Source organism: Salvelinus fontinalis, chromosome 4 (genome assembly GCF_029448725.1).
Source record: "Salvelinus fontinalis isolate EN_2023a chromosome 4, ASM2944872v1, whole genome shotgun sequence".
NCBI classification, from domain to species: Eukaryota; Metazoa; Chordata; class Actinopteri; order Salmoniformes; family Salmonidae; genus Salvelinus; species Salvelinus fontinalis.
In genome coordinates, this window is record NC_074668.1 from 27,068,215 (window position 1) to 27,140,303 (window position 72,089).

General features: G+C 41.2%; 1 protein-coding gene across 1 annotated transcript; it reads left to right on the forward strand.

Annotated features, from left to right (window-relative positions):
* Window positions 1–683: 683 nt before the first annotated feature.
* LOC129853452 (5-hydroxytryptamine receptor 7-like) lies at window positions 684–39,026 on the forward strand. The gene is made up of 2 exons (XM_055919503.1): window positions 684–1,855; window positions 36,335–39,026. The coding sequence occupies exons 1-2, from the start codon at window positions 1,389–1,391 to the stop codon at window positions 37,071–37,073; spliced, it is 1,206 nt and encodes a 401-aa protein (XP_055775478.1). The 5' UTR covers window positions 684–1,388; the 3' UTR covers window positions 37,074–39,026.
* The last annotated feature ends 33,063 nt before the right edge of the window (window positions 39,027–72,089 follow it).

Sequence of the window (72,089 nt, forward strand, 5' to 3'; positions counted from 1 at the left end):
TTTATACATTCTCTAGTAATTAATGCTTAAAAGCTAAGTCTAGATGTCTAATTTTAATTAATAAAATAAAATATGGGGGGGGAAATGGTCTTGCACATGTCACCATTAATATATGCACCATGAGGAGTTTTGATGAAAAGTCTCTCTTTTTAACTCACCCGCACATTAATTTGCTTTGTTCTTTCTTAGTGGTTCCTTTTCCGTACAATACATTATGTACAATTGCACTAAATATTATTTTAAAAATGCAAGACTTTAAATCCCAGCAGTCTTTAAAATGACATTCAGAAGCAAAAGGTTTTCGACAGTTGTTTTTAATGATTAAAAAAACATATTAATTGGAATATCAGAGTGCATGCACCCGCCCCGCCACAGGAGTCGCAAGAGCGCGATGGGACAAGGACATCCCGGCTGGCCAAACCCTCCCCTAAACCGGACAACGCTGGGCCAATTGTGCATCGCCTCGTGCGTCTCCCGGTCACGGCCGGCTACGACACAGCCCAGGATCGAACCCGGATCTGTAGTGACAACAAAAGTCGTGATAACACAGAGGACATTCTTTGTTGAGCAAGAGCAGTGGCAGCCACGGAAAGTTTTGGAATAAATAATTTGGTGACATCTTGTGGTCTTAAAGTGAACTACAGAGTGGGCAGTTACCCCAGGGGGCTAGTTACCCACTAGTACCCTACATTGATGTCCTCAATTTGAACCAGTGTAGACCTACTGTCCTAAATTAAGATTAGAGATTATGTAAATATGATCAGTTTGCTTTTTTGATTAAATCCTTTTTTCCCTGCTGAAAAAAATCGAATAATATATCATAATAGCATGCATGCATCAAGTCCTATAGCCTTAAGTACATGAGTAATTCAATGTTTGATACGATTCAATTACCTTGCATGGACTTGTATGTTTGAGAACACATTTTCGTGTTTGAGCGTTCGCAGATGGATCTAAACCGCTCGTGGGAAAATGTATATCTGTCAGCGAATTAGCCTACCCTAAGCCACACTGGGAAACAAGCGCGTTGTGAAATCAACCTAAAAATAGCTTAACATGCAACGTTTTTTATGACGTTTTAGTGATTTTTCTGGGAAGATTTCTTTGAAGATAACTCGATGCTGGCCATAAAATTCATCATTGTTTTTCGCCTCTTCTTGCGCATTTGGAGAGGCGCGGATCACTCGTTTGGGAAGGTGAAACGTTCTGACTGTGCATGGTGTTAAGGTTTGGGCTTATGTTTCTCAGTACTGGCTGTCTTGTTACAAAGGAAAACAATAAACTACTGGACCCAAGATCACAGACGTAGCCTACTGATCAAGAATGCGCTTAATTGGAGTACACTGGCGAGGTGTCCCTTGCATCACCGCCGGGATCACGTTTTCGTAATGTTCAATACTTCGGGCGTCGATCCCACTTCCAATAAGAGAGAGGATGTTTCCGAAGTTATCAATGGCACTCTGGAGCTTTTCTATAACGTCCTGGTCACAGCTGGTCCAACAGCCATGTGGAACGATACGTGCGGGGAGACACTACTTGATTTCGGCAGTGGAGAGAAGATAATAATCGGAGTGATGTTGGCTATCATCACAGCGGTCACTGTGATGGGAAACACATTGGTTGTCATAGCTGTTTGCGTGGTGAAAAAATTAAGACAACCGTCAAACTATCTTCTTGTGTCCCTGGCTGTGGCAGACCTCTCCGTGGCCATAGTTGTCATGCCCTTCGTTATAGTGACAGACCTAACTGGGGGCAAGTGGCTTTTTGGGGAGGTGTTTTGCAACATCTTCATTGGTATGGATGTAATGTGCTGCACAGCCTCCATTATGACCCTGTGCGTGATCAGTGTTGACAGGTGAGTTAGTTAAACTTACCAGTGGACTCAAATGTACAACAAGGATGTATCTAATGTAGGCTATTCACCTGAGCTACTCGGTGACATTAGTCAAAACATTTATAGCGCCAAATGACACACATCATCGGGATGATACTTGGTTTGCTTGAGGTTGATGTCCAGCATAAAACACATGAGCTCTTAATAAGCCAACATGAGCCAACATTAACACTTTTTGATAAATAGGCTATAGTCTAATTATGGATTCACAGCCCCTTGAGAGTGGATCTAACTATTTGTAAGGGTTGTTGATCGTTAGACCTTGGTTGGTCGCTACCCACTGTGCACAGGCTGTGGGCACATCATTATATATTGATAACGTCTCTTCCACGTTGGTTTAACGTAATTTCATTGAAATGACGTGGAAACAACGTTGATTCAACAAGTGTGTGCCCAGTGGGTAGCTCTTACATGCCCAATGTAAAATGTGAAAGTTTATTTCGGTCATTGCAAAGAACGTGTCACTGTGAATAATTTGATTTTCTTGTGACGTTAGGCTACTGTCTAGGGACATTCGTGCAAGCTAACGTGTTGCAAGATAGGTTACTGTTGTAAATTGCAATGTGTCAATGTTATTGCATCTGTCCCTACTCCAACGTAATTAATAAAATATGAATGCAAAATATGAATATCATGAATTTGCGAGTCGCGCCAATGACACGATTACGCGCCAGTGGGTTTCAGTAAAATACGGGAAAAACGAATGCATTTCAGGTGTTTGGTTCGTGAGGGATGTCTTCTGTGCGGTCAAGTTCTCTTCCCCCCAGAAAATCAATAAGCAGTCTGCGATGAATGTATAGTAAGCCTAATTTAAATTTGGTTATCCTCTTACACCAGAACATGGATACAATCATGCATGGCCTAATTACACATGCTGGTTAATGTATTGTGTATTCTATGCAGTGTGTGTGTTAATTCTCCACATACGACATATGGGCTATATTATAGTCCTCCTAAACATAGTGCAATATTGGCCTATATTTCACATGAATACTTTTTTTTTTAAATTATACAAATTCATGCGATGTTTGATGTCATTCTGTCATATCCCACTTGCCACTCCACGTCATTTCAACATGGAAATGTGGGTAGAATTTGGTTTAGACGTTGAGCAATGAGATTTCAACCTTTATTCACCAACTCGCTCAAAAAAACTTCTCACAATAGCACATTGGTAGTTGTCAGTGTCAAATATCAAAGCTAAGCAGGGCTGGGCTTGGTTGAAAGCCTGGGTGGGAGACAATCAATCAATCAATCAAGTTTATTTTATATAGCCCTTTGTACATCAGCTAATATCTCGAAGTGCTGTACAGAAACCCAGCCTAAAACCCCAAACAGCAAGCAATGCAGGTGTAGAAGCACGGTGGCTAGGAAAAACTCCCTAGAAAGGCCAAAACCTAGGAAGAAACCTAGAGAGGAACCAGGCTATGAGGGGTGGCCAGTCCTCTTCTGGCTGTGCCGGGTGTAGATTATAACAGAACTATGCCAAGATGTTCAAAATGTTCATAAGTGACAAGCACGGTCAAATAATAATCATGAATAATTTTCAGTTGGCTTTTCATAGCCGATCATTAAGAGTTGAAAACAGCAGGTCTGGGACAGGTGGCGGTTCCATAACCGCAGGCAAAACAGTTGAAACTGGAATAGCAGCAAGGCCAGTTGGACTGGGGACAGCAAGGAGTCATCATGCCCGGTAGTCCTGACGTATGGTCCTAGGGCTCAGGTCCTCCGAGAGAGAGAGAGAAAGAAAGAGAGAAGGAGAAAATTAGAGAGAGCCAAGATTTTCAAAATGTTCATAAATGACAAGCATGGTCAGATAATAATCAGGAATAAATGTCAGTTGGCTTTCTACGTGAAGAAATGGATAGCTCCAGTAGGAGGTCTTGCCCAGATCCGACATTGTTTAAAAAGGTACAAATTCGACATATTTTATACAAGGTTTGTCTGTGTTGAAAATTGGTTACCATGATGACATAATCCTGTGGATAAAATGTCACCCTCAAAAACATTTTTCACGTAGATTCCACGCAACAATATATTGACAGATTACTTTTGAAACAACGTTGATTCGACCAGTTTGTGCCCACTCACTGTCCAATTGAGCAAACTGGACCTACCCATTGCCAAACCCCACTGCTTTCAAAGGGCAAATAAACACATGCTCTCTGCCAGTTACACTGATCCCTGATATTAATATGTAGACTAAAAGCACCGAAATGGGCATCTGTTCAGCAAGCATACTCAGAGTACACACAATGCTCACAGGGCTTTACACAGCAGTGATGCTTTTTCATTTGGCAAAATTATGAATGCAAACAAACCACATTATTTCCTCAATGTATCTGTTCTTGCATCCATCCACACACATTTCTCCCGATGAAGACTCAAACCCTGATTAGATCTACATTGAAAATATTGAAAATAATCCCCAGCATTATTCCCCATCCCAACCCCTCCTTTTCCTTCTTCTCCTCCTCCTCCCTTCCCTCCCCTCTTTAAGAACTATCACTGTCTGCCTGGGGAGGGAAAGAAGAGAAGCCTGCTAGTGGGAATCATTGCTCACTGTGATTGACTGGTTCTAGATTGCCCTTATAGCACTGTTGATTGTTCAGAGAGGAGACAGATTGGAAACACTCCACTGTTCCCTAATAATAATCCACTATAAAATAAATTCAAGTGATCATATCGGGTTGCTCCGCCTCACTTAGGAGCCACAATTAAGACTAACAGCGGTTACAATGGTCAGATTATCCTTCTCCCTTCTTGCTCATAATGCCTTATTAGTACAATACATTACACCAAGAAATTATTCATGGTGCCAGCAGTGCTTTCGCAAAACAGAATGATTCTGTATGGCAGAAGAGCTAATGCTATTACAGGGGGGACAGGAACACTGAGATATGAGCATTTCTTCATCTTTAGTATTTTTATGGCCATCTCTTCCTGATGCCCAAATGGTATGGAGGATACATATGACATTTGATGGCATATCCCACTGGGCACACTACATCATTTTAAAGTGGATAATTGGGTAATATTTGGTTGAGATGTTGATCAATGAGATTACAACCATATTCACCGACTGAAAAAACAGCCAAAAGTTAGTTGAATTTCCAATGTGTTATCACTATGCTTTCATCCATCTAAAAGCACAACCACATTCTAATGGAAAAACAATGGCATATTTTTGGTTTAGTTGTCAAAAATAAACAAGATCAAGCGAGCTTTTGCCCTTCTGCTCCAAAGCACATAAAAGTTCAAATGGGAATACAATGTCAGATATTTTGTTTATTTATACAACAGATGAATTCACTGTTATTCTTCTAATAGCATAACCAAATGACCTGGGTTGCAGTTGAGAGTACAATAAAAGTACATGGTTCAAGTGCTCAATGCCGTTCGAGATTCTGAGCAGATTATTACAGCAATTGTGAAGATCTCCACAGACCTCCGATGACATATGCATGCTATGTTGAACATGCACACTTTATATGATAACATAATAACTTTAATAGCGCTCCCGAGTAGTGCAGCGGTTTAAGGCACTGCATCGCAGTGCTTGAGGCGTCACTACAGACCCTGGTGTGACCGGGAGACCCATGAGGTGGTGCACAATTGGCCCAGCGTTGTCCGGGTTAGGGGAGGGTTTGGCCGGCTGGGATGCTCTAGCGGCTCCTTGTGGTGGGCCAGGCGCCTGCAAGCTGACTTCCGGTCACCAGTTGTACAGTGTTTCCTCCAACACATTGGTGCGGCTGGCTTCCAGGTTAAGCAAGCAGTGTGTCAAGAAGCAGTGAGTGTTGGCAGGGTTGTGTTTCGGAGGACACATGGATCTCGACCTTTGCCTCTCCTGAGTCCGTACGGGAGTTGTAGCGATGGGGCAAGACTGTAACTAGCAATTGGATATCACGAAATCGGGGAGAAAAAGTGGTAAAAAAATAAATAAATAATAATAATAATTTAAAAAAGAATACATTTATAGTTACAGTTACAGTAAACACTATGCTTGAAAATATGGAGAGTGGTACTCAGTAATGTGTTGTATTGGATTTACCCCAAACATAACACTTCGTATTCATGACAAAAAGTGAATTGCTTTGCCACATTTCTTGCTGTATTACTTTAGTGCCTTGTTGCAAACAGGATGCATGTTTTGGAATATTTGTATTATGTACAGGCTTCCTTCATTTCACTCTGTCAATTAGGTTAGTATTGTGGAGTAACTACAATGTGGTTGATCCATCTCCCAAGTGGCGCTGTGGTCTCAGGCACTGCATCTCAGTGCTAGAGGCGTCACTACAGACACCCTGAATTGAATCTAGGCTGTATCACAACCGGCCATGATTGGGAGTCCCATAGGGCAGTGCACAATTGACCCAGTGTTGTCTGGGTTTGGCCGGTGTAGGCCATCATTATAAATAAGAATTTGATCGTAACTGACTTGCCTAGTTAAATAAAGGTTACATACCAATAGGTGGCCTTCTTTGTGGAAAACCTTCCTGGTCTTTGTGTTCGAAATTCACTGCTCGACTGAGGGACCTTACAGATAATTGTAGGTGTGGGGTACAGAGATGAGGTAGTCATTCAAAAATCATGTTCCACACTATTTTTGCACACAGTGAGTCTATGCAACTTATTATGTTACTTGTTAAGAAAATGAATTTGTAAAAATGTAGAAAAACATAATTCCACTTTGACATGGGGTATTGGTTGTAGGCCAGTGACCAAAAAAATCTCAATATAATCCATTTAAATTCACGCTGTAACACAACAAAATATGGAAAAATGGGTGTGAATATTTCATGTCTATGGCAAATGATGGTTGGAGAACATATTTGAAATGTGCAGTGAGTGTCATTGATGGCTCAGAGAGACAGAAACTGCGGTATATGGCCCGTGGTTTTTCACCCTCCACTGAACTCATCTGCCTTTCTATAGCACGTCGCTCATGGATCCTCTCACAACAAAGTCTTCCGCTGTCCCTCATGCAGGGGGTTCTATGGGCTTACATTTTCAAAACAGCAGGTTGTTGCTGTAAATAAGAATTTGTTCTTAATTGACTTTCCTGGTAAATAAAAGGTCATTGTAAAAAACAAAAAATATCTTAACACCCTCCTGTCTTCCTGTATACAGAACGACGCCAATGTTTTATTTGCACAGGAAGGGCAAGATCCATTCATCTAACCATTTAGCCATAAATTCCTTCCTTTCTCGCATATATATATATATATATATATATATTCCATCTAGCTAACCTTTTAAAGGATAAATAAACAAAGCTAACAAAGCTAAACATAATCTCGCTTTTGAGGACAGCAGCACTGAGAGCAAAGTCAACATGATCTCACCCCTCGTTGGGCATTGCTGCCAAATTTGGCCTTCCTTATTTGATGACAGACAGACAATTGGCCCCAGTCAGAGAGGAAGAGGTGAAGCGAGAGAGATAACTGTGCCCAAAATCTTATCCAGCAAGTGGCGTTTTTTTTCATTTACCAAGTGATTGAATAGAAATGTCGTAATGCTTAAGTTGTTACGAGTGTACTGATAAATAGGGCACGTGACATTTCGGGATCTTGAAGAAAAAACACTTTGGCTGCGTTGCAAACTGATAAAAGACACACCTTCCTCCACTTACCCTCGCCTTTTGCTGTTGGGGGAATCCCCGCGGCCATCTTTGTCGTTGGTCCAAATGATTAACAAAGAAAGGGAAGTGGGCAATGTAAGCCCCTCAGTCCTCGTTTTTGATCGAGTATGCGAGTGTACAATTATGTTCACTCCAGGCCTGAAATGCCCCATAATTAAATTCCCCATAATTGTACATCCACTAAGAAAAGTCCACCAAAACCTAAAAACCAACATTAATATGGAAAAGTCAACATGCAAGTGTGAGTAAAAACGAATGTAAATAAGTTAGAAATTGTGATGACGGCTCAAACACATAACGTTATCATAAAAGTAATTATGTTTTTGTTTGGTTAGCTTTTGGAAACGTTAACTTGTGCACATAACATTCCCTGACATCACACTAATCCATTGTAATTTTAGATTTACCTGATATAGTAGGATGGCTAACATTAGATGCCTGCGGATGCGTTGTCTACTAGCCAAGATATGAAATGCAATCATAATTGACTGTAGCGCATATAAGGCATACACAACAGTTCCATGATGACTGAAAACACAACCGTGGGATGAATGAGTGCCAAATTTCTGGGAAAGAGCGGTCCAATTCATTCTTCCCTCGCCCCTTGCCCTGCAAGTAAAAAGAAAAGAAAAAGTGTTAACTTGTCAGACGTCATGATACGTCATCAGAAGTGTCCACTTAATTTGAGGACTGAGGGGAGAGGGTTTGTCTTTTAAGTGTTTGGAATGCAGCCTTTATATCGGAGTTGTGCCTGTTGTTCACACGCGGATCTGCCGTCATTGGCTAGAATGGTCCCACCTGATCTTGCCTTCTCCCGATTGCCTTCCATTATTTTCATTGTTAGAGCGGCTACTTGAGTATCTGGTCAATTTCATAGATAATCTGTGCCTCTATAGAGATCCTATTAATCAACATTTTCAGAATGGTTACCTGGAGGACAAAAAGGACGCGGGTCATGCTTTTTCAATTTCAGTCAATATGAGGGTTTAGTTTAAAATAAATCTAGTCCAGAGGGGGGTCATGTAATTTGTAGTTGATGAAATGTAATTATTTCTCAGTTTTTTTGAATTAGTTGCTTATTAGGCTATATATCGATGTGTGCTCGATGCCGCCCCTCATCTCTGAATCTCAGATGGGCGCGCAATATCAAGTGTGCCTATAGGCTATTTAGTGTGGTCTCAATCAAATGATCCATAGGCTATAGGCTACAAAGTGCATGCTCGGAGAAGAATAGAGCAAAGTTAATATTTATATTTCTAAGATAGCTGCTGGGATGGTTTAAATAAAACTAGGCTGCATTACACACTGCAATGGATATTCCAACTCTTGCTGATCAAAAACGTTTTTGTGTGCTGCTTAACCAATGGCTGTTCAATCAATCAAGTTTATTTTATATAGCCCTTCGTACATCAGCTAATATCTCGAAGTGCTGTACAGAAACCCAGCCTAAAACCCCAAACAGCAAGCAATGCAGGTGTAGAAGCACGGCGGTTAGGAAAAACTCCCTAGAAAGGCCAAAACCTAGGAAGAAACCTAGAGAGGAACCAGGCTATGAGGGGTGGCCAGTCCTCTTCTGGCTGTGCCGGGTGGAGATTATAACAGAACATGGCCAAGATGTTCAAATGTTCATAAATGACCAGCGTGGTCAAATAGTAATCAGGAGTAAATGTCAATTGGCTTTTCATAGGCGATCATTAAGAGTATCTCTACCGCTCCTGCTGTCTATAGAGAGTTGAAAACAGCAGGTCTGGGACAGGTAGCACGTCCGGTGGACAGGTCAGGGTTCCATAGCCGCAGGCAGAACAGTTGAAACTGGAACAGCAGCAAGGGCAGGTGGACTGGGGACAGCAAGGAGTCATCATGCCCGGTAGTCCTGACGCATAGTCCTAGGGCTCAGGTCCTCCGAGAGAGAGAAAGAAAGAGAGAAGGAGAGAATTAGAGAGAGCATACTTAAATTCACACAGGACACCGGATAAGACAGGAGAAGTACTCCAGCTATAACCAACTGACCCTAGCCCCCCGACACATAAACTACTGCAGCATAAATACTGGAGGCTGAGACAGGAGGGGTCAGGAGACACTGTGGCCCCATCCGATGATACCCCCGGACAGGGCCAAACAGGAAGGATATAACCCCACCCACTTTGCCAAAGCACAGCCCCCGCACCACTAGAGAGATATCTTCAACCACCAACTTACCATCCTGAGACAAGGCCGAGTATAGCCCACAAAGATCTCCACCACAGCACAAACCAAGCGGGGGCGCCAACCCAGACAGGAAGATCACGTCAGTAACTCAACCCACTCAAGTGACACACCCCTCCTAGGGACGGCATGAAAGAGCACCAGTAAGCCAGTGACTCAGCCCCTGTAATAGGGTTAGAGGCAGAGAATCCCAGTGGAGAGAGGGGAACCGGCCAGGCAGAGACAGCAAGGGCGGTTCGTTGCTTCTGTTCTGTGTAGGGCTATGGTGGCAGTTCAGGATCAAAATACATTTTGATTAAGCCTAGTCCATGCGCGCGGAAAAGCCTATAGTCTATGTTCTGTTCAGTTTGAGAAGGAGAGGGAAAAGATGAGGAGGACCGGAGGTCAACTTAATAGCTGGCCACTACTATAATATATTTGATTAAAAACAATATGTTTCTTGCCCATTAGGTATTTATCACAGTTATTGACCTCACAATAAGCCAGATTCGAGTAATTTACATTGTGGTGCTGAAACTTGAAGCAGCAGCCGCGGCACAATCAATCGGAAATGGACAGCTCATGGTGCATATAAATAAACGGATCCGTATATATAAAGTCATCTATAACATCGCTTTGGTCCGTGATTCTTTATGCGAGAAACAAGCTGTAAAATACCCGGGCAAGACGTGACTCCGATGCATAATGGGGATATCATTGTTTAGTTTCTTTGACATTCAGAGGCTGACTTTGCTTGGGAACTAATCTAGTTCTGTCACTGTCAATTGATTAAGCTATACACTTTCTGTACAATAGATGTTTAAACCCAGACAGATTTTAGGGAAACACTATTGACCTTCTCTCATTGGGTTAAGCCATGAAAGAAGAGTAGCCAGCAGGTAAAGCTTACCATTTTCTGCGTCGGTATTATGTCTGAGGTGGAAAGGTAGGCCTAACTTTTGAAATGACCCCTCTTCAATTCCCAATGACGTGTCAGATTGAATTATTTGCAAACAGGCACAGTTTTGTTGCAAACAAGACACGTATTTGGCATTTCTACGAATAGAATAAGATCAACACATAGGCCGATCTCGCTGTCCATTCTTAGCCTGTAATTTCTGTAGTTTGTGGCGTATAAAAAAAAGAATATTCTGCTAATATGTAAAATTACACAGAATTGTTTCACATATTTATAAAAGGCAATTTTTTCTCGGACACGCAAAGACGATAATAGATCAATGCAATGCTTTTGGTATAAAGGAGATATTTTCACCCCTACTCTTGTCCACGGTGGTCTGCGAATCCACAACCTTGCAAATTCCTGCGTTGCCATGTCGTTTTTACAGGTCAAAGAACCGTTTCTAAAACTGCATATGTAAGTCTCTGGTCTGTCCAAGAAGTAAGGGAAAATATTATACTTTACATGTTCTCTGCTATCCACTTTGTTTCAATTATTATTTTGGGTGTAGGGAGATTCTCTTGTTTTTTTTCAAGCGTTCATGGAGGGTTTAGGTAAAATATATTTTGCTGAAGGGAGGGCCACCCACTTTCATTTCAGAAAGGTTTGATTTTCTCCATGTAACGCCTATTATAAATAACATTCATTCCCTTATATGATACAATATCAGTACTTGTTGCATTTACAACTTGTCTAAGTCCTATCATCAGCTGATTTCAGCCATTGTATAGCTGTGAATTGACTTCATTGTTTGAATGGATTGTTGGCATACTGTAGATGCTGTAAAGAGGTCAGTTGAACTCGACCAAAACAATGGAATTGCCATGGAAATGTGTGGGGGAAATGGCTGTGGGGGAAAGATACTGAATATCCTCATTGCCCCCGGAAAATTAGCCTACGTTTAGGACTATTGTTTAAATGTGTATTTCACACTATGTTGAGGTAAAAATCTGAGTGTAAGGCTTGTATGGTAGTCAACCCCAACACATGCTCATGTCATTGTCACCAATCAACTGCATGATAGTTCAAAATTATGTTGACTGCCACCACCGATTTCTGTATTCTAGCTATGCTAACCAGCTTATACGAAAGGGAGTTAGCACTTTGTTGAATGTGCGCCAATCTGGTCAATGGAACGGTCTGCGTTTGAAAAATTTATGGAATCATTCCTCTTAAACTGGCTGGCTAGCTAACAAACACAGTGCAGATACATTCTTAAAATTAATTATTTTACACAATATCTTATCACAGCACTGGCTAACCATGTTTGACCAACTCCCTGCTCAAAATGGCTGACCTTTAGACCATCAGAAGAAGGTTCCTGTCCATTCTAGTATTCTAATTCATAATTCTATGGTTGTCTCAGTCTCTCCCTAAACGAAAACTAGCGTGATCGTGACTGCTGTTTATCAGGGACCAATGTGTGATTTAAAATGTCCTTGTAATTAAGGGTCTGATCTGAACAGCTCATCCATCGCTTATGCTCATCGGACCTAGGGACAAAAATATCTTATGTGAGGCGAAAAATGTCTAAAATGATAAGATGGACAATTGGATTTGTCAACTACTTGACACAAATAAGACATGTGTGTGCAAAAAACAATCCTCGAGCAAGGGAAGACCTTTCCAGATCTTAGGCTCATGCTGCAATTTACTTCTTTGATGGGAAATTAACAAAAAAGTCTTAACTGATTTAGTACCCCAGCTCAATAAAGCAATTTTATAAAGACATAAAGTAATCTTGAGATAATCTTCTGGGATTTTAGTATTATTGTCAAACTGTATATTTAGAGGTATTGACTGTATCTGCACACCAGTGGAGGCTGGAGGGAGGAGCTATAGGAGGACAGGCTCATTGAAATGGCTGGAATGGAATAAATGGAACGGTATCGAACACATCAAATGTATGGAAACCACATTTGGCTCCCTTCCATTAATTCCATTCCAGCAATTACTATGAGCCAATCCTCCTCTGCTGCACACTTTTCAGTCATATCCTTGAAAGCCAGAAAATTATTTTCTCTTCAGTGTAGCATACTCATTTAGAAAATTACTGTGCAGTTGTAAAAATATGTTATAGGCCTATACAATTGATATCTGTGGAAAAGAGAATGAAAGAGATTCAGATTGAACTTGTCAGTTGTAAAAAATGGTTGGCCTGATAATGCTGTGTTTGACATGCCTTTCAAGATTCCCAGCAAGGTCACGTGATTAAACTGTCCCTGTACCTCACAGGGAATATTACACCTATAAAGGTATATTCTGTTTAGTCAAACACTCTGCGTCCTGGCTATATAGGCCAGAATAAATGGCCAAAATAAATGGAGTAACTTATTCAAGAAAGATCAAGTGTAATATATTGTAATCAAGCAAACTGGAGGAATATGGGGAAAAATTCACAAAAAAAAAAAAATCTTCAACATACACATGGTACCCAAAATGATTTACTGAAATTTGTTACCTATGATTCACCAAACAATATTTTGAAAGAGGAAGCAAAGCATTTGTTTTCATTTCAGTCTCCTCCATCTCCACTTGCCAGAGTTAAGGGGATTTCCCCCCCTATTAATAATGTAAAATGAACAGCTGTACAGAAAGACTCATGTGTAGGCCAAATTACAGAGGAGGAACTTCTTGATGCAATTAAAGGCTTTAAGTCTGGGAAAACTCCAGGGCTGGATGGCATACCAGTGGAGGTATACCAAAACTTTTTTGATGTACTCAGAGGATTTTCAGATACTCAACAAGAAGGTCTGACTTCATTATTACAGAAACAGGACCTAAGTGGTAAATATAAAGATACAGTCCATTAAAAAAAATGGAGGTCCCTTACACTTCAGTGTTGCGATGCAGAAATTCTAGCAAAGTGCATAGCGCATAGAATTAAAAAGGTATTGTTTGATATTATTCTTCCTAATCAGACAGGTTTTTTACATGGACGATACATTGGAGATAATATATGACAAGTACTGGAAACAATAGAACGCTATGAAATATCTGGGAAACCAGGCCTGGTATTCATAGCTGACTTTGAAAAGGCTTTTGATTAAGTACGACTGGAATTTATATATAAATGCCTGGAATATGTCAATTTTGGAGAATCTTATACAATGGGTTAAAGTTATGTATAGTAACCCAATTTGTAAATTAGTAAACAATGGCTACTTCTGAAAGTATTAAACTGTCAAGAGGAGTAAAGCAAGGTTGTCCACTATTAGCATATCAATTTATTATAACCATCGAAATTGTAGCTATTAAAATCAGATCCAACAATAATATCATGGTCTAGGGCTTAAAAACAAAGGTGTCATTGTACGTGGATGATTCATGTTCTTTTAAATCCACTATTTGGATGCCTCCACAGCCTTATAGATAAACTAGATATTTTTTTCTAACCTCTGGATTACAACCAAATGATAAGTCTACTATATTACATATTGGATCACAAAAAAAGTACAACTTATACATTACCGTGTAGTTTACCAATAAAATGGTCTGACGGTGAAGTGGACATACATACAGTGGAAAGGAAAATACCTGTCTATTTGTGGAAAAATCACCCTGATTTAACTCTTTAGTCATATCCCACTTTACCTATTTGCTTATGGCCTTGTCTACACCTAGCAACTTTAAATTAAATGAGCAAAACATTTTCAATTTTATTTGGAACAGCAAGTACATTTTTCCCTCCAAAATTACATTTCAGAGGGCAGAAATGATTAAATATTAAAGCATTAGACCTCTCACTAAAGGTTTCAGTCATACAAAAATTATACTTAAATCCGAACTGGTTCTCCAGCAGAAAAGTAAGCATGTCTAACCCCATGTTCAAGAATGGCCATTTTCGCTTTATTCAGATTACAACCTCCCACTTTCAATTATTTGAAAATAAAATAATCTCCAACATATCACTATTTTTAAAACAAGCTATAGGAAGTTGGTTGCAATTTCAGTTTAATCCACCAGAAAAGACCAATCAAATATTACAAAAAATATGATGGTTAAACTCAAATATACTAACTGATAAAAAAAATAAAAAAATTGATAAAAAGGCATAATCTTTGTAAATGATATCATATATAGGACTGATGGTTTGTAGAAAAATCACCCTGATTGAACTCTTTAGTCATATCCCAGTTTACCTATTTTGCTCATGGCCTAGCCTACACCTAGCAACTTTAAATTATATGAGCAAAAAATATTACATTTTATTCGTAATGGCAGGAATTACATTTCTGAGGGCAGAAATTATTACATATTGAAGCATAAGACCTCTCACTAAAGGTCTCAGTCATGAACTGATACACATAACACTAGATTCAAAACTTAGTTTTCCCATTTAAATTATTATACAAAATTCTTGCAACCAATAGAATGTTATATATACTGTATTTATATATATATGGGGGATACAACTATCCCAGCTCTGCAGATTTTTCTTAGAAGAGACAGAATCATTAGACAATTTGTTTTGGTACTGTCGATATGTAGCTTGTTTTTGGTCGCAGGTTCAGGAATGGCTGAAGAATTGTAAAATTTTCTTGGAGCTGAATCTGCAAATAGCACTGCTGGGTGATTCAAAAAGTTAAAGTCAATTGATCAATAATATACTAATACTCTTAGCAAAAATGATTCTCCTTAAAATGTATAATTTGTAGAATATTTGAGAATAGAAAGGTTCAGATCTTTTGTGAAACATAAAAGCACAGTTGAAAAATATATGGAAAACAGAACTGTGTCCGTTAAATATACAGTGCAGTCGGAAACTATTCCGAACCCTTGACTTTTTCCATATGTTGTTATATTACAGCCTTATTCTAAAATTCTAAAATTGATTAAATAGTTTTTCCCCCTCATCACACAATACCCCATAATGACAAAGCAAAAAACGTTTTTTTTAATAAATCTACATTTATAGATTAAAAAAAATAATATCACATTTATATAAGTATTCAGACCCTTTACTCAGTACTTTGTTGAAGCACCTTTGGCAGCGATTACAGCCTCCAGTCTTCTGGAGGCTACAAGCTTGGCACACCTGTATTTGGGGGAGTTTCTCCCATTCTTCTCTGCAGATCCTCTTAAGCTCTGTCAGGTTGGATGGGGAGCGTCGCCGCACAACTATTTTCAGGTCTCTCCAGAGATGTTCGATGGGGTTCAAGCCCGGACTCTGGCTGGGCCACTCAAGGACATTCAGAGACTTGTCCAAAAGCCACTCCTGCGTTGTATTGGCTGTGTGCTTAGATTTGTTGTTCTGTTGGAAAGTATACGTTCACCCCCATTCTGAGGTTCTGAGTGCTCTGGAGCAGGTTTTCATCAAGGATCTCTCTGTACTTTGCTCCGGTCATCTTTCCCTCGATCCTGACTAGTCTCCCAGGCCCTGAAAAACATCCCACAGCATGATGCTGCCACCACCATGCTTCACCGTAGGGATGGTGCCAGGTTTCCTCCAGATGTGACGCTTGGCATTCAGGCCAAAGAGATCAATCTTGGTATCATCAGACCAGAGAATTTTGTTTCTCATGGTCTGAGAGTCCTTTAGGTGTCTTTTGGTAAACTCCAAGCGGGCTGTCATGTGCCTTTTACTGGGGAGTAGCTTCCGTCTGGCCACTTTACCATAAAGGCCTGATTGGTGGAGTGCTGCAGAGATGGTTGTCCTTCTGGAAGGTTCTCCCATCTCTACAGAGGAACTCTGGAGCTCTATCAGAGTGACCATCAGGTTCTTGGTCACCTTCCTGACCAAGGCCCTTCTCCCCCGATTGCTCGGTTTGGCCTGGCGGCCAGCTCTAGGAAGAGTCTTGGTGGTTCCAAGCTTCTTCCATTTAAGAATGATGGAAGCCACTGTCTTCTTGGGGACCTTCAATGCTGCAGACATTTTTTGGTACCCTTCCCATTATCTGTGCCTCAACACAATCCTGTCTCAGCGTTCTATGGTCAATTCCTTCAACCTCATGGCTTGGTTTTTTCTCTGATATGCATTGTCAACTGTGGGAATTTATATAGACAGGTGTGTGCGTTTCCAAATCAGGTCCAATCAATTTAATTTAACACAGGTGGACTCCAATCAAGTTGTAAAAACATCTCAAGGATAATCAATGGAAATAGGATGCACCTGAGCTCAATTTACAGTCTCATAGCAAGGGTCTAAACACTTATTTAAATAAGGTATTTCATTTATTTTTTTTATTGAAATTTGCAAACATTTCTAAAAACCTGTTTTCATTGTGTTATTATAGGGTATTGTGTGTTGATTGATGAGGAACAATTTTCAGTTAATCAATTTTAGATTATGGCTGTAACGTAACAAAATGTGGAAAATGTCAAGGGTTCTGAATACTTTCCCGAATGCACTGTATATAGTATGTATAAGCTCAATGTAGAATCCTAAGTGTTGTTGTCCATTAGTTTATTCAAATTAAGGGAGTGATGGTAGGGTTAGGGGAAAATAATAATAATAAAATAAAATATATTTAAAAAATATATAACTTGTCAGAATGTCCAGATAACTAGCCCATGTCAGCTAATGTTTTTTAGCTAGGTTTTTTAGCCCATAGATTTTGTAGTAATGTTCAAATATCAAATGAATACACATTAGACATGTCAAAATGTATAGAATTACAGGAAAAAAAGCTTTAAACCTGCAATATTTTCTCTCCGCCATGAAGAGGGGTGTGAACAGTTTGTGTCATGAACAGTGCTTGTGCCCATAGAAATAGGGGGGGGGGGGGGGGGGGATGATGTTCGCAAATTCTGGAAGCGGGGCCTGAGTGAAACGTTTTGGGAACCCCTGATATAGTCCATATGGTCCCAACTGACTTGACTGTCCTATGTCTTCGCCTATCAATGGTCCCTGAGATCTCCTTACTGTAAGTCTCAGCAGAGGAATGTAGCTACCACCAGATTGTGGATCAAAGAGAGAGTGTCAGCATGTTCCAGGGGATCTGTTTAAGCAAGGCGAGGTGCAGAATTGCTAATCTTGATTACATAAAGTACATTTATTTGGGATACAAGGTGGGGATTTGTAGATCAGTGATTCTTCACAGTTCGACTGCATGAATCACAATGTAGTGATTAGTGAATCTCAAACACGTATACAAGCACAGTGGTTTTTGGTCTCTGTTGGAACTGAGGCTGCATCCCAAATAATATATGTCCCCTGGTCAAAAGTGCACTATAAATGGAATATGATGCTATTTGGAACGCAGCCTTAGAGGTCCTTTGGATTAGCATGATCCTGTCAGCAGCTCAGACAGGGATAAAGGATGCATAGAAAAACATGGACCACTCTGCTGGAACTAATCTCTGCGCTTCTCTGACATTTCCCCAGCCATCATGTTGGTTGGTCCCTAGCTTCACACACACGCACACTGCACACTGGAGAGGCAGGCCCCAATTCACAATGAAGATTGCTTTTATTGGTATAGATTTTCTATATGGGTGGTTTATGCATAATTTTTTGCCACTCTTATCCAGGAGAAATTAGGGCTAAGTGCATTGCTCATGGGCACATCAGCAGATTTTTCAATTAGTCAGCTGGGGGAATTGAACCAGCAACCTTTAATGTGCTTAACCGCTAGGCTACCTGCCGCAGTCATACAGGTGAATTAGTTGTAGCTCAACTATCATTCCTGGATGAGGATCTTCTCAATTGGCTTCTACTGGGCTGAGCCAAACTATATTGCTGCCACGTTCTTACCACGTACTTTAAGTGGCCACTGCACAAATCTTACTCTGAAAGGTGTGAATAGTAAAAAATAAATACAAATAAATCTCCAACCTTAGCATTGTTATTGCATATTACAAACTCATGATTCATCATCATAGATGGAAATAGTCTTACCTTCTCCAGTTTGAAAGCACTAGACCTGCCCTTGTCCAGTCCCTAAAAAGGTGCTTTCTCTTGTGGCCAGTTCTAGTTCTCCCTCTAAGAGTAATATATATATTCTTTATTTTTAAAGCCAGATATGAATAATTCATTGGCAACAGAGGGGAGAGGGAGGATATTCCCTGTCTAGAGTCACCCAGCCGTTGACAATATCTAGATAGTGCTTGGGGAATGGAAGAGTTTGTTATTGCAAAGAGACAGATCCTCATTAAAAATGCAAATAAGAAATAACACTGTCTTGCACTCAGTACATTTTTATGTACTGAGTGCATCAGCATTTGTGGGTTCGCAGAACACCAGTCTCAACGTTAACAGTGAAGAGGCACCTCCAGGATGCTGGCCTTCTAGGCAGAGTTCCTCTGTCCAGTGTCTGTGTTCTTTTGCCCATCTTAATCTTTTCTTTTTATTGGCCAGTCTGTGAGATATGGCTTTTTCTTTGCAACTCTGCCTAGAAGGCCAGCATCCCGGAGTCGCCTCTTCACTGTTGATGTTGAGACTGGTGTTTTGAGCGTACTATTTAATGAAGCTGCCAGTTGAGGACTTGTGAGGCGTCTGTTTCTCAAACTAGACACTCTAATGTACTTGTCCTCTTGCTCAGTTGTGCACCGGGGCCTCCCACTCCTCTTTCTATTCTGGTTAGAGCCAGATTGCGCTGGTCTGTGAAGTGAGTAGTACACAGTGTTGTATGATGAGATCTTCAGTTTCTTGGCAATTTCTCGCATGGAATAGCCTTCATTTCTCAGAACAAGTATAGACTGACGAGTTTCAGAAGAAAGCTCTTTGTTTCTGGACATTTTGAGCCTGTATTCAAACCCACAAATGCTGATGCTCCAGATACTCAACTAGTCTAAGGAAGGCCAGTTTTATTGCTTCTTTAATCAGAACAACAGTTTTCAGCTGTGCTAACATAATTGTAAAAGGGTTTTCTTTCTAAGACATGAACATTATTGACACAAATCACTTGTTGGCTAAATAGCCTACAGGAAGAAATAACAATGCATTTTGTAATAATGCAATTATGTAGTCTATATAATTGATTAAAAACAGATTAATTCCCGAAGTTGTCAATGAACTAGGTTGTTTATTTATCAGCTGAATTTCAACTGTTGGGTGGCAAGCGCGAGCAACTCCTCACAAAGCTGATTGTTGTGCAGAATGAAATGTGTTCTAATGTTCTATGTAAGCATTTCACGGTATGGTCTACCACACCTGTTGTATTCGGCACATGTGACAAATACAATTTGATTTGATAATAAGCCCAGTCCCTGCACACATTTTTTAAATGCAATGTATGGAAAAGACAAGTGTTTTGAGGGTGAATATTGAAAAGAGCGGCATCGCAATTTTCCAGTGCTGTATGATTTATTTCTCAGACACTCTTTAGTGTCTGGCATGACAATAAAAAAATGAACCACCAGGCACGTTGGCCATTCCAAATGCATAAATTGAAGGCATATATGCCAATGCTATTTTTTATAGGACATTAAACAAGCAACAAGATCATATTTAGAAACTGTGATCTATGTAATGGTTAGCCCATTGGGGTAAACAATGCAGAGGAGCAACCCCATGCTTCAACCATGTAGTCACGATGCTGCATCAGGCTACAGGTGATAATGCTTATTGCTTAACTAGCTCACCTGCCTGTTAATATGGATCATGTATAGACATGACAGCAGGAAGATGTTTTGGGTCCTGTCAGGGGTGCTGAGGAGTATTTTTCTCTGCTAATAGAGGAGTAATACATAAAAAAAATAGATGAGTTCACCAATTAAAAATGATGTTTTTATATATTACGATTTATCAGGGGTTGCTGCAGCACCCTCTGCACCCTTACTTCCCGTGTCTATGTGTATAGGCCCTAAAGATATTGCTTTTCGTCAATATGTTATTGGGCTCATTTATGGAGGGGAATGTTACATTTGAAACTGTTTCATATGTGAAGGCTATATGCCCTCATTGAGTTGGGGATGGTTTAATTTTAGTTTTCCAAACAATCAGTGTAAATATCAGATTTTATGGTTGGCCATAATATAAAGGTACTTGCCCAGACGGAAAAGGAAACATGAAATCACCCACGAATGAAATTCTGGGTGCATAACTTGCTTTCCTGTGATCTTGGCCCAGGCCAGTAGTTTTCACTTGGTACTGGCCCGGTGTGACAAATGTATATGAATGTCAAGTCCTAATGTGATTCCCCTCCATTGTGACAGATTGTTTTGGCCCTTACATTCTGCCCAATTTACCCAGAACCAGATGGGTGCTTTGACAGAGTTCATACCGGGGGCAGTAAGCACCTGTGTAAGCCCATAGCCTGACATGACAATCCTGCGTGGAATGTACTGTATATAGTCCCCCTTTTGCTACCTTTAATTATTGCATGTGAGCCAGTGCCAATTCTGTAGAACTGTTGAACATACCAGTACAGTATACAGTATAGTCCCCCCTCTACCGTTGATTGTTGTTTTGTTGCCAGTGAATACGTTCAACCCATGGGAGGTCTGGGTGTATGGGTGTCTGTGTAGTTATTTGGTGCAGAATGAATATCTACCCACCACAGCACAGTAGCACCCGGCCACCACCACAGATGAGTTGACCTGGATGACGGTTGCACAAGTAATACAGAGTGACACCAAGGAGGATACACACTCAGTGGCATCCTCCCTCCCTCCTTCCTCCACCTCTCCACAGACGCAGTGCCCTGCCTGCTCTGAAATATGTAGGAGAGGAGAAACATGGCTGAGGAGAGAGGATCTTCTCTAAAGCTATAGTAGTACGGTCAGATCTAAGTTAATGTGTACTTGGAGAGGCATGCTACTTCTCATGTAATCCTTTAATATGTTTTTTTCATCAGTGCCTTTTCATCAAGTCCATCGGTGTATAGCAGTGATGTATTCAGTCCTCTATACACCTTTCCCATTGGGAAGTTATGCCTAGCAGGCTGCAAACAGTGTTTTCCAAACAATGGGAAGTTGGAGTTCGTCCGACGTACTGGAATTTGTCAAAACGTGAATTAATAATTCAGTTTGCTCGGTGCTTTATTCATGGAAACATTCATGCACAATAATAGCCGTGCCTCAGAACTGCCCTCCCCCTTGTTGGGCATTTGACAAAAATAGAAAAGACGAAAAATCGGTCAATGGTGTCTATTCAATGTGACAGTCCTATAATGTCATCATTGGGAATAAAGTACTGTCTGTTTAAATCCCATAGCCATGAATTACCAAAACACATTGTTATAGAGCTACAGTACCAATCCATCATAACGATCTGTGAGAGAGAAGAGTTCCCTTGGGACTTGGTCGATACGATAGCAGAAAGGAGAATAACACTGCCCAGGTGCCTAGACTACATCGTTTGTCCTCCTACTTAATACATCTTCCTACTTAATACATTCCCTCTTCTACAATATTGACTCTGTGAGGTCAGAAGTTGCCTCGGTCGTTTACTTGGGTCTCAGTTATCATAGAACTCCAATAAGCTGCCTGGCCAGCTGACTCATAGGGAATTGAAGACATTTGCCTCACGTCATCTCCCTTACAGTTAATATCACCTCTGCTCACTGGCCTCAATATAAGACAGTCTTTGTTTTGTTTTTAAAAACTTTGATGGTTTCGACCTTTAGCTCCAGTCTAAACACTCTTTGTTGCAGTGGGATGAATGCATTGGAATAAGTGTACTAGATATTTTTCCAAACATACAGAGTATATACTGTATACCTTATATTGATTTTAGTACAGGCACAGACTGGTTCATTGGACCGATATGGATTTTCACCAGACCCACCTCTTGGTCCTATTTCGTCTTGTTTTTCTTTGCTACAGTAGCTACTCTGTCAGACAAAAACTAATCAGAGAGAACTTGAAACCTTTCCAGGTAAGCTTCATACGTAGAGAGAGTAGGCACAGTGATGGAACAGGGACATGGAAATCTTCCCAGAAGAAACTTCCTCAGGCAAGGTGTTAATGTAACGATTACAGTGAGGGATCATTGGGCTGATAGTGTGAATAATGTGTACATTTTGCACGGTGGGAATAGACAGGATGGATATGCTATAAACCTCCAGGAGATCGAGACCTGCTTCTTTGCTGTGCATATAACCTGGCAGTGACATCCACATATAATCTGAGTGAGCGGGCAGGGGGGAAAGATCAACTGGGTCTTAATGGCGAAGGGAGTTTGGCATAAATCATGTTGCGTGTTTGTCTGTGGTGCATTATTCATCTGGGATGAACAAAAGCAAAACATTTTACACAGAGCAGGATCATGGGTATCCCATTGATGGAACAGATTATATAAAGTAGATAGTGTTCTGGGTATTTGTATATACAATCGAGTCTGAAATTATTGACACCCTTAATAAAGATGAGCAAAAATTACTATATAAAACAAATAATTCAAATACTGAGCAATATTCTATGCAATGTGGGGGTATGGGGCTAATTCTATTATTTTATTCGAATACAATTGCTCAAAGAAAGTGATTTTGTAGAAGAAAAAAATTCTCAAAAGGAATGGGTCAAAATGATTGACACCCCTTTTTTCAATACCTTTCAATACCTCATCTTGCGAGGATAACGGTACTGACGCTTTTTCTAAAATGTTTTATGAGTTGGGGAACACATTGGGAGGGATCTTAGACCATAAGACACAGTAAATAATTAAAATACTGAGCTATGTTGTATGCAATTTTTTGGGGGGGAATTCTATTATTTTATTCTAATACAATTGCTCAAAGAAAGTGATATAAAAAAGAATCATACGTATTTTTCTCAAAAGGTAGGGGTCAAAATGATTGACACCCCTTTTTTCAATACCTTTCAATATCTCATCTTGCGAGGATAACGGCACTGAGCCTTTTTCTAAAACGTTTTATGAGTTGGGGAACATATTGGGAGGAATCTTAGACCACTCCTCCATACAGAATCCCCCTCCATACAGGGGGGTTCTACTAAACTATATGGAATTGTTTTAAGAAGGTCATACCATGGATCATTTAGCTATTTGATTTGAACTCCTGGAACTAGTATTTTTTTTTTTTAAATATATATATATGTTTTTGCCCTACGCTACAGACGATTTTGTGAGAAGATACATTTTCGGGATGCCTCATGTGCAGTTAACCCACTGCTTCCCGGGTGCCGAAGACGTGGATGTCAATTAAGGCAGCCCCCCGCACCTCTCTGATTCAGAGGGTTTGGGTTAAATGCGGAAGACACATTTCAGTTGAATGCATTCAGTTGTACAACTGACTAGGTATCCCCCTTTCCCCTTTCTCAAGCTCTGTCAGGTTGGAGGGGAGCGTTGCTGTACAGCTATTTTCAGGTCTCTCCAGAGATGTTATATCGGGTTCAAGTCCGGGCTCTTGCTGGGCCACTCAAGGACATTCAGAGACTTGTCCCGAAGCCACTCCTGCGTTGTCTGGCTTTGTGCTTAAGGTCATTGTCCTGTTGGAAGGTGAAACTTCACCCCCAGTCTGAAGTCCCGAGCGCTCTGGAGCAGGTTTTCATTAAGGATCTATCTGTACTTTGCTCCGTTCATCTTTCCCTTGATCCTGACTAGTCTCACAGGCCCTGCTGCTAAAAAACATCCCCACAGGATGATGCTGCCACCACCATGCTTCACCGTAGGGATGGTGCCAGGTTCCCTCCAGACGTGACGCTTGGCATTCAGAGTTCAATCTTGGTATCATCAGATCAGAGAATCTTGTTTTTCATGGTCTGAGGTTTAGGTGCCTTTTGGCAAACTCCAAGCGGGCTGTCATGTGCCTTTTACTGAAGAGTGGCTTCTGTCTGGCCACTCTACCATAAAGGCCTGATTGGTGGTGTGCTGCAGAGATTGTTGTCCTTCTGGAAGGTTCTCCCATCTCCACAGAGGAACTCTAGAGCTCTGTCAGATTGACCATCGGGTTCTTGGTCACCTCCCTGACCAAGGCCCTTCTCCCCCCGATTGCTCAGTTTGGCCAGATTCCAAACTTCTTCCATTTAAGAATGATGGAGGCCACTGTGTTCTTGAGGACCTTCAATGCTGGCGAAATGTTTTGGTGCCCTTCCCCAGATCTGTGCCTCGACACAATCCTGTCTCTGAGCTCTACGGACAATTGCTTCGACCTCATGGCTTGGTTTTTGCTCTGGCATGCACTGTCAACTGTGGGACCTTATATAAACAGGTGTGTGCCTTTCCAAATTATGTCCAATCAATTGAATTTACCACAGGTGGACTCCATGAAGTTGTAGAAACATCTCAATGATGATCAATGGAAACAGCATGCACCTGAGCTCAATTTCAAGTCTCATAGCAATGGGTCTGAATACTTATGGAAATAAGGTATTTCTGTTTTTAAAATTTGCAAAAATGTCTAAAAATCTGTTTTTGCTTTGTCATTATGGGGTATTGTGTGTAGATTGCTTAGGATTTTTTTATTCATTTAATCAATTTTAGAATATGGCTGTAATGTGACAAAATGTGGAAAAAGTCAAGGGGTCTGAATACTGTCCGCGTGCACTGTTTCAGTACATCCCTGTGGACATGTAGATTTGTCATGTTGGTTAACAGTCTTCCACACAAAGTTTGATTGGCAGTGAATATTCGGTGTGTGTGTGTGCAGACATGTATCTACCTTACACATTACACTTCCACATATTCGGTGAGAGTATTCACTCTCAATTCCAAAACTCATCATTTAGAATTATGATGTTGCTGCAATATGACCACGTTTTCCTGCTTCCCTCATCACGGACACAGGGAGAGAACATAAAGTACCATTATGATGTTGTAAATTTCCTGTGAATCACAGATGCAACCAGTTTTTCTTTTAGCTTTTAAAATGAGTAAAGGCAAGGGCAGCAAAGGTCATCTTCTCTCAATTAACAAATAGGCTACTTATTTCATGCTGGAATAGACTGTCAGTACTTTGACACCCACTTAGTAGTTTACATTAAGCCATAGCAGAGTGGAAACATTTCTAGAAATAAAAACCCTTTCACTTAACGTAGAATAACCTAGCTACGTTTTTTAGGAATCCTCAAACAATCCATCAATGCTACTTTATATTTACATATGTTGTATGAAAGCAGATCTATTATATGTTATCCATAGATGCCTGCCACAATCTATGTTTACTGTGTGAGAGTACACTTTGTGTTTGCTCACCTGAAAAGGTACACTTCAGGAGTTTATCTACGAGGATAATATAAAGCATAGAGATAACAATTCCTGGCAATATTAAAACTTGTCCCAACTTGTAAAGATAATGAAAAAGTTATGAGCATAAGCTACACCAAATGTGTTTGAAAAGATAAATAATATTGTTTTTCACTGTAAAATGTCCCTGGTTGTCACGCCCTGACCGTAGAGAGCTTTTTACGTCTCTATTTTTTGGGTGATTTGGGTGGGCATTCTATGTTCCTTTTTCTATGATTTGAATTTCTGTGCGTTTGGCCGGGTGTGGTTCTCTATCGTTGTCTCTGATTGAGAACCATACTTAGGTTGCCTTTTCCCACCTGTATTTGTGTAACGTCCTGACCAGAGTTCTTATGTGTTTTGCTTGTTTAGTGTTGGTCAGGACGTGAGCTGGGTGGGAATTCTATGTTGTGTGTCTAGTTTGTCTGTTTCTGTGTCCAGCCTAATATGGTTCTCAATCAGAGGCACCTGTCAATCGTTGTCCCTGATTGAGAATCATATATAGGAGGCTTGTTTTGTGTTGGGATTTTGTGGGTGATTGTTTCCTGTCTCTGTGTTTTGTCTGCACCAGATAGGGCTGTCTCGGTTTTCACATTTGTTATTTTGTTATTTGTATTAGTGTTACCGTTTATTCGTCTAAATAAACATGTTGAACACTAGCCGCGCTGCATTTTGGTCCTCTCGTTCATCCCAGGAAGAAAACCGTGACAATTTGTGGGTAGTTGTCTATGTGTTGTTGCCTGTCAGCACTCATTTTTGTATAGCGTCACGGTTCGTTTGTTATTTTGTTAGTTTGTTTAGTGTTCGTTCTTTAAATGAAGAAGTATGTACGCATCCCTTGCTGCGCCTTGGTCTCCTCTCTTTGACGGCCGTGACACCGGTAATGGGTAATATTGAGATATAGTTGAGAGTTCTGTTGTAGTTTCCTACTATATTATTCTGTATAGAACAGTGGACACACAAACAAAACAGGAACATAGATTATCCCCCGAATCTGTCATTTCTGATGCATGTCAGTATCTGGTTTCAAGTTAGATTACATTACATTTAGCTTCCTTCTCTCTATTGGGGAGATGTATTCATTGCTAATGTAGGAAATATGGTAAGACAGTTGCCTTTACTTCTTGATAAAATGAATGAAATGAATATCCATGTTAAGATGTGTGTATATATATATATATTTAATCTTTATTTTTTGCACTAATCGTTCAGTAATATTTGGGGTTTGCATCAACAAAGGTAAAACTACACACAGTAGACGCAAGCGGATTATTCTGAGTAAAACAAAGACTTAACAATGTCTACCTCTGCCAGTAAAAGTTTGTTTCCTTGTAGGAACATGAATGTCACCACGAAAAACACTGAAACATTGTTGGTCTACATTGATAAAACCTTATGTCTTAGTCACTTATCACTTTGTTTGCTGAATTTAGGGCAGTAGATATATTGATATATATACTCCAGGGAAGGCTTTCACATACTGAAATATAACCAAAGTATCTTATCTTTCCAACTATAGCCTAGCTATCTAACTCGAGACGTTTCCCATAAATGTCAAAAGTACAGAGAGAGAGACATGTACAGAGTCTGAGAAGATATTTAGAATGCTGTGTGAAGGACACAGGGGGAAGAGCATAACTTTACACTGTAAGATGACTTTTCTGCTGTTCTATAAAACATGTTATCACATGTGCTGTTGGCACGATCAGGCTGTTTTGAAACACTGATGCCTCCGTCTTACAGTTCTTTGAAGGAAATCTTAATTCTCCCTCTCTTTCTCTCTGTGTCTCTCACCCTCTGTCTCTCTGTCTCTCTCTCTCTCTCTTTCTCTCTCTGTCTCTCTCTCTCTCTCTCACTGTATTTTTATGATGTTGTACCTGCAAAGTGCTGTCAGGGTTTTAGTAAAAGTGTTTATGGTCCCCCTTAGAGGTTGCAATGCAGATCCCATTCCATTAAGAGGTTCCATTTGACACAGCTACTTTTGAATTCGGAATTTTACATACACCTTAGCCAAATACATTTAAACCAAGTTTTTCACAATTCCTGACATTTAATCCTAGTAAAAATTCCCTATTTTAGGTCAGTTAGGCTCACCACTTTATTTTAAGAATGTGAAATGTCAGAATAATAGTAGAGAATGATTTATTTCAGCTTTTATTTCTTTCATCACATTTGCCAGTGGGTCAGAAGTTTACATACACTCAAATAGTATTTGGTAGCATTGCATTTAAATTGTTAACTTGGGTCAAAAGTTTTGAGTAGCCTTCCACAAGCTTCCCACAATAAGTTGGGTGAATTTTGGACCATTCCTCCTGACAGAGCTGGTGTAAATGAGTCAGGTTTTTAGGCCTCCTTGCTCGCACAAGCTTTTTCAGTTCTGCCCACACATTTTCTATAGGATTGAGGTCAGGGCTTTGTGATGGCCACTCCAATACCTTGACTTTGTTGTCCTTAAGTCATTTTGCCACAACTTTGGAAGTGTGCTTGGGGTCATTGTCCATTTGGAAGACCCATTTGCGACCAAGCTTTAACTTCCTGACTGATGTCTTGAGATGTTGCTTCAATATATCCAAGTTATTTTCCTAGCTCATGATGCCATCTATTTTGTGAAGTGCACCAGTCCCTCCTGCAGCAAAGCACCCACACACCATGATGCTGCCACCCCCATGCTTCACGTTTGGGATGGTGTTCTTCAGCTTGCAAGCCTCCCCCTTTTTCCCCCAAACATTACAATGGTCACTATGGCCAAACTGTTCTATTTTTGTTTCATCAGACCAGAGGACATTTCTCCAAAAACTATGATCTTTGTCCCCATGTGCAGTTGCAAACCGTAGTCTGGCTTTTTTATGGCAGTTTTGGAGCAGTGGCTTCTTCCTTGCTGAGCAGGCTTTCAGGTTATGTTGATATAGGACTTGTTTTACTGTGGATATAGATACTTTTGTGCCTGTTTCCTCCAGCATCTTCACAAGGTCCTTTGCTGTTGTTCTGGGATTGATTTGCACTTTTCGCACCAAAGTACTTTCATCTCTAGGAGACAGAACGCGTCTCCTTCCTACGACGGCTGCGTGGTCCCATGGTGTTTATACTAGTGTACTATTGTTTGTACAGATGAACGTGGTACCTTCAGGCGTTTGGAAACTGCTCCCAAGGATGAACCAGATTTGTGGAGGTCTACAATTTTTGGCTGATTTCTTTTGATTTTCCCATGATGTCAAGCAAAGAGGCACTGAGTTTGAAGGTAGGCCTTGAAATACATCCACAGGTACACCTCCAATGGACTCACATGATGCCAATTCGCCTATCAGAAGCTTCTAAAGCCATGACATAATTTTCTGGAATTTTCCGAGCTGTTTAAAGGCACAGTCAACTTAGTGTATGTAAACTTCTGACCCACTGGAATTGTGATACAGTGAATTATAAGTGAAATAATCTGTCTGTAAACAATTGTTGGAAAAATTACTTGTGTCATGCACAAAGTAGATGTCCTAACCGACTTGCCAAAACTATAGTTTGTTAACAAGAAGTTTGTAGAGTGGTTGAAAAACGAGTTTTAATGATTCCAACCTAAGAGTATGTAAACTTCCGACTTCAACTGTATATACAGTATATACACATTCTTAAAATAACGTGGTGATCCTAACTGCCCTAAAACAGGGAATTTTTACTAGGATTAAATGCCAGGAATTGTGAAACTGAGTTTAAATGTATTTGGCTAAGGTGCATGTAAACTTCCGACTTCAACTGTAGCGCATTGCGTAATTAACAGTACGATGTAGATTACACAGAATAAAGGGTAAAGCAAGCATGGACCACCATGATTGGATTGAAGCGATGGACTAGTTAAAGCATACATATTCAGCTTCCATCGATAGATGTGTCGTTGTATGATACTGAGAAAAGAGTTGACACATTCATGAATATTTGAGTAACCGTTTTAGGACCCTCACTAAAGGAGTTCGGTTCTATAATTGTTTTTTAGGTATAATTACCCGCAATATCCAGAGGAAACGATAGAGCTTATTATCTAATCACAAACTCATACACACACACTATCATTAAAGTTGACATACACACCTGCTCTCATATGTAAAGTGACAGACCAGCTGTGCACTGTATTAGTGTGCCCATTAGCCATTTATCGTTTTGACAGTAATAGCCGGCTATTAATTTTATCTGTGGGAAACTCTATAAACTCCAGTGGTGCAGGTGGTTTCTGAGGCCTGTAATGATCCACTGGGCCATAAAACATCAACGTTTTATTGACCAATACACAGTACCAGCCACTGAACAGGCTGGTTGGTGTGACGAAGGAAGCAAGAGAGACATAGCAGAAGAGAGAAAATCTAACATTTCAGAATATTATGTGCTCAAGAGGTTTCAGGGGCAAGGGTTACTGCTCAAAGATCCTCCACTTGTAAAGTAAAAAGAGTCGAGGAGGCACAGGTCAGACAAATATTAGGTCTACAGATGATATTATCCTTAAGGCGGGATTCTCCCATGTTTCAGCACCTGCAAGGTAAAAGTAAAAAAATGTCAACACACATGGTCATAAAACAAGTTAAGAGTGAGTTGCGCCACAGCTCTTCACTGGTTACCATTATGAGCTCCAATGTTAAACAGGCTGTCATCAATGCAGTGCTCTCCCTAGAATAAATGTGGACCTGGTCACTGGTTAGAAATCAGGGTTGTCAAGGGTGGGGCTAGACAGAGCACAGTACAGATGTTCATATACATTTTCTATTCCGGCGTTTTTCAAGGAATCCAATAGTGTCACAGGGTAGGGAACAATGGTATGGAAGCCGAAGCACATATGTAGTATTTATTTATTTAAAAATACTTCATCTGTGCTTGATTGAACATTGCCTATTGGAACCAATGGAATCGTCACAGAAGGGTCCCAACACCACCCATCTGGCTCTTGATCATCCTCTCAATCTGCAGTCTCAATCAAATTCTCAAAGTATTTGAAAGAATAAATAGATAAAACCATCCAGGGGTGACTCAGCCAGTGTGTAAGAGACGAGGCCAGTTTATATGGCCACTTACTGCTCCTAACTGACCTCTCCGCTTACTAATTTGAACCTTGACCTGGCCAGCGATGGGCTAGACAGCCAGGGTCAGTCAAGTGTCCATACACATACTAAGAGGGGCAGGCGTTAATGGGAGAAAGCCCAATTAAAAAGGCCTTTCTCTTTTTTGCTAACCTAAGATAGGAGTTATTACGTCCCTGATGTCAATATACAGGCACAATTGTGAGAGACGTTAGAAGTCAACCTCTTTCTCTTGAGATCTGCAACAAGGTAGTGTTGTCAATGAAATGTAGGAGGACTTGTAAAGCAATGGCAGCATACTTTAATACAGAGCTATTCAGTATGAAGATGTGCTGAAGTTGCTGTTTTTCTGTGCATTCAAGTTTGTCCATGGCACTGACATTTTCTTTATATTTAGCAAACGAACCATGAAGCAAGCAGCAAATGTACTGAACGTTGAAGGAAAAACAGCAACATGACAGTTACCGCGTTCTGAGAAAAATGGACTTCTTTTCAGATTAGCATCAGCCCTGGCTGCACATGTGCGTTTCGTTCAAATCCACTGCTCTCTCATCTGTACAAATATAGGACGCGGTTGTTGCAGATGCACATGACATCTGATAGTTTTACTAAAGCAGAACGCCATTTGAAAAACTCAATCCAATTATTTTGTTGACACTGAAATCTTCCCTTTAAGATAAACCCAATTTATTAGAAAGTTACAGAATTCTACTCTTATTCTTAGAAAGACACTTTCCAGCCGACTATATTCCTTTTTTAGTGCGCTGCTTTTTAAAGAGGGAAGCCATTCCAAATGAGCCACTCCAGCCCAGTTAAATATTTCACCATGTTTCCTATCTCAGACATAAAAGGCTTGAGTGGTGCTCCTGGCTCCTGGAGGTGAGTGACAGCCACTACAACCATGATGTGCATCCAGGCCCTTCCATTCTGCATGTGTGTAGAAAATAGTTCCACTTTACTGTCCTTCACTAGCCTAGCAGAAGTAATGGAACTCTCCATTAGCTCAGCCACTCTGTTTGTCTAGGGCATTGTAATCCCCTAGGGCTCAGGAACACAACAACTGGATAGGCCCTAATCCATCTGCAACAAAAAAGCAACAAAAAAAGAAGAGCTCAACTTCATTTGATAAGAGCTGTCCCTCTTCTGTCTCTATCTTCCTCAGTGATAAGTGGTGACATTCTATCAGGGGGTGCATCCCGAATCGCACCCTATTACCTATAAAGTGCACTATTTTTAATCAGGGCCCATAGGGCTATGTTCAAAAGTAGTGCACTGTGAAGGGAATAGGTTGCAACCAGTATGATTCACCTGTTTCCACTTTGTGTATTCTGGGGAGGTGATAATAACTAATAGACATCTGTGTTGACACATTCATGATCACCTTGATGTTGGACTGGACCCTCTTGCTTTTTTTGTGGTGACGCTGGAAATGCATGTTGGGATAGCAAATCTCGATTTACAAAAAACATTCAGGTCATGTAAAAGCAGGTAGCCAAGGTTGCTGGATTGAGTGGGTTAGGCAGTTAACCCACTGTTCCCCGGGTGCCGAAGACATGGATGTCAATTATGGCAGACCCTCGCACCTCTCTGATGCAGAGGGGTTGGGTTAAATGTGGAAGAAACATTTCAGTTGAAGGCATTCAGTTGTACAACTGACTAGGTATCTTTCCTTTCCCTAAAACAGAAAGCTTGAGATTGTGTTACACGTGGGATATGAACCCGGATCACCCACGGGAACAACCAACATCTTAGACTGTTAGATCGAGAGGATATTGCCTCTTGGGCTGAAGGCAGACACAGGTGTTGAAGTTCACAGGCGGGGCTACCTCGTCATGTGACCATGACTGACTCATGTCTGCTACATATGTTTCATGAGTCACTATATCAAGGAGTTTGACTGACAAAAGTATAAAATACTTGCATTCCAGCATATGTAAATCAGTCTAATTCTATAGTGGCAAAGATGGCGATATTAGTGTCCAAATTATGAGTGGTTCCTAAAACGTCCATTATCATGGAAATGCCAAGCAGTATGAGGTACTGATACAGAATCACTCATGTGTTCTACTTTTCCCACAGATTTTCGTCTTGTTTAATAAAACATTTATGGCGCAGAGAGAGGCATTACCGTGGCAGCCATCATGTTTTTTTTGTGAATTTCCTCAGAGGATAACGTAGTACAGTTTAAGTCGGAGGTTTACATACACCTTAGCCAAATAAATTTAAACTCAGTTTTTCACAATTCCTGACATTTAATCCTAGTAACAATTCCCTCACTTAGGTCAGTTAGGATCACCACTTTATTTTAAGAATGTGAAATGTCAGAATTATAGTACAGAGAATGATTTATTTCAGCTTTTATTTCTTTCATCACAGTCCCAGTAGGTCAGAAGTTTAAATACACTCAATTAGTATTTGGCAGCATTGCCTTTAAATTGTTTAACTTGGGTCAAACGTTTTGGGTAGCCTCCCACAAGCTTCCCACAATAAGTTGGGGGAATTTTGGCCCATTCCTCCTGACAGAGCTGGTGTAACTGAGTCAGGTTTGTAGGCCTCCTTGCTCGCACACACTTTTTCAGTTCTGCCAACACATTTTCAATGGGATTGAGGTCTGGGCTTTGTGATGGCCACTCCAATACCTTGACTTTGTTGTCCTTTAGCCATTTTGCCACAACTTTGGAAGTATGCTTGGGATCATTGTCCATTTGGAAGACCCATTTGCGACCAAGCTTTAACTTCCTGACTGATGTCTTGAGATGTTGCTTCAATATATTCACAGACTTTTCCCTTCCTCATGAAGCCATCTATTTTGTGAAGTGCACTAGTCCCTCCTGCAGCAAAGCACCCTCACAAAATTATGCTGCCACCCCCGTGCTTCACGATTGGGAGGGTGTTCTTCGGCTTGCAAGGCTCCCCCTTTTTCCTCCAAACATAACGATGGTCATTATGGCCAAACTGTTCTATTTTTGTTTGAGAGGACATTTCTCCAAAAAGTACGATCTTTGTCTCCATGTGCAGTTGCAAACTATAGTCTGGCTTTTTTATGGCAGTTTTGAAGCAGTGGCTTCTTCCTTCCTGAGCGGGCTTTCAGGTTATGTCGATATAGAACTAATTTTACTGTGTATATAGATACTTTTGTGCCTGTTTCCTCCAGCATCTTCACAAGGTCCTTTGCTGTTGTTCTGGGATTGATTTGCACTTTTCACACCGAAGTACATTCATCTCTAGGTAACAGAATGCGCCTCCTTCCTGAGCGGTATGAAAGCTGCATGGTCCCATGGTGTTTATACTTGCGTACTATTGTTTGTACAGATGAACGTGGTACCTTCAAGTGTTTGGAAATTGCTCCCAAGGATGAACCAGACCTGTGGAGGTCTACAACTTTTTTTTCTGAGTTCTTGGCTGATTTCTTTTGATTTTCCCATGATGTCAAGCAAAGAGGCACTGCGTTTGAAGGTAGGCCTTGAAATACATCCACAGGTACACCTCCAATTGATTCAAATGATGTCAATTAGCCTATCAGACGCCTCTTAAGCTATAATTTTCTGGAATTTTCCAAGCTGTTTAAAGGCAGAGTCAACTTAGTGTATGTAAACTTCTGACCCACTGGAATTGTGATACAGTGAATTATAAGTGAATTCATCTGTCTGTAAACAATTGTTGGAAAAATTACTTGTGTCATGCACAAAGTAGATGTCCTAACCGACTTCCCAAAACTATAGTTTGTGAACAAGAAATGTGTGGAGTGGTTGAAAAACAAGTTTTAATGACTCCAACCTAAGAGTATGAAAACTTCCTACTTCAACTGTATATCTATCCTGTTATACTGTGGCCTACTTCATGTATCCATTTGACATGGCCTACCCCCGGATATATTAAAAACCCATTCAGTCTTCCCACAGCTGTGTACATGCACTGGGACTGACTGAGAGAGAGAGTTTAAGACCAATGTTTTTTTTTGCATTAGTCAGAATTGAGGTCGGGGAGTGAGTGGAGTGGTGGTGGCATGACTGTGGCGTTGTGTAACCAAGTTATGACACACACAACCATATTGGGTGTTGCTGTCTCTTTCCTTCTTTTTTGGAAGACTTCTAAGAAACATGGAGTCCATTCTCAGTCATTGTCAATCACTACTGTCTATTGAGAGTAGATAACCGGTCTGTAACCTAACGCTCAGATATAGCACCCCTCGGGTTTGTGCGAAGGATAATTGTTCACGAAACATCACATTTTAGAAGTTATGGTCACAAAAAAGGATTTTCCGAAGCCAGTGGTGGGAAAAGTACCCAATTGTCATACTTGAGTATAAGTAAAGATACCTTAATAGAAAAAGACTCAAGTAAAAGTGAAAGTCACCCAGTAAAATCCTACTTGAGTCAAAGAAAAAAAGTATTTGGTTTTAAATATACTTAAGTATCAAAAGTAAATGTAATTGCTCAAATATATCTAAGTATCAAAAGTGAAAGTATAAATCATTTCAAATTCCTTATATTAAGCAAACCAGACGGTGTGATCTTCTTGTTTTAAACACTTACAGATAGCCAGGGGCACACTCAAACACTCAGACATCATTTACAAACAAAGCATGTGTGTTCAATGAGTCTGCCAGATCAGATGCAGTAGGGATGACCAGGGATTGCATCTGTAAGTGCATGAATTAGACACTTTTCCTGTCCTGCTAAGCATTCAAAACGTAACAAGTACTTTTTGGTGTCAGGGAAAATGTATGGAGTAAAAAGTACATTATTTCTTCAGGAATGTAGTGAAGTAAAAGTAAAAGTCATCAAAGACATAAATAGGAAAGTAAAGTACAGATACCCTAAAGTACAGATACCCTAAAAGTACTACTTAAGCAGTACTTTAAAGTATTTTTTACTTAAGTACTTTACACCACTGGCCGAAGCCTTTTACAACCGTGATCCGATGGGATTTGTTTTAAGCCATTCCCCGATAATGCACAGCCTGTCGTGCGTTAACTTATTGCTGTCATATAGTACAGTACACTATACATTTGAATTCCCTAAAGTCAGTACAGTGTTGTCAGTACATTGTACCCTAGGAGCTGCTCTTATGACCGGAACAGTAGTTCTGTAGATTCCTTTAAGCCTCTTTACAGAGGGTAGGAGTCAATGGCTCTTAAAAATATGATGGGGCTTACACTTGACCATCACATTAAAGAGAGTGTTTTTTTCTTTGAAATTAATAATAAACTCTTTGATGTGCTGTACAAGGCTAAGACTACGAGCAGCCTTGATGCATTTAGGGCAGGAGGCTGCTCTTTTGTTACTCAAGGTAATGAGCAAGCAGTGCTGTAGTGTTTTCTCAGAGGGGACAAAACTATGTAAAACAAGCAGAGGATAGAGGAGACTCAAACAATTGCAAAAACAGGTAGGAGATTCATTGTACTAATTTCAGAGTATAGTACTCTTTATCCTGCTGCCCCAGTGTCTTTATGTTTTGCATTGTATGTAGCCTGCTTGCATTTCTAAATAGGATAATAAAGTTTATCTGGCTAAATTATTTGTTTCTTCTCTCTCAGGTATCTGGGGATCACCCGCCCCCTCACATACCCAGCCAGGCAGAACGGCCAGCTGATGGCCAAGATGATCCTGGGGGTGTGGCTGGTGTCCGCCTCCATCACCCTGCCACCCTTCTGCGGCTGGGCCAAGAACGTCCACGCGGGCGGCGTGTGCCTCATCAGCCAGGACTTTGGTTACACCATCTACTCCACGGCTGTGGCCTTCTACATCCCTATGCTCGTCATGCTCTTCATGTACTACAAGATTTTCAGGGCCGCCCGCAAGAGCGGCCTCAAGCACCGCTTCACCGACTTCACCCGGCGCGAGCGGCTGGAGACGGTGGCAAGCGAGGCACTGAGGATGCAGGGCCTGAAGCCGCAGGGCGTGGCCGAGGAGTGTGCGGTGCTGTCCCGTCTGCTGACCCGCGAGCGCCGCAACATCTCCATCTTCAAGAGGGAGCAGAAGGCTGCCACCACACTGGGGGTGATCGTGGGCGTGTTCTCTATCTGCTGGCTGCCCTTCTTCATCCTGTCCACGGCCAGGCCCTTCATCTGCGGAGTGGAGTGCAGCTGTGTGCCCATCTGGCTGGAGAGGTTCCTCCTCTGGCTGGGCTACGCCAACTCCCTCATGAACCCCTTCATCTACGCCTTCTTTAACCGGGACCTGCGCTCCACCTACAAGGATCTGCTGCGATGCCGCTACCGCAACATCAACCGACGCCTGTCCGCCGTAGGTGTGCACGAGGCCCTTAAGGTGTAGGAGGAAGAGGACAATGACAAGGAGGAGGGGAGTTTGGGGCCCCAGAAGTGTCCAAGGAATTTCTAATCCTGTCCTCATTGTAAAGACTACTGGCTGCTACTCTTTGTGATTGTATAATAGAGGCTCAGAGAGATGACCTGTGACCTGTAGCTGTAGATAAAGACACAGACAGACTGTTAATACCTCTCTAACCCGCTGTAGAGGCACAGAGACAAGGCCATCACTTAGGTCTGTGTCTGTCTGACTCACTCAGTCCTTCTATTTTGGGACACAAAACCATAGACCGTATTTGACGGCCTATTCAAGTTGACACTGGCTTTGTGCATATGCTACAATTCAGTCCTGACTTCATATTCATGTCAGGAAGATAATGCATTGACTTGGGAAATCACATGCGGACCCTGGCGATAATTCTAGGTCATTAAAAGCATGGGCTGCAAATGGATTTCTGCACAATGATATTTGCTAAATTAATGCTTGCGCAAGGGGTGCCATTGGCTATTGACTTAAACCAGTGAAGGTCGCTGAATCTGTATCTATGTAACTGTTTCCAGTTCAACTTGTCCGTGGTCTAGTAGGTGATGATGGTGAACAATTGAAAGTGGTCTGTATAGGTACATGTGAATCTTTTATTTTTTGGAGGCAGGCAAGTGTTTAATGTTCACCAACAAAAACACTGCAAAACAGAAAGCATCCATTGACAGTTTATTTTCAGACATGCCATTGAACACGTCTATCTCTGCAAAGTCAACCCAACGGACAGCCACACAGACCCAGGGGAAACACACACAGTACATGGCCAAGATGATATATTCCTTTGGAAAATAAATCGTAATGTGAATGAAGGCTAACAAACAAAAGTTAATCTTGTAATGTTACCACAAAGCACTTGAGGGTGGTAGGGATAACAAGCCTGTGATTGGACGTGATTTAATGGGGAAGATGTTAGAGAGGTGGTACAACAAGTAGACCTAATGGTTAGAGTTGGAGAATGTTCTGGAACTAGCTACATACATCTCTGAGAAATGCCCATTTACAAAATCCACAGGAACCCTCATCACTTCATTTGGCATTCATTGTTCAGTCTGCTTGAAGCTCACATCTGTCTAACATGCTATGCATTATCCATGGAAGAGCAGAATGTTGTGCAAAGTCAGTTTGACATAGCTCAGCAGCACAGTGGGTCATACTTAACTTCACCCTAGCACACTTAGGCACATACGTGTAAAACATGTAGAAGGTGCCCACTGGGCACACACTGGTTGAATCAACATTGTTTCCACGTCATTCTAATTAAGTGATGTTAAACCAACGTGGAGTAGACGTTGAATTGACGTCTGTGCCCAGCGGGTGATGACAGATCTTAAACATTTTCTCCAAGTTGAGTTTTCACAACATACACAAAGAGTTGGTTGGCTGCACGAAACAGACAGATTTTCCCTACTGATTTGTTATCAATTTGTTCAACTATGACCCATTAAGGAAAGGCACTCATTGTGCCGATGAGGTTCTCCCAACAAGGAATGAGTCCACCCTTCAAAGTCTTCATCGCTAATGCCTGGAGCAGCAGGTGTTGCTACTTCTGCTCTCCTTCATAGCAGGATATGGTCAAAACTTTTATGAACTCTGCGTCAACTTGTTTTATTCACAACAACTCTGTTCTGTTGTAATCTGTGTAAAAATGGTATAATTGAAGCAGTGTGTGCTTTTCTCTACCTCGATTTTTCGGAAAATACGTGTTAATTATTATTGCAAACAGATATATTCCTGGCTTGCACTATATTTTGTCATATGATTCCTTGTTATTTAAGTGTCTAGTGTCGACGACGTTCATTGACATACCCTTCTACAACTGCTTTGCCAACGTTATTCTCCAACATGTACCTGGAGAAATTAGAGTATATTTCTTTCATCACTTTGTAAATAAAGCAGCACTTGGTTTAAAATCAAAAACGGGTTTCTGCCAGAATGCTCATATATTCCCCAGTCACTCAGATATGTATGTGGCCGTAAACTATTTAATACCCATAGATTTAAAAGCTCTGCCAGCTGTTTCACACTAAAAACAAGCCTTATCTTACACTTTAAAACAAGAAGCCTTCACAAACCACGTTTCCATCCAGTTTTTATGCGAGTTGTATTAAAACAAGTCACAACAACTTTGATGGAAACAGGAAGTTTTGGTGTAATTAGCCTAATGGCCTAATTATTTTGTTTGACATGGTGGGGTCTTTTTGTGTCTGTAAAATAAATGATGCGTGAAACGCCTTTATGTGCAAATATATATATAATAACCATCATATCGAAGTCAATTTGGAGTCAGGCGATGAGATGGTATGTGGTCGTCCTACTACGACTGCAGTTTATTAGGCTACAGATTAAATAAGTTATGGTGAACTTCTCAGGGTGTTGAAAGTGCACGGTGATGAGCTTGTTGCTGCTTTCCAATAAATATAGAGGGTCTTATTCTGGTGACATGATGAGCGATGCTTAACTGCTATTTGTTAAGCAGAGCAGCACAGGGGAACCCAAGAGCAGACTCAGACGAGGAAACAGAGATGAATGAACCAAGGTATCTTTTGTAACACAGGGAGATATGGAGTGCCGATCCGGGGAAGCTTGGATGAGTTGTAGGAAACCAGATGTGGAGGCTGAGGTTGGAGTGTGCTGGGTTGGAACAGGGTAAACAGGTCCGGAGGGGAATCAAAGGGAGTGGTGGTGTGGTGAGTTCAGAATAGGGTAGCAGGGTGGTGAGATGTGGAACAGGAGACAGGAGACAGAATCAGGGCGGCAAAACTGCAGTGAGAGGATAAACAGCGTCAAGCAGGGAAACAGGTACAGCAGGGTAACAGGATCTTGAATAATAATAATGGCTAGAAGCATAAACTGACTGAGCAGAGATTACAATCTGGCAGAGTGGACGTGGCAGAACTGAGTATTTGTAGAGGTCTTGATAATGGAATGAGTTGCAGCTGGTAGGGATCTGCTCTGACTCCAGCACATCTGTCTCCAAACACACAATCACACACAAACATAAAGGGAGGGGGAAAGAGAGAGAGTGTACTGGGGGAATGGCTGCAGGTCAAGCAGACACCGGATGACCACGGGGGGGTGTGGCAGGAGCAGATGTGACACATGTTTGGCAAATAAAAATATTCTCGCTCTTATTCATAATAATATCATCATGTAGACTAGACAACCAGCCTGCACAGCCTACCCACACTGTGTCTGCGAGCTGTTGGCTAGAGCGCAGGTGCCAAGACCAGAGTAGGCACATTTGCTTTTAACACAATAGTTTAACTGACAAACTAGTTGAAAGTGCGATGGAAACCAATTGAACTTTATATTTTTATTCGGTACATGAAAACTTATGCTCAGAAGTACATTTTGTGTGCACTACGTCATCATGCGCAGATTTTTATCCACAACAAGTCCATTTGGTGGAAACATACCACTGGTGGGAAAATATGCATATTTTCTTTATGCGGATTCTAGAATATTTGCATGAAAATCTGTCATCTATTGGATGGAAACCTAGCTACTGTCACATAAAACATCTCCTCATCAAAGAGTGAAACCTAAATAGTGCAAAATACAGTGCCTTCGGAAAGTATTCAGACCCCTTGACCTTTTCCACATTTTGTTACGTTACAGCCTTATTCTAAAATTGACTAAATAACAACAATTCCTCAGCAATCTACACACAATACCCCATAATGACAAAGCGAAAACAGATTTTTAGATCTGTTTGCACTCTAAAAAAAATGGATTTACATAAATATTCAGACCCTTTGCTATGAGACTCGAAATTGAGCTCGGTGCATCATGTTTCCATTGATCATCCTTGAGATGTTTCTACAACTTGATTGGAGTCCACCTGTGGTAAATTCCATTGATTGGACAGGATTTGGAAAGGCACACACCTGTCTATAGTTGACAGTGCATGTCAGAGCAAAAACCAAGCCATGAGGTCGAAGGAATTTTCCAAAGAGCTCCGAGACAGGATTGTGTCAAGGCACAGATCTGGGGAAGGGTACCAAAAAATGTCTGCAGCGTTGAAGGTCCCAAAGAACACAGTGGCCTCCATCATTCTTAGAAGGAAGAAGTTTGGAACCACCAATGCTCTTCCTAAAGCTTGCCACCCGACCAAACTGAGCAATCGGCGGAGAAGGGCCTTGGTCAGGGAGGTGACCACTCCTCAGTAAAAGGCACACCACAGTAAAATGCACATGACTGCCCGGAGTTTGCGAAAAGGCATCTACAGACTCTCAGACCATGAGAAACAATATTCTCTGGTTTGATGAAACCACGATTGAACTCTTTGGCCTGAATACCAAGTGTCAATTCTGGAGAAATCCTTGCACCATCCCTACGGTGAAGCATGGTGGTGACAGCATCATGCTGTGGGGATGTTTTTCAGCAGCAGGGACTGGGAGACTAGTCAGGATCGAGGCAAAGATGAACGGAGCAAAGTACAGAGAGATCCTTGATGAAAACCTGCTCCAGAGAGCTCAGGACCTCCGACTGGGGCAAAAGTTCACTTACCAGCAGGACAACGGCACTAAGCACACAGCCAAGATAATGCAGGAGTGGCTTCGGGACTGGACTTGAACCCGACCAAACATCTCTTGAGAGACCTGAAAATAGCTGTGCCACAACGCTCCCCATCCAACCTGACAGAGCTTGAGAGGATCTACAGAGAAGATTGGGAGAAACACCCCAAATACAGGTGTGCCAAGCTTGTAGCGTCATACTCAAGAAGACTCGATGCTGTAATCGCTGCCGAAGGTGCTTCAACAAAGTACTGAGTAAAGGGTCTGAATACTTATGTAAATGTTATATTTCCGAGTTTTATTTTTTAATAAATGTGCAAACATTTATAAACCTGTCTTTGCTTTGTCATTATGGGGTATTGTGTGTAGATTGATGAGGGAAAAAAAACAATATAATACATTTAGGAATAAGACTGTAACATTACAAAATGTGGAAAAATCAAGGGGTCTGAATACTTTCCGAATACACTGTATATATCAACAAAGCTGGCGAGATTGATAGACCTTTCATAGACCTTAAGGCATGGTATAGACCTTGTTCTGAAATATTCATGGATTTTCAGATGAACTCAAAAAAATCATAAAAAAGGTTCCCTGAAACTTGAGCGACTCTGGAGTGAATGAACTCAATGACAGTGACCCAAAAACTCCCCTTAATTCCCATCCTGCTCCCAGCAAAATATTTTATTCAAAACTAGTGTGGCAGCTGTCATATAGAGTCATTTAGGTAGTAGGTACTGGAACAAATTTGTGGAACAAATGGAACAAGGACATTGCTTCACACAGTAGCTATAAAGTACATGACTGAGAGGAGAGAAAATAGCATACACAACAAACTAAAGAAAAAGAGCGAGAGAGAAAATAGGCTTTTCTCCTGTAGCATGCTGACATTCTGGCAGTCAGACACACAAGACCGACCGCTAGCCCCATCCTGTCTAAGCGACAGCGTCTGATCTCCTTACAGCCATGGCAACAGGGGTTACACTCTGAGGTATGAGCAGAGCAAACCTTAAGAGGAAGCCACCCGCCCTGCATATCAGCACACAGTTTTGCTAGCGAGCATCCTGTCCCTGTCGCTGTCCCTGAGCTGGCTTCAATGTCTGTCACCAAAGATGGGGTCAAATGTTCACATGTGATGTCTGTTCATCAAAGAAAAACAGAGAGCAGCAGATGACTCCTTCACATATGCTGCCCAAAGGCTCCCACTGCCAACTACAGAATGACGGCCTGTGGGGGGGTGAAGGGTGAACACACACACACACACGGATATTTTTTATCCCACCTGGTAATTAAGGCGAATGCTTTGATTAAACAAAGGAAAAATATCTAAAGTTGCAAAACAATTGATTAGCGACGAGGTTGAAAGAGCACTACAAGAAGATATGCAGCATGTCCTAAAGCAGTAGTAACTGTTTTTGATGTGTGCAGCACAGCAAGGAAAAGTTTTGCAAATGTATGTTGGTATTACCAGTACCAATAAAAAGCATGAGCTGGCGCACACCCAGAGAAGATTATTTAGTGTAGAGGTGATGACTAACGGCGAATAAACTGTAAGCTATGAAAATAAAGGGAGTCTGTAACGGCTTTCCTCCTCCTCTTCATCAGAAGAGGAGGAGCAGGGATTGAACCAAAATGCAGCTGAGTTTGTGTTTTTCTTTAATAAATCATGTCTACAAACTCAACTATACACTAACAAAACAAATAAACGGTGTAGACAGACCTAGACGACGAACTTACATAAAACATGAAGAACGCACGAAGAGAAAATAGGCTACACAAATGAACGATGAACAAAACCGAAACAGTCCCGCGTGGTGTACAGACACAGACACAGAAGACAATCACCCACAACGAACACTGTGAAAACACCTACCTAAATATGACTCTTAATTAGAGGAACGCCAAACACCTGCCTCTAATTAAGAGCCATACCAGGCAACCCATAAACCAACATAGAAACAGAAAACATAGAATGCCCACCCAACCTCACGTCCTGACCAACTAACACATATAACAAACTAACAGAAATAGGTCAGGAACGTGACAGAGTCACACACTCTCTCTATATATAAACTCCCAGTAATTTATTGGGTAAAACACCAACGTTTCAGCATCACTGTGCCTTCTTCAGGGTTATTACGAGTACCGCCACACACTTGAGAAGTACTTGAATTCCCTTAATGTCTATGTCACCTCTTCTGTTAGGGTGAATAAAGGTACTGTGGGCATCTTGCTGTACTAATGCAGTGGTAGGTGAGCCATAACGCTGGGAGGCCAAAACATGCATAGACAGGCAGACTGATACACACTCATTGTCACATACGTAGAAATGGGGTGTAAATGCACCCTTGTTCCCCTTGCACCCCTCTCTCTCCTACCAACCTCGTCCAAGCCTCAGCTATAAATAAGACTACCAGTAAACACATCAATTACTGAGTAATCCAATTGATTTGGTGTGACCTGAAATATCAAGTTCCTCCCACAAACATACATATCCTCTGGGCCGACGGCTGCACGAGATACAGGTATTAACGGTGCCACTTCTACAAGCATGAGATTTGAAACACACAAGAGATGTCGTGTCGACATGACTGACAGTCAGTAATTGTTGTTTACTTTCTGTCAGTGAACACAGCAGGAGGACTAGATCCTTTCATTCATGTAGCAAAGGGAAAACATGATTGTAAACATAAACATGGCATCAAAGCAATAACTACTGTAGCTTACATGATGCAGCCCTTCCCTTCCCCCTTTGAGTTAAAGTGGATCTTACCCACCATACAGACCTATACCAAAATCACAGTATATTTGAGTCACCATCTTCCATTTTAACACAGTATATTCATTAGGGTCAATGCCAAGAGTACACTCCTACGAACTATATATATATATATATATATATATATATATATATATATATATATATATATATATATATATATATATATATATATATATATCCAGTACTGTGACATCAACCAGAGTCTTGTGTGGGAAGGTGCTGCATATTAAATATTTTTTTTTGCATATTCTCACAATGTACAAAAATCATTCCTATCATGCTGTTGAAAGCCTCATTGTTTAGCATCAGACCTTTAGGGAATGATGAGAGAATTGTGTTTTTTTGCCAGGGCTCAGCAAAAGAAAAACAGGGATGAATGAGTACATTTGCTTGAATGTAATAAAAAAAAAAAAAAAAATCACCATTCTTCATTTAAGATAACCAAAAAGTACTATTAGTATCATCAGCGGGGAACAATGAATTGAATGAGACGGTCCGTTAGCCTGTATACTACTATTGTTCATCCTCTGCTTCCATCTCATATTCATTCCAGGTGAGTGTCCTGCTGTTCTGTTATCTGTTCTAGTCTAGCAGGCATTCCGCCTCACCTCCACTCTATCTCCCCAGGCCAGCGGGGGAGACAGCCGCTTTGTGGAGGTCAGATAAGATCCCAAAGAGTTTTTCCTTTATAAGATCAGACACATCATTACAGTACATACAATAATTATAATTTCAGTTTTTTTCTCCTGCTTTTCTCTTTTATGTCTGGTATCGTGCTGCGAGTTTCTTTGTTAGTCTAATGATTATGAAAAGTCTAATTGTCCACCCGCACAAGATATTGTTGAGTCATAAGCTTTACCCTCACACACAAGTCAGGTAATGAAGCACATTTCAGTGCACATTCAGATGTAACAAACCATGTAGCTGTTTTCTCCCACTGAAAATATAACAAAACATTACAATAATAATTTGTCATATTTCTAATCCAGATTTCTCACTAATTTTGATCATACATACAGTATCTACTGTACATTCACAACTCACTGAAACCATATTTAAACAATCTGGTCACTAATGGGGATGGGACAGAATTGGGAAGAGAACCGAGTGGTTCTGACTAGAGGGAGGACAGCTACGACTGACTAGAGGGAGTACAGCTACGAGTTACTTTTTAATAGCAGGTTAGGATAATTAACGTGGCAGGTTAGGAGACTTCGGTGAAGGTTAGAAAAATGGTTAGGGTTTGCTAACATGCTCTCCTAACCTGCTACGAAAAGTAACTTCCTGTCTTAGCTGTAGTTCCTCTAGTCACAAACGATCACAGCGTATCCACTTTATGTAGACCCGCCCACTTGACCAAGTACCTGATTGAACTTGACTGTTTTTCTACTTCCAGCCCACTGACAAACAAGCAAACCCATTGTTAAAACCCTTTAGTCTTGTACTCGTATACAGGTTGAAAATGCCAGATTTGGGCACTTACAAGCACCTAAATTGGAACCCAGTGGCTGTACAGTAACATGCTACAAATTACGTCAGAGCTCAACCTCTGTGGTTTACAGCGCTGTATGGGTGTATGGGGTATGGGTTTGACAACACCAGTTGTCCTGTAACTCCTGTAACTCAAACCCTTGTCATTTTTTTGTTTTATGTTGCACCTAACCAATATTTTCCAGGAATATTCTTATCATGTTACTGACTGTATCCGGAGTATTTTGATATTTCGTTATCAACAAATGCAGCGAAATAAAAATGTATAAAATAAATCAGTGTAAATCAACAGTGTAATGTTTGGATTCAGTCTTGTATCAGGTGAACGGTTGTGTCCTCAACTTTGGCCTAATAATATTCCCATAATCTCCAAACTGTTCCCTCTGAATTGCTACCATGATTATACATAGGCTTTTCATGTTACTACTTTAAGAAACATTTCTCTTTAGCCCTATCCATATAGGCTAAATCAAACGAGTGTAAAGGGTTACATATGAATACAATTTGTCAAAACAATTAAATCATGTGCACAGAATTTTAAAGATTTGTTAATTCTCTGTTGAGTAAAATGATTGAAAAAAAATTAAAAAAAATTTAATTGTACGTAATCAAATTCTTCAGGTGCTGGTGGGAAATGGGAAACTGGGAAGTCCGACATTATTGTGTTCATGTGCTTTTGAATTCAGAAACAATTATTCAACCAATACGATTTTAGCTAGCTTGCTAAACATTGACAGTGTGGTCAAAAATAAGCAATGTATAAAAAAAAGAATTGCGATGTGTGATGGAAACCGTACATATAGAAGAAATGTTTTAAAGATCCACAACATTTTATCTGTTCGACAGGGGTGGATTATTATTTTGTCTAACTTTCTTTATTGAGACAAATGATGGAAACTGTGTTTTTCGAATAAATGATGATTGCGGAATAATTTTGAAGGTAGGTAGGACACGTGATGTCATCATGTAACTATAAAGCTCCACTCCACATTTAATTATAAATGCCTACGTCTTGCTAAATCTATTTTTCACTATAAAAATAATGCTTCTTTGCAGGACAAGGATTGCCTTGACTTTCAAGAATGCCTGAATTTCTTCAACTTACTTTTGTGGTTGGCTGAATCCAAGTTTCCCCATCTAATTATTTCAGATCTCACCATGACACGGACCGTGGTGATACGTTGAGAATTATTACAATATGGCAAATATTAGTAAATTCTTGCATTCTATCCATGCTGGCTTTTGCGAGCTACCTGAGACATGAAACAGATTGGTGGGAGGGTATACAGGCTGTTGCCAATTTATTAATATGCAATTTGCCTAAATGGATAATGGAAACACTTCAACCACTTCGTTGGTATTCAACAGTGTTTTTGTTGTTGATGTGACGTTATTACATACAGCTGTTATTTATCAACACAAGACAGTTAAATGGAAACGCACCGTAGCAGTCAATTATCACATCTATTTTCTATGTAAGTGTTCTAAATGTCAACAAAAAATCACTGGTCAAGTTAATGGAAATATAGCTACTCACCGAAATGGTGGCGAATTTGCAATCTGCTGGCTACCTGCCATGTTAACTCTAAACAGGGAATGCTAATTATGCTAACATCGGCTTCCTATTGCTTATTCTACATGAAAACAAACACTCCATTTCTTTCAATATTTTTCCTCACCAGAGAATTACCATATCTTTCTAATTCTGTACGAAAAGTTTTGACAAATGTAATTGATAATTAACGACATCAACAGCTGTGTGTCAAAAAACAAGTGAAAATAATTGGATGCGCCCTTGTTGCCAGGCTGTGAAAAATCTGTCGATGTGCCATCGAGCAAGGCACTTAACCCTAATTGCTCCTGTTGGTTGCTCTGGATAAGAGCGTCTGCTAAATGACTCAAATGTAAATGTGAATAGTACAGCCAGGTGCTCTCTTGCTGTCACACAGCCATTCACCACTGACTTGCAAGAGAGCAAGTCAGAGCACATTGGTTCTGATCCATGACTTTAGCAGCTGCTAGACTCTTTCTTCCTGGCTCACGCCCTGTCTGTCTGTCTGTCTGTCTGTCTGTCTGTCTGTCTGTCTGTCTGTCTGTCTGTCTGTCTGTCTGTCTGTCTGTCTGCCTGTCTGTCTGTCTGTCTGTCTGTCTGTCTGTCTGTCAGACTCTCCCAGACCTGAGCCTGCTACCAGGGCCTCCCACAATGCATCAAAGTCTATTAAGCCTTGTTCACACTGCAGGCCTTAATGCTCAAACCAGTTTTGTTTTTCTAATCTGTTTTTAGGATACTGACTGTCCAAACAGCAAGTTACAAGTGACCAAATTTAAATTATGTGCGTTCAGACAGCAGTCATTTGCTTGCATGGCTATGCAAGTTGACATAGTAATGACGGGTGTGTGCGCAGTGGTGTAGGCTGATTGGTCGTGGTGCTCAGGCATCCTATCACTCAGTAGTTATGTAGAAAGCTAAGGTGACAACAATGCCTGCCATGTATGTTTCCCAGTTGCTTTGAATGTTCAAAATCATAGTGTAAGAACACTAAAGCCTTAAAGGATAAGATGATCCAACTTTTATTTTTGGCTAGCTACAGCAGTTAACTAGCTAGCTAGGTAGCTGTTTAGCTAATTAATTGTAAACAATTAACAAGCTCTTGTCAACAGACATTTGACATGTTCTTGTCAAAACTGTCAACAGAGTAGCTAGTAGGCGACAAAATCTGCCAAATAACAGTCTAAAAACCACTTGGTGGCAAATAAATCATATTTGACCGTTCAGACACAAGTCGCATGGCCAGGAATCAGATTTGAAATGTGGCTTAAAATATCAGATTCTGTGTACTTTTTGGCTGTTCAGAATGCAGGAAAGTTAACAGGTTTGAATCTGACATGCAATGAATTGTATTTGAGTCACTTCAAATGCCAGTGTGAACAAAGCTTAAGTCACCTGTGTGTACAGTCTATCACTCAGTCACATATCAAAAACCGTCACATACTCGTCATACTAAATATGCCTTCTTGTAATACTCTTTGAACCATTTCTTCCTTGATTTACTCTCCTGTCAGTATTTTCTCTGACCACTGCTACACGATGGGAGATAGGGAGGGAATCTTTGTCCCTAGAGAGGGAATCTGCGTCCCTAGGAGGGGTGCGTCACTTGAGTGGGTTGAGTCACTGACGTGATCTTCCTGTCTGGGTTAGCATGGGTGGCTAGGGTCAGTCTGTTATATCTGGAGTACTTCTCCTGTCTTATCCGGTGTCCTGTGTGAATTTAAGTATGCTCTCTCTAATTCTCTCTTTCTCTCTTTCTTTCTTTCTCTCTCTCGGAGGACCTAAGCCCTAGGACCATGCCTCAGGACTATCTGGCATGATGACTCCTTGCTGTCCCCAGTCCACCTGGCAGTGCTGCTGCTCCAGTTTCAACTGTTCTGCCTGCAGCTATGGAACTCTAACCTGTTCACCGGACGTGCTACCTGTCCCAGACCTGCTGTTTTCAACTCTCTAGAGACAGCAGGAGCGGTAGAAATACTCTTAATGATCGGCTATGAAAAGCCAACTGACATTTACTCCTGAGGTGCTGACTTTTTGCACCCTCGACAACTACTGTGATTATTATTATTTGACCATGCTGGTCATTTATGAACATTTGAACATCTTGGCCATGTTCTGTTATAATCTCCACCCGGCACAGCCAGAAGAGGACTGGCCACCCCTCATAGCCTGGTTCCTCTCTAGGTTTCTTCCTAGGTTTGGGCCTTTCTAGGGAGTTTTTCCTAGCCACCGTGCTTCTACACCTGCATTGCTTGCTGTTTGGGGTTTTAGGCTGGGTTTCTGTAAGGCACTTTGAGATATCAGCTGATGTAGGAAGGGCTATATAAATACATTTGATTTGATTTGATATTCAATTTTTGCTCTCAGATATGCTCACCGCTCACCAATGTCATTTAATTTTGTTAAACAGTTTATTATTAAATGTTCATTTTGTGGTATCCCTTGTGTATGGACAGAGATGGTACAAATAAAAACATGACCAATCCACAACCTTGTTTCTATTGCAGTAGCCATGCCATAGCGATCTCCAATTGAAACTGACCACTTAAAATCTGCAGGTTAAATTGGTGATGAAGAGATGATAATTGTCTGTCTCAAAAACCAGAAGCAGAGACATACTGCATTTTTCTCCTATATGTCTATGGCCAGAACCCCCTCCTCTCTATTTTGTTTGCCTGACAGAATATACAGAGACCCTTCGTACATTGGGTTATAAATGTGCAGTATATTGGCCTGTAAAGTGTACATTGGGGCAGAAACCCAAGCTTAAGGTTCCACAGTAGAAAATGAGTTTCTCGCCTCGCATTGACCAGCCATACAATTAAAGAGATCACACACCTAGCCCAGACGCACTGAGCTGCAGCTCTGAAAGCCCAGTCATACAAAATCAATGGCGCTGAACAAAATCACCAAGATAAAAGACTAACCAGTTTCCTTTTTGCCTCTCGACAGTGTGCTTTTCTACACAGTTTTCAATCACATAAACCTTGACTTCTGATTGATTTGAGAAACTTCAGGCACGGTACTTTTAACGGCTCACCTTGGCTGAAAATTACATACAGATAAAAACATGCAGCAACAACACAACATACACACACACACACGCACAGTCACACACATGCACACACACCCACATACACAAATATCTCATAAACCTTGACATCTGATTCATTTTACAAACTTCCGGCACACTAGTTTTTAAAGGCTCACCTTGGATGAAAATTACTTGGAAATAAAAATGTTTATATGGTCAAGCAACAATAGCACAATGCACGCACACACACCCACGCACGCACAGTCACACATACCAGATGGTGTCAGAGGAAGGCCCTAAAAATTGCCAAAGACTCCAGCCACCCTAGTCATAGACTGTTCTCTCTACTACCGCTCGGCAAGAGGTACCGGAGCACCAAGTCTAGGTCCAAAAGACTTCTTAGCAGCTTCTACCCCCAAGCCATAAGAGTGCTGAACAGCTAATCAAATGGCTACCCTGAGTATTTGCATTGACCCCCCCACCCCTTTTTTTTTTTTTACATTGTTCCTACTCGCTGTTTATTATCTATTATCTATGCATAATCACTTTACCCCTATTACCTTGTACTAACCCCTAGCCCCGCACATTGACTCAGTACCAGTACCCCTGTATATAGCCAAGTTATTATTTTATTGTTGCTCTTTTATTTTTTACTTTTGTTTATTTAGTAAATATTTTTCTTGACTCTTATTTTTCTTAAAACTACATTGTCGGTTAAGGGCTTGTAAGCAAGCATTTCACTGTACGGTCTATTCCGCGCATGTGACAAATAACATTTGATTTGATTTGATTTTATGTTCCCATTAATCAAATATTGTAATCAGATTACAGATACTTTTGGAAAACTAGATGATTAGAAAGAATGTTTGTGAAAAAATACAGTGACACTTTTATGTTTTCTCAATGACTTTAAATTTAACATTGAAAAAAGTCAAAAGTTTAAGTTTATTCCACGTGAATGAGTCTGACCACAATTCAGAGATCAATATGATGACACGCCAAATGCGTTTGATGGATCCTTTTTGTCTTCTTCTAATGCCTCTTTAGGGGAAAGCAATCCAAAAGGAACTGAAAGGAATATTACGTTACTGAGTTTGGGTAATGCTAAAATTACACTACTGATTACAGCTTTAGACAGCTAACATTAACAGATTACATTTAAAAAGTAAAAAGTAATCTACCCAACATAGCACACACACACACACACACACACACACAGAGAAACAGCTTGGCATCTAAATTGTTTAGCAGATGATTATGTAATTAAAATATGGAGAAATTCCACTGTCGAGTCTCAATATTCTGGATAATGTGAACAATATTATTATACAGACTATCTGTGGTCGACTAATTTGACAATGTCCACAGGCACTAAGCCCAACATCGCTGCACATTGAAGCATCCTTTACCTTATTTACCACATGCAGATTAGACATCATTACTGTCCACTTTGGAGCGGGGCTGACAAAACCCCAAATACAGACTGATTACGTCACTGAGTTAACAGTAAACAACTAAATGAAGTGATTCTCATACCCCCCTTTCTCCTCCTCATAGTAATGAAGAAAGCTTTGTCCATTCGGGTGGGTAATTTGTAATCCATTAATTCATTTATTTACGTAATTTCTTCTCATTTGCTTAGAATGGAGGTTGGAACAGTATGATGTTCAGAAGGAGTCCATATCCATTTTCTTTAGATAGCATCCGATAGGACAGAAAATCTCCTTGGCCACTGCCAGTGGTTGTTATTTTCATCCAGGTTATTAGGGAGGAGGCTGTCTCAGACATGGGAGACAGGGGAATCAACGTGAAAAAATATTTACACAAGGTCATCAGCGTAAGGGCATTTCATCTTTTTTTAAACAAACGCTTAACCTAAATCCAATGACACGGTGAAATGTTTTGTTGATTTCACGTCGATTTAGTTGACAACTAAACCAAATGTAAATCAAAACTAGACATTGAACTGACGTCTGTACCCAGTGAGATGTTTTTGAGAAGAAATGTATTCAGGACAGAGTTATCTCCATATGTGTCCCTGGTCTCCATGCGTCCGGTTAGCAGAGTCAGAGTAAATGGAGATTTAGTGTCAGAGATCTCCACTGCTGATCTGAATCCAGATTACTCACTCTTGAAATGAAACTGCAGTTATGATAATATATTTGATATTTTGCATCTCAGCTCCAAATTGATGTTCTCACTTGTGACCAACAAAAAACTGAAGCACATTCACACACTACAAACACACAGCTTGCATGGCATGCAGCATGAAATATGGCACCACATGAATTGCCATCTGGCTAAAATCCTTTGTGAAAGTTACAATATGAGGGGAGAAATATAAAAAACAGATAAACAAGACACAGAAATGTCCCCATACATATTCATGGGAGCGTCCACTGCCTCCCTTTTCCCTCTCCCTAAGAAACTCATGCCTGGAGGGCAATAATGAAACACACACCAACAGACAGACAAACAGCAAATGTAAGGGTGGAGTGTTTCAGTTCATCTGTTCCATACTGGGGCTGGGAAGCAGTAGTAGCAGCGCTAGAGCATCTCCTGGAACAGTCTGTGGGTGACTCCCAAATGGCCCCCTATTCCCTTTATAGTACGCTACTTTTGACCAGAGCATGGGATCGGGTTAAAAGTAGTGTACTATAAAGGATATAGGGTGCCTTTTGGGACCCAGCCTGTATTTACTAGCTGTGTCAGGGTGCAGGATGACCAGCTCAACTACCTTGAGCCATCCATTATTGTATTCCGCACAGTGGACCCCCCTCTCTAGCCCTGGCAAGCGGAGCATCAGCAAGGTAATGATGATGCATTAAGATGATGAAAGGATAGTTTGGATTTCCGGTATGGCGACTATGAGGTAGTCCAGCTTCTTCACCGGTGGGACCGTCTGGAGGGGGGGGGGGGGGGGGGGGGGGCGGACAAGGCCCCTTTATGGGGAAAAACAAATTCTGATTGGCTGGGGCTGGCTCCCCAGTGGATGGGTGTGGCTCCTAAGTGGGTGGGTCTACAGTGCACTCTTAAAGTATTCAGGCCCCTTCCCTTTTTACAGCCATATTCTAAAATATATTAAATAAAACATTTTCCTCATCAATCTACATACAATACCCCATAATGACGAAGCGAAAAACAGGTTTTTGGAAATACCTTATTTACGTAAGTATTCAGACCCTTTGCTATGAGACTCGAAATTGATCACCCTTGAGATGTTTCTACAACTTGATTGGAGTCCACCTGTGGTAAATTCAATTAATTTGACATGATTTGGAAAGGCACACACCTGTCTAGATAAGGTCCCACAGTTGCCAGTGCATGTCAGAGCAAAAACCAAGCCATGAAGTGGAAGGAAATGTCCATAGAGCTCCGAGACAGGATTGTGTCGAGGCACAGATCTGGGGAATGTGTACCAAAAAACGTCTGCAGCATTGAAGGGACCCAAGAACACAGTGGCCTCCATCATTCTTAAATGGAAGAAGTTTGGAACCACCAAGACTCTTCCTAAAGCTGGCAGCCCGGCCAAACTGAGCAAACGGAGGAGAAGGGCGTTGGTCAGGGAGGTGACCAAGAACTGGATGGTCAATCTGTCAGAGCTCCAGAGTTCTTCTGTGGACATGGGAGACCATTCTAGGAGAACAGCCATTTCTGCAGCACTCCACCAATCAGGGCTTTATGGTAAAGTGCCAAGATGGAAGCAACTCCTCAGTAAAAGGCACATGACGACCCACTTGGAGTTTGCCAAAAGGCACCTAAAGGACTCTCAGACCATGAAAAACAAGATTTTCTGGTCTGATGAAACCAAGATTGAACTCTTTGGCCTGAATGCCAAGCGTCACGTCTGGATGAAACCTGGCACTATCCCCTGCTGTGGGGATGTTTTTCAGAGGCAGGGATTGGGAGAAAGATGAATAGAGAAAAGTACAGAGAGATCCTTGATGAAAACCTGCTCCAGAGCACTCGAGATCTCAGACAGTGGCGAAAGTTCACTGTGTTTCTGAATGTAAATACATTCCTAGAATAATTACGGACCATAGCCCATTGTCCTTCACGTTTAAGCTCAGAACTCTTATTCCAAAAAAAAGACATGGCATTTGAACACAATGCTACTAGGTGATAAGGAGTTTACCTCTTGTCGCAACACACAGATAGACATATTTTTGGAAATAAAGGTAGATTATTAAGTATGCCCAACTCTTGTCTGGGAAGCTTTAAATGCATATATGAGAAGTAGTATCATGTCTTACTCTTGAAATAAGAAAAAGAAGACACATAAAGAACTAGAATTACTAGATCAGAAAATCCACGCCTTACATGCGTACCAAACCAGACGCGAGCGTGCGCCATCGCATGCATGTTGATTTTGTACCCCTACACCAGACACGATCAGGACACGCAGGTTAAAATATCAAACAAACTCTGAACCAATTATATTATTTTGGGGAAAGGTCAAAAGCGTTAAACATTTATGGCAATTTAGCTAGCTAACTAGCTAATTTGTCTTGGGATATAAACATTGGGTTGTTATTTTTCCTGAAATGCACAAGGTCCTCTACTCCGACAATTAATCCACAGATGAAACGATAAACCAAATTCCTTTCTCGTCATCTCTCCTCCTTCCTCAGGCTTATTTTTTTATTTCTTTGGACTTTATATGGCGGTTGTCAACCAACTTTACAGTGCATTTCTACAACCGACTGGAGTGTGGACGTCAGTACATCTTTCAATCACCCATCAATCAATCAATCAATTTTATTTTATATAGCCCTTCGTACATCAGCTAATATCTCGAAGTGCTGTACAGAAACCCAGCCTAAAACCCCAAACAGCTAGTAATGCAGGTGTAGAAGCACGGTGGCTAGGAAAAACTCCCTAGAAAGGCCAAAACCTAGGAAGAAACCTAGAGAGGAACCAGGCTATGAGGGGTGGCCAGTCCTCTTCTGGCTGTGCCGGGTGGAGATTATAACAGAACTATGCCAAGATGTTCAAAAATGTTCATAAGTGACAAGCATGGTCAAATAATAATCATGAATAATTTTCAGTTGGCTTTTCATAGCTGATCATTAAGAGTTGAAAAACAACAGGTCTGGGACAGGTGGCGGTTCCATAACCGCAGGCAGAACAGCTGAAACTGGAATAGCAGCAAGGCCAGGCGGCCTGGGGACAGCAAGGAGTCACCACGGGCGGCAGTCCCGACGCATGGTCCTAGGGCCCAGGTCCTCCGAGAGAAAGAAACAGAGAAGGAGAAAATTAGAGAGAGCCAAGATTTTCAAAATGTTCATAAATGACAAGCATGGTCAAATAATAATCAGGAATAAATCTCAGTTGGCTTTTCATAGCCGATCATTAAGAGTTGAAAACAGCAGGTCTGGGACAGGTAGGGGTTTCGTAACCGCAGGCAGAACAGTTGAAACTGGAATAGCAGCAAGGCCAGGCGGACTGGGGACAGCAAGGTGTCAGCATGCCCGGTAGTCCTGACGTATGGTCCTAGGGCTCAGGTTCTCAGAGAGAAAGAGAGAACGAGAGAATTAGAGAGAGCATACTTAAATTCACACAGGACACTGGATAAGACAGGAGAAGTACTCCAGGTATAACCAACTGACCCTAGCCCCCCGACACATAAACTACTGCAGCATAAATACTGGAGGCTGAGACAGGAGCGGTCAGGAGACACTGTGGCCCCATCCGAAGAAACCCCCGGACAGGGCCAAACAGGAAGGATATAACCCCACCCACTTTGCCAAAGCACAGCCCCCGCACCACTAGAGGGATATCCTCAACCACCAACTTACAATCCTGAGACAAGGCCGAGTATAGTCCACAAAGGTCTCCACCACAGCACAAACCAAGGGGGGGCGCCAACCCAGACAGGAAGATCACGTCAGTAACTCAACCCACTCAAGTGACGCACCCCTCCTAGGGACGGCATGAAAGAGCACCAGCAAGCCAGTGACTCAGCCCCCGTAACAGGGTTAGAGGCAGAGAATCCCAGTGGAGAGAGGGGAACCGGCCTGGCAGAGACAGCAAGGGCGGTTCGTTGCTCCAGAGCCTTTCCGTTCACCTTCACACTCCTGGGCCAGACTACACTCAATCATATGACCTACTGAAGAGATAAGTCTTCAGTAAAGACTTAAAGGTTGAGACCGAGTCTGCGTCTCTCACATGGGTAGGCAGACTGTTCCATAAAAATGGAGATCTATAGGAGAAAGCCCTGCCTCCCGCTGTTTGCTTAGAAATTCTAGGGACAATTAGGAGGCCTGCGTCTTGTGACCGTAGCGTACGTATTGGTATGTACGCCAGGACCAACTCGGAAAGATAGGTAGGAGCAAGCCCATGTAACGCTTTATAGGTTAACAGTAAAACCTTGAAATCAGCCCTTGCCTTAACAGGAAGCCAGTGTAGGGAAGCTAGCACTGGAGTAATATGATCAAATTTCTTGGTTCTAGTCAGGATTCTAGCAGCCGTATTTAGCACTAATTGAAGTTTATTTAGTGCTTTATCCGGGTAGCCGGAAAGTAGAGCATTGCAGTAGTCTAACCTAGAAGTAACAAATGCATGGATTAATTTTTCTGCATCATTTTTGGATAGAAAATTTCTGATTTTTGCAATGTTACGTAGATGGAAAAAAGCTGTCCTTGAAACAGTCTTGATATGTTCGTCAAAAGAGAGATCAGGGTCAAGAGTAACGCCGAGGTCCCATGTGGGTATATGCTCCTGAACATCAATGAGGAGATGGCACGTGGGTATATGCTCCTAAAAACCAATGAGGAGATGGGAGAGGCTGGACTTGCAACGCGTTGAGCGTCACCAATAGAACCTATTTCTATTTTTCACCTGGCCACGCAGACACTCGCTGAGGCGTGCGAGCAGTGTGGGTGCAATGATTGAATAACATGTATGTGTAAACTGATTTATAATTTATATACAGATTATAGCCTCAGTCCTTGGCTGCTTCCCAATTGTAAACTATTCCAAAGCAGCAGGAAATCGGGGTTCTGAGGGTGCTGCAGCAACCCCTGAAAAATCGGAAGAACCCCCCCCCCCAAAAAAACAATAAATTCTCATGAAAGTAGTGCACTGGGCCATTACTGGTCCTTTATTAGCAGCCCGATAAAGCCTTCTGTAGCGCGGGCCAAAATGTTTTATGCCTCTCATTGTTATTGCTTGATGAATGTTTGAGAGGGGAATTTACCAGTCTATTTGTATCTGCTATTGGGAATGCATGTGAGGTCAAGTGTGCTTTTGGAACTCTTGTTCGAACGGGCAGTCACTGGCATTGATGTGGACTAAAATGTTGAAGTGATGCTGAATCACGAGGTTAACACCTTTGGATGAATGACGTGGAACTGGCCACACTTTTCACACTTCTCTCCAGTGAATTCTAAAAATGTAAATCCTTCCAGTTTGGCACATTATTTGAGCACAAAAAAATGTGAAGTGTTACTCTCGTCGCTGCCCTATGTTTCTAATCAATGACCCCAACCCAGTTTCCTCTGAACTGGAGATAAACAAGCAACATGCCATACACTTCATGGGTGTTGGGGGTAGTGTGAGCTGTCCACTCCTCACACTTCACGCACAGAACTAGCCTACGTGCTAAAACAGACTCACACAGTCTAGTCTCCATCCACCACTGGTGAAAATATATGTACTGTATGATATATTATACAGTGCCTTCAGAAAGTATTCACATTCCTTTGATTTTTCCACATTTTGCTGTGTTACAGCCTGAATTTAAATGACATTTTGTGTCATTGGCCTACACACAATACCCCATAATGTCAAAATGGAATAATGTTTTTAGAAATGTTTACAAATTAATACAAAATTAAAAGCTGACATGTTTTCAGTGAATAAGTTCTCAACCGCTTTGTTATGGCCAGCCTAAATAAATTCAGGAGTAAACATTTGCTTAACAAGTCACATAATCGGTTGCATGAACTCACTCTGTGTGCAATAATAGTGCTTATCATGATTTTTTAATGACTACCTCGTCTTTTTTACATCAAGTTTTTATTATTTCAATTAGTAGGATTCATACAATAGATTTATAAATGTATTTTTAAAGGTCCCCCTCACCCCGCTGGCAATCTGATAACATGTAAAATCAATCATGAGATAAAAACAAATAAATAAATAGTACATAGTAAATATACTGAACAATACATCATATAGCCTAAGAAATAGTTGCAAATTATTGATATACATTCATCGATGTAAAGGCCTGTTGGTTAAGAGTTCAGAAGTGTCCTATGCTGCTTTTTTCCATGTGCCCAGAGTGGACGCCTTGGCTCTGTGGATCCTGGCCGTGGAGAGCTCCATAAGGACGATCCCCCCCCCCCCCCCCGGGCATTTCCACAGCACACATTGAAAAGTTGAGGTGTTAGATATGTTCTATGGCACATTTTTAAATGAATTGATTGGTGATTGGAGTTTTTAGATGATCCAAATATGTTTTTCCATACTGTCTCCCAATTTATTTGTACATCTTTTTCCCATACAATGAAAAGAGTTAATGGTTTTTGTGCTGCTAGAATTAATTGGCTATATATATCAGAAACAACTCTTTTTGAGGTGCGTCTGTCTGTTAGAAGTACTGGTAGTTCTGCTTGCCAGGGGACCCCATTGGCTCGCATGGATAGCGGAGTTAAAGGTAAAGGCAAAATTATGAACATAGGACATTAAAACACTGGCAGATTTCCTGAAAACTGAGGAATCTATTCACATTGAATATGTCTTCAAAACTATAAATACCCTTTTTAGACCAAGAATCTGATTTAAATGGTTTCTTATATGCTAAGAATGATTTATTACACCATTTTGGAGAGTATGAAGGCCATTTAAGATGAGATCTCATATGCTTCTCTGTGGCTTTCCACACATTTACTGAGTATGCTATAACGGGTCCAAACAATAGTGCAATTTTTTGGGAGTACATCCAGAAGAAAATAAATAGTATAATTGGAGAAACTATTGACTCTTCTGTAGCACACCAAGGAACAGAAGCCTCTGGGTTTAACCAGGTCTTCAGCAAATTCATTTGTAAGGATGTGATAAATTTAGAAATTTGGAACTGAAAGTCCGCATTTGTTCTCTGTAGTGTTTAACATTTAATATTTAATCTGTGGTCTTTGTGGTCTGTTGGCTTTTCCACCAAATTATATTTTTTATGACAGAGTCAAGTTTAGAGAAATAGTCTATAAGAGGAGGCAGTGGTAGCATTGAATCAAGGGGAGAAATATATTTTAACAATTGAGATTCTAGCATGCAAAGAAGTGGGCATAGCGGACCATCTGTTTATGTATTTCTTTTGACCTTTTGAAAGGTTTCTAAGTGTCGTGACTGTCCTGTGATGATCCAAATAGGTCAGATCAGCTTTGCAGTAAATAACTTCAACCAGACCCCCTCTCACCCGCAGAGGGGGGGGGACTGGTGGGGGGTTGTCAGCTCACGCCTTGTTGTAAATCAAGGAGAGAGCACTCAGCATTTCCCTCTCCAAATTCACGCAAGGATTGTGCCGTTGTTTCAACAGACCATTTCCCACCGAAAATCTAACATGTTCTAAAGCGAGAGCTGGAACAATACTTCTAACATAGAAATGGGGAATGGTCAGAGGCGATCTGGAGAACACTGGTGACGAGTCGGTTGTTATTTTGTGATGTTCTAAAGGAAATACTGTAACTTGAAAAGTATACATACTATTTGTGAAGTGTCCATCCTATGGATTGTGCATGAAATAGGAACAATTATGAAAGTGTTTTTGTTACGAGAGGGACATGATTTTAGGAGCCATAAGAGAACAGTTTTACATAACTTTGTTTAAGTGACAAGCCACGCCCATGAGTGAGGTCAGAGAGTGTGTCAGCTTGATGGAACTACCCGTTTGAATGAACTGTATAAAATTATGGGATAAGAATTAACATATTAGACCAGAGAGACGTGGAGCATCATATTAGACCAGAGAGACGTCACACCCTGATCTGTTTCACCCGTCCTTGTGCTTGTCTCCACCCCCTCTCCAGGTGTTGCCCATCTTCCCCATTATCCCCAGTGTATTTATACCTGTGTTCTCTGTGAGTCTGTTGCCAGTTCATTTTGTTCGTCAAGCCTACCAGCGTTTTTCCCCCTAGCTCCTGTCTTTTTCTATGGTTCCTGTTTTATAGTTTTCCCGTTTTTGATCATTCTGCCTGCCCTGACCCTGAGCCTGCCTGCCACCCTGGATTATTGACCTCTGCCTGCCCTGACCAGGAGACTGCCTGCCGTTCTGTATATTTTCACTCTGATCTGGATTACTGACCTCTGCCTGCCCTTGACCTGTCGTTTTGCCAAGCCCTGTTCTCGTAATAAACGTTAATTCAACACTGTCTGCGGCTCGGTTTTCCCTAAAACATGATAGTACAAACTGGCAATGACTGACCCAAAAGAATCGGACCACCTCCGCAACGCCATATCCTCCCAAGGAGCCACCATAGGAAGGCACGAGGAGTTGTTTCATGGTCTTATGGAAGAGATTCCAGACCTTGGGCGAATGCCATGATCAAGCGTTAAGCACATTGCTGGAGCAATTCCGTGGGTTGCTTGTTAGGCAGCCTACCACGACAGTAACCTCCCAGCCCTTTCAGTAACCTGACTGTTAGCAGCGCCGCCTCCCCGATTTCCCGGGATCCCCGCTTAAAACCCCCGGAACACTTCGATGGAGAGTCGGGCACCTGTCGGGCATTTCTTGCTCAGAGTTCCCTCATCATCGAGCTGGAACCCTCCTCCTTCCCTTCGGACAGCTCTAAGATAGCGTACCTCATCACGCTGATGTCCGGGAGGGCTCTTGCCTGGGCTTCGGCAATATGGGAACAGCAGACGGCCGTATGCTTCCGTCTGGAGGAGTTCGTGGCGGAGGTAAAGAAAGTTTTTTTGCTACATTGTCCGGGAGAGAGGCTGTCCGGAAGTTACTCCAGCTTCGACAAGACTCCCGCAGTGTGGCAGACTATGCGGTGGATTTCCGCACGTTGGCAGCTGAGAGTGCGTGGAACCCCGAAGCGCTTCCTCCTGCACGGAGAGGAGATTTGATTTCACTCGCCCGACCAAGGATTCCACCTCGCCTCCAAGGCATCCCAGAAGTCCACAAGAGCTCCGTTGCCAGGAGAACCCGAGGCTACCCAAGTTCCCCTGAATGTCTCTGAAGGCTGCCGATTCACCTCTTCCCTAACCAATGCAACTAGGCAGAGGTAGGTCTGTCTCCAGCTGAATGGTTATACAGGATTCACACTAAGAGTTGCCTGTATTGCGGGACTACTGGTAATTTAGTCTCCACCTGTCCACTGAAAGACCAGGCTCACCGGTAGGAGCAAGTACTCGTCCCTCTTCCCTGACTCACACCCCTTTTCATGACATTTTACTGTGGGGAAACCAGTCAAAATCTTTCCGGGTTCTCATTGACTCTGGTGCCGATGAGAGCTTTATGGACGCTACCCTGACGTCCGAGCTAGGCATCTCCACTCAGCCCCTCTCCATTCCTATAGACGTTCGAGCGCTGGACGGGCGCTCCATAGGCTGGGCGCTCTATAGGCCGGGTCACCCAAAATACCACCCCCATCAACCTACGGGTGTCAGGGAACCACAGCGAGATGATCCAATTCCTGCTCATTAACTTCTTACGGGATCGATATGACAACAGCCAGTGAATGTGCAGGGCGCCAAATTCAAAACAACAGAAATCTCATAATTAAAATTCCTCAGACAGACAAGTATTTTACACCATTTTAAAGATAAACTTGTTGTTAATCCCACCACAGTGTCCGATTTCAAAAAGACTTTACGACGAAAGCACACCAAACGATTATGTTAGGTCTGCACCTAGTCACAGAAAAACCCAGCCATTTTTCCAGCCAAAGAGAAGAGTAACAAAAAGCAGAAATAGAGATAAAATTAATCACTAACCTTTGATGATCTTCATCAGATGGCACTCATAGGACTTCATGTTTCACAATACATTTATGTTTTGTTCGATAAAGTTCATATTTATATCCCAAAATCTTAGTTTACATTGGCGCGTTATGTTTAGTAATGTTTTGCCTCCAAAACATCCGGTGATTTTGCAGAGAGCCATTTCAATTTACGAAAATACTCATAATAAACATTGATAAAAGATACAAGTATTAAACATGGAGATTAGATAAACCTCTCCTTAATGGAACCGCTGTGTCAGATTTCAAAAAAACTTTACGGAAAAAGCACACCATGCTATAATCTGAGTACAGCGCTCAGAGCCCAAATAAGGCATAAAGATATCTGCCATGTTTTGGAGTCAACAAAGTCAGAAATAGCATTATAAATATTCACCTACCTTTGATGATCTTCATCAGAATGCACTCCAGGAATCCCAGTTCAAAAATAAATGTTTGTTTTGATTGATATAGTCCATCATTTATGTCCAAATACCTTAATTTTGTTTGCGCGTTCAGTCCAGTAATCCAAATTCATGAAGCGCAGGCACTAGGTCCAGACAAAAAGTCAAAAAAGTTCCATTAATGTTCGTAGAAACATGTCAAACAATGTATTGAATCAATCTTTAGGATGTTTTGATCATGAATCTTCAATAATATTCCAACCGGACAATTCCTTTGTCTTTAGAAATGAAAGGGAACTCAGCTCGCTCTCACGGGTGCCCCCGAGACTTAGCTCATGGCATTCTGCCAGACACCTGGTTCAAACAGCTCTTATTTGCTCCCCCTTCATAGTAGAAGCCTGAAACAAGGTTCTAAAGACTGTTGACATCTAGTGGAAGCCGTAGGAATTGTAATCTGACCCCATTTACACTGTATATTGGATGGGCAAAGACTTGAAAACCTACAAACCTCACATCCTCACAACCACTTCCAGGTTGGATTTTTTTCTCAGGTTTTTGCCTGCCATATGAGTTCTGTTATATTCACAGACATCATTCAAACAGTTTTAGAAACTTCAGAGTGTTTTCTATCCAAATCTACCAAATCATTATATGCATATTCTCGCTTCTGGGCCTGAGTAGCAGGCAGTTTACCTTATCCCGTATTCATCCAAGCTACTCAATACTGTCCCCCAATCCCAAAGAAGTTTTTAAAGAACCACTCTTGTGGTGCCCCCAATCCTAATGAGTTAATTGTTACATTATTAATTTAATCAGGTAATTAAATTAAACATAGTTAGTTGATTAGATAAACAACAGTCTTCAGATTAATGAAAGTAAAGTCACGACATAAGTATGCTGTCACGGCCGTCGTAGGGAGGAGACCAAGGCGCAGCGTTGTATGCTTACATTCTCTTTATTATAAGAATGAACACTGAACAAAACTAACAAAACAACGAAATGAACCGTGAAGCTATACAAAGAGTGCTGAACAGGCAACTACACATAGACAAGAACCCACAAAACCAAAAGGGAAAATGGCAACCTAAATATGATCCCCAATCAGAGACAACGATAAACAGCTGCCTCTGATTGGGAACCAATTCAGGCTACCATAGACCTACATATTCCAAAACCCCTAGATATAAAAAAAAAAACCTAGACAATACAAAAACAAGCATCCCCACCCTCATCACACCCTGACCTAACCAAAATAATAAAGAAAACATAGATGACTAAGGTCAGGGAGTGACATGTACTGAACATTGGACAGGAAAACGGCCAACGCTATCTCACAATTAAAAATTCATACTTTTAAAAGATTGATGTTTCGGCCTTTAAAAAAAGTATATTTGATTTGATTCAGAATAAGTATACTGAACAAAAATAGCAATGCAACATGCATTGATTAATTTTTCTTTACTGAGTTACAGTTCATATAAGGAAATACATTCATTAGGCCCTAACCTATGGATTTTACATGACTGGGAATACAGATATGCATCTGTTGGTCACAAATACCGCCCCCCAAAAAGTATGGGCATGGATCAGAAAACCAGCCAGTATCTGGTGTGACCACCATTTGCCTCATGCAGCGCGACATGTCCTTCACATAGTATATCAGGCTGTTGATTGTGGCTGGTGGAATGTTGTCCCACTCGTCTTCAGTGGCTGTGCAAAGTTGATGGATATTGGTGGCAACTGGAACACGCTGTCGTACACGTTGATCTAGAGCATCCCAAATATGCTCAATTGGTGACATGTCTGGTGAGTATGGAAGAACTGGGACAATTTCATGTTCCAGGAATTGTGTGCAGATCCTTGTGACATGGGGCCATGCATTATCATGCTGAAACATGAGGTGATGGCGGCGGATGAATGGCACGAAAATGGGACTCAGGACCTTGTCTTGGTATTTCTGTGCATTCAAATTGTCATCGATAAAATGCAATTGTGTTCATTGTGTGTTCATTGTTATGCCACACGTGTCACGTTCCTGACCTGTTTTATGTTATTTTTGTATGTGTTTAGTTGGTCAGGGCGTGAGTTGGGGTGGGCATTCTATGTTTTGTGTTTCTATGTTTAGGTCACTTGTAATTAGCCTTATTTGGTTCTCAATCAGGGACAAGTGTTTGACGTTTTCCTCTGATTGAGAACCATATATAGGTTGGCTGTTCACACTGTTTGTTTGTGGGTGATTGTCTTCCGTGTCTGTGTCTGTGCACCACACGGGACTGTTTCCGTTTGTTCGTTCGTTAGTTGTAGTCTGTACCTGTTCGTGCGTTCTTCATGTTATGTAAGTTCTCATGTTTTAGGTCAGTCTACGTCGTTTTGTTGTTTTGTAATTTTCCAAGTGTTTTTCGTGTTCGTGTCCGTCTTTCAATAAATTCATTATGTATTCACAACCCGCTGCATTTTGGTCCTCCGATCCTTCTCTCCTCTCCTCGTCCGAGGAGGAGGAAGAACTAGAAATGAACATTCAATTCTCTGGCAACAGCTTTGGTGGACATTCCTGCAGTCAGCATGACAATTGCATGCTTCCTCAAAATTTGAGACATCTGTGGCATTGTGTTGTGTGACAAAACTGCACATTTTGAGTGGCCTTTTATTGTCCCCAGAACTTGTGTAATGGTCATGATGTTTTTTAATTTATTGTTATTTTTTTTTTATCAGCTTCTTGATATGCCACACCTGTCAGGTGGATGGATTATCTTGGCAAAGGAAAAATGTTCACTAACAGGGATGTAAATACATTTGTGAACAGAATTTGAGAGAAATAAGCTTTTTGTGCAAATGGAACATTTCTGTGATTTTTTATTTCAGCAATGAAACATGGGATTTGTGTTCAGTGTAGTTCTTCCTGCAAATAGTGTGGGTAGAGGGTGATATGGTAATGCCTAAGTAGGTGATTTGTTTCTTCACCGAGGTCATGGTGGTAGTTGCATGCTTGTTCAGTTTGTTTTATTTACATATCTGAGGAAGCCACATTTTTGCCAGCGGTTCAAGAGAGAGAGCAAATAGCCTAGGAGAGATAGGACAACCTTGTTCACATCCTTGTTGTATCGTAAATGAATTAGAATGCGTAGTGCCAGTAGATACTGCATAATAGAATATGGATTCACATACAGTACCAGTCAAAAGTTTGTAAACACCTACTCATTCAAGGGTTTTCTTTATTTTACTATTTTCTACATTGTAGAATAATAGTGAAGACATCAAAACTATGAAATAACACATATGGAATCATGTAGTAACCAAAAAAGTGTTAAACAAATCAAAATGTATTTTATATTTGAGATTCTTCAAAGTAGCAACACTTTTGCTTGATGACAGCTTTGCAACAAGCTTGTTAATCTTTTTCTGTAGGCGCATTGCTATAACTTTGGCATACATCTTCATTTCTGTTCCGATTAAACTGATTGGAAGAAAATTAGCACAATTTGTGAGGTCTTTTCCTTTTTTAGGGATTATGGTTATAATTTCTGTATTGATGTCTCTGTGGAATTGTCCTTTTTCAATAGCAGTGTGAAATGATTCCTATATGTAAGGCCAGTCAGATCTTCCTATCTGGAGGGCCGACCGGTCCTATCTGGCCGTCAGGCCGACTGAACAAATCTGTCCGGACCTACCTGGCTGGTCAGACCTACCTATCTGGCCGGCCAGCCAGCTGGACCTATCGGGTTGGCCCGACCGAGCTATCTGATCGGCCGGACTTACCCAACTGGCCCTCCGGCAGGCGGGACGCACACGTCTGGTGGGACAGAGCTACTTATCTGGCAGGTCGACTGAACCTATCTGACCAATCTGGCCAGCCTTAGCTATCCGACCGGCCAGATAGCTCGTTCATCTGGCTTGCCGGACCTAGCCATTTGGACCTAAATATATGATCGAACATCTCTGGAGAGACCTAAAAATAGCTGTGCAGCAGCGCTCCCCTCCAACCTGACAGAGCTTGAGAGGATCTGCAGAGAAAAATGGGAGAAAATCCCAAAATACAGGTGTGCCAAGCTTGTAACTTCATTCCCAAGAAGACTCAAGGCTATAATCACTGCCAATGGTGCTTCAACAAAGTACTGAGTAAAGGGTCTGAATACCTATGTAAATGTGATATCTTTTTTTATTTTTTATGCATTTGCTAAAATGTCTTAAAACCTGTTTTTGTCATTATGTCATAATGGGGTATTGTGTGTGGAATGATTTGGGAAAAAACATTTGAATACATTTTAGAACAAGGCTGTAATGTATCAAAATGTGGAAAAAGTCAAGCGGTCTGAATACTTTCCGAATACACTGTATATGACTTTATCTTATAGGTCCTAGATGTCTGAGGGCATACAAGGTACAACTTGTTTTCTGATCCACGCCACTACATTTTTTTCAATGTATCTGTGACAAACAGATGCATACAGTAGCTGTATTCCCAGTCATGTGAAATCCATTGATTAGGGCCTAATGAATTTATTTCAGTTTACTGATATATGTATATAAACTGTAACTCAGTAAAATCTTAGAAATTGTTCTATGTTGTGTTTCTAATTTTGCTCAGTATACACTGGAGTTGCTTACCATGACGACATGCAATGTTCCTGAGCGGCCTAGTTGCAGTTTTGACTTAATTCGGCTTGAAAACCTATGGGAAGACTTGAAAATGGCTGTCTAGCAATGATCAACAACCAACTTGACAGAGCTTGAAGAATTTTTTCTAGAATAATGTGCAACTATTGTACAATCCAGCTGAGCAAAGCTCTTAGAGATTTACCCAGAAAGACTCACAGCTGTAATCACCGCCAAAGGTGATTCCAGCATGTATTGACTCAGGATTGTGAATACTTATGTAAATGAGATATTTCTGTAGTTCCTTTTCAAGACATTTGGAAACATTTCTAAAAACACGTTATCACTTTGTCATTATGGGGTATTGTGTGTAGATTGGTGAGATAAAAAATATATTTAATCCATGTTGAATTCAGGCTGTAATACAACAAAATGTGGAATTAGTCAAGGGGAATGAACACTTTCTGAAGGCACTGTATATACAGTACATTGATTCTAAAATCACTGTTGGAGTGCGTGCTTTCTATCACGTGTGAAATTAAATATGTGAGTCACACATTTCCTGAATGAACAAGGAGGATTAAAAACATCCAGAGCTAACTATCACAGTAAACAAATATATCCCCCATGCAATCTTAGTCACTTCCGAGCACGTTATATATATTTTTTATTTTATTTAACCTTTATTTACTAGGCAAGTCAGTTAATTAAGAACAAATTCTTATTTACAATGACGGCCTATACCGGCCAAACCCGGACGACGCTGGGCCAATTGTGCGCCGCCCTATGGGACTCGCAATCATGGTCAGTTGTGATACAGCCTGGATTCGAACCAGGATGTCTGTAGTGACGCCTCAAGCACTGAGATGCAGTGCCTTAGACCCGTGCACCACTCTGGAGCAGCAGGAGCAGCGGTCACTCATTTTAAAATTCAGCTCAACTCTTCAGGCTACAGAACAATCATACATTCAGTAATTCATTTGTCCCTCCCTCTGCATGATGAATTCAGTCAGTTTCCTGGTGTAGGTGGGGAATACAAAATGGTTTGAGTCCATTTTATTCATAGATCAGTGCTATAATATATTTGAGCTGAGGTCTGATTCTGGTAGACTTCAGGGCTTTGAGATTAGATTTTGTTGACAGACAAACAAGACATTCTTTATGTAATGAGACATTATATTAATGTCACCACAGAAGTTAATATTAGCGGAGGTAACATCCAAGGACAAGAACTTCCCGCTGTTAGGAGAGGATGATAAAGATAATTGACCTAACTTGAAGAACAAACATCTGGGGATTACCAGAAGGACTGGCACACAGCACAACAGCTACTTTATCAAGAAGCCGTTGAAGCATCGAAAACATAACGGAAATGCCATTTCCACGTAACGACGATACATAACACAGACGTGTTCATTAAAACAACAGAAAGCCATTATTAAATTATTAAGCATATGCATAGCTAACATTAGTCACGTTTGCAACTGGAAGAAAGCATTGTCCTTACCCTACATGTTATGATGAATGGTGACTGGGGAATGAGGCAGTTAGAACAGAAAACCTCGTACTACAAGTGTCCATGCCCTCAAAACCCTATCTATTCTCTTCTAACTCCTACAAGGCTTTCCCTAAGCCATCATCTGAGTGTCTTTAATGTGTATTCTCCCTCACGCACCAAGACCTATCAGCAACTCCTGGAGAAGTGAGAGCAGGAGTGTATATGATGTAAGAGAAGAGAGGGTGAGGATTGAGGGGATGGATTTTACTGCTGTCTGTACAGTATGTCACACATGGTCATGGCTATCTAATGCACTGGTATGTATCTAGGCCATAGAGAAGGAGCACACACCGTAGGCTGATGTATGTAAAGGAGGCAACTGCGGTGAGTAAGACAAAGCAGAAGACAAATGACTGTATGCACGTCATTACAGTATGACAGGCAGAGATGTGGGAACGATGAGTTATCACACCATACTGATTCACCATTCTGGACATCAAACAGTCTTCTTTTGTTGTCATGTGTGACCCACTGTGTCTGTATTAGAAAGTCATATTTTCCCCTGCTTCATGACTGCTGTGTTTCCTTTATGAACAAAGCCAAAAAAACCACAACATAATTAAAATGCAACTACCCCCACTGTTCATTTCCATTAGGAGGAAATCAAGAGGATTCAGACAGACATGGCAACTTGGGAGTGATGCAGGGGAGGCCTTTGCATTGAGTCTCCTTTTATGAGATCATAATCGTTTCTTCACCTGGAAACCTCACAGGGAGAAGGCTTTTATTCCAAAGGTCTCCTTCACAGACACTCACTTCCCCCACACAATACACCATGGGGCTCAGCCTTGGGCGTCATCAATGCTGCTATCCTATTCTCCACAGCCTTCAGGCAAACACAAGGACAGACAGACAGACAGACAGACAGACAGACAGACAGACAGACAGACAGACAGACAGACAGACAGACAGACAGACATGTTATTATGGTTGAAACAGGCTGAGAAGAATAGAGGTGCATGCAGCCAAGTTTAGGGCCTCGTTATTCCCCTTCCAGCCACGCAGACTTATATATTTCTAAATAATACATCTGTGAAAATGCATGCTTTCCTTTGTTTGAGCGTGTATTGTAAGGAACAGAGTGTAGGTGGTAATTTAATAGACATTGTGGTAAAAGACCATTGTACTATGGTCATTATTACAGAGCAACCAGTTGAGTAACTTATGGCACAGGTCAGTCTTTTAGCAACTGTTTTCCTGTGTGACAAACAGCCACAACCACTGTTGTAATTAACACAAGCTAGGATTCATTTTTGCTCTGACTTACAGAGCCATTGTGGGGCATGGCTCTCGGCATCTGATTCTCAGATGGCCTTTGTTTCAAGAGAGACACAAAAGAAAGTAAGTAAAACTCAAAACAATAAAGAAAGTTATGGTAACACTTTACTTGATACCCAGTGTCATAACACACTATGACATAATAGCTGACATAACTTGTCATAACCTGTCATAATATGGTCATAACACAGTCATGACCCATATATTTACACCTGTTGGGACATATATTGCGTTATTTTATGGCTGGCTATGACGCCTACATAAAAGTGTCAAAACCTACATTTATAAAAAATATGATAATTCCCTGCCAAGAAGTTTCCTTTCATTTGAAAGTTTGATTCTTAAATCCTTTGGTGTAATGAATTCTTTACACTGTCATGAAGCATTATGACCATCCTGTGCCACTTCACTTAGACTAAGAGAACACACTTTATGACACTGTCAAGAAGCATTATGACCATGCTGTGTCACTTCACTTAGACTAAGAGAACACACTTTATGACACTGTCATGAAGCATTATGACCATCCTGTGCCACTTCACTTAGACTAAGAGAACACACTTTATGACACTGTCATGAAGCATTATGACCATCCTGTGTCACTTTACTCGGACAAAGAAATACACTTTGTGACACTGTCAATACACATTATGACCATCATAATCACATAACCCAGATAGGCCTATCACGTACATGCCCTTATGCTAGTCATCAGTCAAAATGAGGATGTCTTGCACCTGAAATCTGCTCCTACATTTGTAAAGGACGTCACGCTGTTTGCTTAGCGAGTACCACTTGTTCCCCATTCGGCCCATACTGTACCTGGTGTGAACTCGGGACCTCTGCCTCGACAAACGCACGTGACCGCCATCCTCAAGCGTTTTAGCCAATCGTGCCACCTCAAAAGCTAGCTAATGAAGTTTCACACATCCCCATGTGCTACACATTCATCACAGTCATCAGCGACAGAGCATGTCTGACATCAATGTGATGTCAATGATAATTGAATGTCAATTTAAAATATACATATACACAACATAAACATACTGTTTTGTGGGTTGTGACACTCTTATGTAGGTGTCATAACCAGCTATAAAATAACTACCGTTGTAGGTTTTGTGGGGTTTTCAACTTTTATGTAGTTGTCATAACCAGCCATAAAATAACGCAATATATGTCATAACGGGTCTAAATATATGTGTCATGACAGTGTTAGGACCATATTATAATAGGTTATGACACGTTATGTCAGCTGTTAAGACATGGTTATGACTGTGGCATAATGTGTTATGACTCTGGGTGTCAAGTAAAGTGTTAGCAAAGTTACAGTAATACAACCCAGTTATTACAAATACATGTGGAATTCACCTTTAAATTGGTCATTGCTATCCACACAGTGGTCTAATCTTGCTTCTGATTTACCTATCAGCTGTACACATTTCCTCCACAGAAAACAATAGGCTAAAGGGTAAGCACAAATGAAATCATGGTAATAAAGAACAGAGAGAGAGAGCGAGAAAGAGAGAGAGAGGGGGATAGATCTAAACGGCTGGGTGATGAGGGCGAGGCAGTGGACTGCCGGCTGTTTGCTCTACATTAGAATGTCAAGCACTGTAGCAGCAGCCGCCACTGAGTCACAGAGGTGAAATTAATGTCAGGCTCGGGAGGAGACGACGCACAAGGCTCTGTGGACCAAACACCAGCCGTAACACGAAATCAAGAAGTTCAGACAACATCAGATAATAAAATACCATCACTGTACCCTGTCACAGTGCATAGGCCTGTGTCTTCTCACAGACAAAGATGCAACAGTAAAGGAGAACAAGTTT

What these genes read in the sequence shown, in the direction of transcription:
- LOC129853452 (XM_055919503.1), top strand. Translation starts at nt 1,389, where the DNA reads ATGTTCAATACTTCGGGCGTCGATCCCACTTCCAATAAGAGAGAGGAT. An exon ending in TGCGTGATCAGTGTTGACAG is followed by an intron (nt 1,856 to 36,334) that starts GTGAGTTAGTTA and finishes CTTCTCTCTCAG; the next exon opens with GTATCTGGGGATCACCCGCC.